Genomic DNA, 72,089 nt, shown 5'->3' on the forward strand with positions numbered 1-72,089 from the left:
TAAAATTCGACATGAAATTGTGATTTAGGAAAATTCTAGTTTCCTAAAAGGACAAATATAACATAGCATTTAATGTCCAATTTAGAAAATATGAGAGGAACGTCATGCCATTTAGGCTAAATAACGCTCCATCCGAATTTCAGAAGATTATGAATGATATTTTCAATCCTTTCAAAAAAATTTGATAGTTTATATCGATGATGTGTTGATATTTTCTAAAACCATTAAGATCAACACTTTAAACATCTACATACATTCATTAATGTAATCAAAAGAAATCAGCTAGTTTTGTCCATACACTTTAAACATCTACATATATCGTTTTCTTGGATTTTAAATTTATTTGAGCCTTATTAAAACCCATCCAATGGTCTTTGTCTCAAACTTTGGTGATGACGTATCCTAGAAAAGCAAACATCAAAAAAAATTTAGGTTCTCTCAATTACGTGTCTTATATCCTTCAAGATATCAGGCACATTTATAAATGTCTTGATGAGTGTCTTCTAAATAATACAAAGTCTTGATTTGTAAGGGATATCTCTACAACCCAAAAAAATCAATTCATTAGTCAAATAAACTCTCTTCTTACGTCTTATTGACCCAAGGGCAGATCTCATAATGAAACCTGACGCATCAAATATCGGATATGGAGGTATCTAAAATTGTCAAAGAGGACAGAGAATCAATTATCATATTTCAATCAAAAGCCTCCAATAATACCATACAAATTACAAAATAGTAAAAAAATATATATATATATATATATATTATTTCCATTGTACTCTGTGTACAAAAATTTTAAAGAAAATTTAATTAACAAAACTATTAAAATCTATTCGAGAGTCAAATTTAGTTTTAGAAAAAGAAGGGAATAATCTTGTTTCAAACAAAAAAAAATAATTTTTTTAGATAGAAGTAAATTTTGTTGTGGTTTGATTTTAAAATTGGACCTATAAAAGAAGTTGAAAACACCTTGGGGGATTACCTATGGGAGAATTTCTAACAAAGTCTCTCTTCTCTCCTCCGTCTTCTTAAACTGATACTAATCTAACCAATCATTTACATGGACTCAAAAGTTCAATTACCTATAAAAGAAGTTGAAAACACCTTGTGAAAGTATCTAAGGATACTACGACCTCTAGCTTTGCAAAATCCAGCGTTGTTGGCGCTTATCAAAATCGCTGCCAAAATAAAGTTTAATAAGTGGTTCTATGGTGTAGTGGTTATCACTTTCGACTTTGAATCTAATGACCGGTGTTTAATTCCCGATAGGTAATCCACCAATTTATACAAAATTGGTCCATAGCCGATTCGGTAGGGTCACTTTTGGACCGATAATCTATAGAAGGGGTCACTAAGGTTGAGATCATCCAAAATGGGACCATAGCTCAATGTTAGAGCATTTGATTGCAGATCAAGAGGTCACCAATTCAAACCTAGTTGGGCCCTGTTAGGTTATGGAGCCTGCTTATTTATAGCTTGGTCAACGGTTATATCCGGTAAAACTATATTTTGTAAAGCTATATATTAAATAGCTATATATAGTAGATGGTTAAATCGGGTAAAGCTATATATAGTAAATGGCTATATATAGTAGATGGTTAAATCTGGTAAACCTATATATAGTAAACTGAACTATATATATATATACCATCAACTTTGAAGAGTACTTTCTATTCTCTGTAATTCTCTCTTAGTACATACGTGAAGTCATCAATAGAAAAATCCTTTTAGCCAGAGTTCTCCTTGCACTTTTCTCTATCCTGTTCTTTGTGTTCATCTAGATCGAGCGTGTGCGTTGTTGTGCGATCCCAACAACTGGTATCAGAGCTAGGCGAAATTCACCACGATCTGTGAAGATGATAAGTTCAAAGATTGGAATTGAGAAGTTCGATGGATCCGATTTCGGTTTCTAGATGATGCAGATTGAAGATGATCTGTACCAGAAAGATCCTCACGAACCTCTGTTGGGAGTGAAGTTGGAATCCATGACCATGGAACAGTTGAAGCTCAAGGATCGACAAGCCTTGGGGCTGATTCGGTTGACGCTATCCAAAAATGTGGCGTTCAACATTATCAAGTAGAAGACAACGTCAGATCTATTGAAGGCGCTGTCAAATATGTATGAAAAAACATCGGCTATGAACAAGGTGTATTTGATGTGGAGATTGTTCAATCTACAGATGTCTGAAGGTGAACCTGTTGCTGATCATGTAAATGAATTCAATATGATCATAAGTCAACTGAGTTCGGTGGAAATTAATTTCGAAGATGAAATGAAAGCGTTGATTTTGATGTCATCCTTACCCGAGTCATGGGATACTGTTGTTGCCGCAATCAGCAGTTCCCGAGGATCTGATAAACTGAAGTTTTATGAAATTCGAGATGTAATTTTCAGCGAAAGTATTCGCAAACGGGAAACTGGAGATTCACCAGGCAATGCTCTCAGTGTTGATCGAAGGGGAAGAAGTAAACCGAAGGGCCCAAACAAAGGGCGATCAAAATCAAAGAACCGAGAAAAATCTCCAAATAGACCAAACGTAACGTGTTGGAATTGTGGAGAAAAAGGTCACTTTCTGACAGGTTGTACAAGACCAAAGAGAAAGCAGAATCACAAATCTGGAGATGTGATGATTCTATAAATTCAGCAGAAGACATTGGGGATGCTCTAATCCTCAGCGTGGACAGTTCGATTGAATTCTGGATTTTGGATTCAGGTGCATCTTTTCATTCGTCTCCAAATAAAGAGTTGTTCTAGAATTTCAAGTCTGGAAATTTCGAGAAGGTGTATCTTGCCGACAACAAAGATTTGGAGATTAAAGGAAAAGGAGATGTCTACATAAAAACTCCAGCAGAAAATCAGTGGACATTACAGGTTGTCAGATATATTTCTGGTCTCTGAAGGAACCTGATCTCTATTGGTCAGTTGGACAGCACAGGTTATGCAACAAAGTTAGGGAAGAGTTCGTGGAAAATTATGAAGGGTGCTACGGTGGTAGCACGTGGCTCAAAATCTGGAACCTTATACACAACTGCAGGGTGAATGAACATAGCTGCTGTTGCTGAGAGTGCTTCAAATTCAAGTCTACAGCACAATAGACTTGAACCTATGAGCGCAAAAGGAATGAAGAGGCTGGCTGCGAAAGGAGTTTTAGAAGGTCTGAAATCTGTTGATGTGGGTCGTTGTGAGAACTACGTTATGAGCAAGCAGAAACGAGTTAGCTTCACAAGGACCGCCAGAGAATTGAAGAAAGTGCGATTGGAAATGGAACCAGATGTGGAGCACGGTTCCAAGACCACGAAGACAGTGGGAGTTGAGCTTGAGTTGCAGGGAAACTCACCTAGTGATGTTGTAGCAGATACTCAAGAAACTCCTGAAACTACTGCTGAGGAACCAGATGTGGAGCAAGGTTCCAAGACAACAAAGCAAGTGGGAGTTGAGGTTGAGTTGCGGAGAAAATCACCAAGTGATCTTGTAAAAGATACTCAACAAACTCCTGAGGTTGTTGCGGAGGAATAAGCAGTGGAGCAACTGACACTTGAACTGGTGTTGAGAAGATCATCCTGTGCTATCAGAGTACCAGATATGTATGTACCTTCATTACACTATCTGTTGCTGATGAAAGGGAACCACAACCCTTTGGTGAGACCCTACAGTTGGAGGATACAACCAAGTAGGAGCAAGTCATGGATGATGGGACGTCTAGGCTTCAAAAATGCGTTGTACTGACATTGAGTACGTGGCAATAGTTGAAGCTAGAAAGAAGACGATATGGATGACTGACTATCTGGAAGAATGGGCAAGAAGCAGCACGAAGATTCTTAACAGAAATAGTCATAGTGTCATACAGTTGGCGAAGGAACCCGGTTTATCATTTAAAGAGAAAACACATAAGACGATACTATTTCACTTGCAGGTTAGTGAAAGATGGTGATGTGTTTGGAGAAGATAAAGGGTGCAAAGAATCCAGCAAACATGTTGACAAAATGTGTTGATGTTGGAATATTGAGGTTGTGCACAGCCTCAATTGATATAGTGCCATGAAGACCATGAAGATGCTCATGGTCGTTTGAGAATGAAATTCTTGGTTGACTAGATCAGTCTCCAAGTGAGAGAATTGTTAGGTTATGGAGCCTGCGGCTTATTTATAGTTTGGTCAACGGTTATATCCGGTAAAACTATATTTGGTAAAGCTATATCCGGTACAGCTATATTTGGTAAAACTATATCCGGTACAACTATATTTGGTAAAACTATATCCGGTAAACCTATATATGGTAAATAGCTATATATAGTAGATGGTTAAATCGGGTAAAGCTATATATAGTAAATGGCTATATATAGTAGATGATTAAATCTGGTAAACCTATATATAGTAAACTGAACTATATATATATCCCGTCCCCTAGAGCTTTGAAAAGTACTTTCTATTCTCTGTAATTCTCTCTTACTGTACATACGTAAAGTCATCAATAGAAAAATCCTTTTAGCCAGAGTTCTCCTTGCACTTTTCTCTATCCTGTTCTTTGTGTTCATCTAGATCGAGCGTGTGCGTTGTTGTGCGATCCTAACAGTCCCTTCTATCTTGGATAGAAATTTGTTACACTTTTTGGACCGACACTATGTCTAAGGGGTCACTAAGGTTAAAATCCTACAAAATGGATCCATGGCTCAGTGGTAGAGAATTTGACCGGTCACCCGTTTGAACTTGATTGGGCCCTTTTATTTTGGAGAGACACTTTTTACACTTTTAGACTGACACTCTGTAGAAGGGGTCATTAAGGTTGAAATCATGCAAAATGGGTCCATAGCTCAGTGGTAAAGCATTTGACGGCAGATCAAGAGGTCACCCATTCGAATTTGGTTGGTTCCTTTTATCATTTTACTTTGTTTTCAACCTCTTTTAACTTGCAATCCGTGCTTGGAGAACCCATCGAAATGTGAGTTTGTAACCCATCCGTTAGGGTTCTTGGAATGATTCTCTAGATTATCCCTTCCATGTTGGGAGTCGGGCCATGGGTCTTGGGTGAAGGAACCGTTGGTTTACCGCCCCTAAGAGTTAAGGAAGCATCTTGAGGCTAGTTTCACATAGTATCATTGTCTTTGAGATAACAATTCTTTTCTATTTTATATAAATTTTTTAAATATGGGTTCATTTCCAAATGCATGCTAACACCCTTATTGTTGAATAAATGACATGAAACTAGTTTAACATAGTAACGTTGCCTTTTTCTCCTATTGGTGGAAGGATAATAGGTTGATTATACCTATAGGGTAGTTTTAAGCGTGACAACGAGACTAAGTTTTTTTTTTTTTAGTTAAAAATTAGAATTATAACAATCTGCCTAAAACCCTCAGACTAATTTTGCTTCATTTCTAAATGCAAGCAGACAAAGTAGAAAAATGAAAACATGTAAATTGTAAACTCAAACATTTCAAAGAAATAAAAAAGTTTTGATGGTACCCATGCTAACCAGAAAACAATCAACCAAATTGATTTCGAACATAGAAAACTTCATGTCTCCATCTTGTAAGGCCAATAAACCAAAGGGCCTAATATAGTAGAGAAATCAAAAAATGTTACCCTCATATATGTTGTGTCATAAGTGATCCATGGATGTTGACTTTGACCAATTCCTACTATTTTTTTTTCTATATTTTGAAACTATTTTAAACACTTTTTTCTTGTACTCCTTATAATTTTACCTTTTAAGGTTGTAAATATTTGTGCACAAGTGACTATTATGATTATTAGTCAACTGAGTTAAGTGGAAATAAATTTTGAAGATGAAATTAAAGTATTAATTTTGATGTCATCTTTATCTGAGTTTTGGGATATTGTTATTAATGAGATTCAATCTAATGCCATTAGTAATTCACAATGATAATATTCAAAATACTTGACAAAAAAGAATAGTCAACGTAAGATATTTGAAACAAATAAATATTTTGTCCTGTATGATATATCAAATCACTCATTTGAAATTCCTTAATAATAAACCTGAAGTCTTACATCTTTTATAGTGAAAAGTTCCTTAAATAGAAGTTTTATTAGATACTTCTAAGCATTTAGAGATCAACTAGACACAAAGCTAAACATTCTAAAAAAAATTAGGGGTTAAGTTTACTTAATTTAAGAAACTTATGATTTTTATATTATCAAGAGTTTAATTGAGCTACGTCAATTCAATCGAGTGGACCCAAGAATTGAACCAAACCAAACCAAACCAAACCAACTAGTTAGTAACATGATTTAGTGGAAGCATTTTCACGCAAAGTAGAAGCAATAATGGATGGTTTGAAATAATATAGTTTTCACCCCTTGTTTCTCGAGTGAATATTGAAATAATATAGTTTTCATGTTAAGTTTTGCACGGAAGAAAGAAAGACGGGGATGTAAAGTATTATTTCAATTTTTTTGTAATATACAACAATATATAAATTAACTATAAGAAATATATAAAATTACATGTTCTCCAAGAGCTTCAATCAACACCGGAGGGTTACTTCTGCAACCACTCTAAAGGTGCTCAAGATCACAACGAGTTAGATAAAACAGCTCTAGAACTTTGAATCCAATAACTTGAGTTTGACTCATGATAGGATCTCCCTTCTTGTGGAATCTGCATAAAATAGGAAACCCATTCCAAAATAAATTTTTACAAGGGGTTCTATGGTGTAGTGGTTAGCACTTTGAATCCAACGACTTGGGTTCTACTCCCGGTAGGACCTTTGACAACACAAGACATTTTAAAACTAAACAGTGTTACCACTTCCCATGAGTGCATAGGTGGCGTTGTCATAATCCTGCTAGCAAACCGTGGTGCAGCTCATGGTACATATACAATAGCATCCAACCTAAAGAGAACCTCTATGCATAATGTCTTGGGGTCAAGCTTTGAACTTATAAGTTCTTAGGAATAGCGACCAAGGGTACATCTGGGGAATCTATTACTTTAGGGATACCACTTTAGTTATCCTAGGAGGTAAAGTCATATGGATCGTGATGAGCATTTTCTCCCATATCTTGGTTTCGCTAACTAAAGTTTTCCAATAACTCCCAAACTTCATTACCTTATATAACCTCTCGGGAAAAGAATTACCTTATATAACCTCTCGGGAAAAGGATTCATACAACATTTCATAAAATAAGATCTACTGAGAAAACCCGAGAAAAGGTCAACTTTTGAGTTGACTTGGACAGTTCAGTTGAACTGGCCGTATCATCGTTTTAACCTCTCGGGAAAAGAATTACCTTATATAACCTCTCGGGAAAAGGATTCATACAACATTTCATAAAATAAGATCTACTGAGAAAACCCGAGAAAAGGTCAACTTTTGAGTTGACTTGGACAGTTCAGTTGAACTGGCCGTATCATCGTTTTCTTCCCCTGAAAAGAAATAAGATGCACATTTTTCGCATCGCCGCCATCTGAAACTCGGCCTGTACAGCCACATTTACAGTGTTTCTCTCCTCGATTTCTTCGTGAAACTTAAAGATGGATGTTACAAGAAAGGGCTTGGGATTTATTTGATAACTTCTCGTGGATCGTAGCCTAAGATATTCGCTACCAAAGTTCATCCAAAATCTGATTTATCGCTGGAGATAAAACAAAGGATTTCTTATTGGGTAGCCGATTCTAGGGGTTTCAAGGCTCTATTTCATTAAACCTCTTCCATATCCTATCTTCAGGCTAAAGGAATTGGTTTGGAGGAACGTCTTTGAGTGTAGGACCTTAATTTTTAGAAATCGTTCTCGGTATGCAACTCACTCGAAACGCCAGATTTTCAATCTCGTGGGTAGCTTATTCTACGACGTTTTAGCTCTGGATTCCTTCAACAAGTTTACTCAACTTCTTCCTCTGAAGCTAGAGGAATCCTTAATTTGAAGGAAAAGAGATCGTATATAGGAATTTTGACTCTTATCCCCAATTTAATTTTGAAACCTATTTCCTTCAATTTGGCACGCTCTCGAGGTTATTTTTCTTCGTGGTCTTCTATGGAAGCATTCCTTGGAGGTACAGAAACTGATTGGAATCATTCTTTCTCGACGAGTCATCATGTATCCTCGGGTTGGATTTTCAAGTTTTTCTTGAAGTTCTTCAATGGCGGATTGAATTGGGGGAATGGTTTCTAGGCACTTTCAGCACTCTATTCCTTCATAGAACTTGTGGGTAATCTTGTTGAGAAACAGTAGGAATAAGTTTGAACAGAAATGGTGGAGGATTGCTCTCGAATTTGGAAGAAATCTGAGAGTAGGAGACCCATAATCTAAACGCCTATTGCCTTCGATTGGGGGATCGACCTTTCTCGATTCTTATTCCATATTGTTGCTCCTACTTTAGACATTATAGGAGGAGCTTAAACCGACATTGAGAGCTCCAGATTCTTCGTTATTTAGAAGTTTGAAGAGAAATGGTGGAGGATTGCTCTCGAATTTGGAAAAAATCTGAGAGTAGGAGAAACACAATCTAAACGTTTATTGCCTTCAATTGGGGGATCGACCTTTCTCGATTTTTATTCCGTATTGTTGCTCCTACTTCCGAGTTTATAGGAGGAGCTTAAATTGACATTGAGAGCTCCAGAATCTTCGTTATTTAGAGATCGATCTTTCTGGATAATTTTTTGGTGATATCAACTCCGATCATGGCCTTTCGACCTTGGCTTTGCATACTAGTCGTTGGATGTGATGATTCGTGCATGTTCGTTCTAGATCATATCAAATTTTGGAGGACATCCGACGGTTAAGATTTGAGTTCGAAAGATTTTGCTCGGATGGTCACGGTAGATGCTCTGATTCTAATTAGAGTGGCATTTCTGTAATTATCCATTCTTCTAGGGGTTTTTTGGTTAATTTACCACTTTTCGAATATTTTATTATTATTTTTCTTGAAAAATCCAAAATTTTTCTACAAATTTCTCATCGCTTTTTTTTTATCAATTTTCCCTTTTTTTTTGAACTTGAGATTCCTTCTAGATAAGGAATTACAAATCGGGAAAGATTTTTGATAATTGATAAAATGACTTTTTTGCCCTTTTGATTTACTTTTTCGTTTCCAATCCTTTTCAAAAGGCCTTTAACTCCGTGAAATCACTTGTTAGGGTACACGAGTGACTTGACTAAGTCCTTTGTTCTTGCTTAATCCTTTAATTTTTTTCCTTTCTATCCATTGGGTCTTTCATGGGTGGCTTATTCTTATGGGAGATAATTTCCTTCATTTTTTGGGTGTTACATATACATACTCGTTACAAACACAAAATAAGAAGCAGACTTAAAAGAAGAACAAAAAATACTAGATTAAAAACAGAGGTTAGTCCATGGCCCACACTCCAAAGTCCGCTCTCATCCACGACCAACTCTTAGTTACTTAAAAAAAATGATAAACATGGAGTGAGTAAAACTTAGTAAGTAGCCTACTAGTAGGTTCTTAATGGCGACCTTAAGCTAGGATATTACTTCTTGTTATGTTTTCAGGATCTTATACTGATCTTGAAAACCATCCCCTAAAATAACCTTCAATTTTCTCCCCATGAACACACTTTTGAAGTTTTTTTTTTTTTTTTGAAAATTCAACGGTATTTTTTAAAAAAACAAATTAATAGTTTCTATAGATTTTTTTTTTAAAGATTAAGTGTATTATTGAAACTTCTAAAAAAATTATGAGTATTTTTTTAGATAAAGTGCAAAGTTCAATGGTATTTTTATTAATTTAGCTTATAATTTAAAAAAAATACAAATTTTTGTTGATTAAGTTAATATTAATTTTATTAAAATACATAACACCACATCAAAATTAATTTATTAGGAATAAAATTAAAATTAAAAAATCAATTTATTTTAAACTAAAAAATTAATTTATTTTAAAACTAAAAAGTATACTTAATTTGACTAAAACATCCCTTATCCCAACTATAAAGAATTTAATTCCAAGCTCTCTTCTAATAGACAAACGATTTATTAACATCTGTTGTAAAATTTCACTTCATCAATTTAAGTAGCGTTCAACTATAAATATCGAATTTTAAAGTATTCCTCGGCAAAGTAAATCTGTTGAAACTATCTATCAAAAGTGTTCCAGAATGAGTTGTGGAGAAGCGTTTCCTTCAATTCTAATTTCAATTAAGGATGTCAATGACAAAAAAGTGCAAGAGGCTAGAAGGTTTGTAGTGGAAGAAAATAACAAGAGTCATGGACATCGTTTTGTTTACAAGCTGTATCATGTGTCTTATTCATGGTTACTTAAATCTCGTTGAATTGGTGCGCCTTTCACATCAGAGACATTTGTGCCTTAAACCGAGCTCTTTGCAATAGCAAACTTATTAAAACCTCTTTGCTTGCTACAACATTTGCTTGACATAATTGGACCAAAGGACGTTATGACGACCATAGCTCACTGTATTGGTCTCCAATCATGAAGTGTGACATCGGATCTTTGTGCATACCATATTCATGAACTATAACATGGCAAGAAATCTTTTATGTTTTGACTGGGCATGCCATATTCTGTTGTTCTTATATATCTTTAGTTACGTATAATTAAAGCAAAGAAGTATAGACATGGTTTCCAACCAACCCTTCCTTTATAGTTAGTTCGACGAATGGGTTTTTGTTATCATTTTATCGTTAACCCTTCCGCTCGATTTTGTGTTATGATATCATACAGGGAATGAGAAGCGACCTTACTTGGACAAAATTATATACCGTTCGATAATTATTGTTGATAACAAAGATATATTGAATTATAAGCATTTTAAGTTCAAAAGTAACAAATTACTTGTACATCTTTTACTTATAATCTTCATATTCTTTATAATCTTCATATTCTTTATATAGCGATAAGGAAGGGAGGGATAGAAAAGACACTCATAATATCATTATGACTATGCCATATTTCATTAATAAAAGAGAGTAATACATCCACAAACACACACATATATATTTCGAGAGAGAGAGAGGGCTTTATTATAAGTAGAGATAGCATTCTAGTAGTTGTATTGCTACTTGGGGACAAGGAACTCGAGAACTTCTTTAAAAGTTCTGCACCTTTGTAATAAAAGACCAAGGAATATCATTGTTATTTATAACTTCTATCACAATAATATAAATTCTGTGAGGACGACGTTCTCTAGTCATACCAACCAGACCGTTCACCATACGCTTGTAGATGAAACGATGTCCACTATTCTCGTTATTCTTTTTAACTACGAACCTTCCTGCATTCTGCACTACTAGGATATTGACATCCTTAATTGGTACTAAAGCATCTAAAGGCAACCCTTCCACACGGCTCATTCTAACACCTTTGGTAAATAGTTTCAAGAGACATTGTTAGGCCGATTTTGTTCATGAATACTTAAGAATTTGATATTTATAGTTGTAGTTGAACGCTACTTAAATTGATGAAGTGAAATCTTACAATAGAGTCTAATAAAGCGTTTGTCCATTAGAATAGGTTGGAATTAAATTCTTTATAGTTCGAGATAATAGTTGTATTCTTTAAGTCATTGAGACTAGTGTTACTAGTACTTGTTAGTATATTTGAGTATAAATATTAAAATGATCAAAATAAGATGCATAAAAAGAACTTGCGGTAATTACTTTATTCATGGACCTTTAATCTTAAAAGTAACTTAAAATATTGCAATATTGTGATTCAATAGCGAAATTAGGCACGAACTAAAAAAATAATATTTTTAAAAGATGGAAAAATTCATGAGCCAACCAAAATATGTATTCAAAGATGAAGAATTCACAACAACAATCACAAACAATATTAATTAGCATCTTGTCTTTTGGTTTGTCACATTTTCAAACATGAACAAACCTCAATTTCGAGTCGGTGAGTATTATGGATCATAATCAACAGTACTTTGCAAGTAGCTTTGAGCATTCACAAAAGGTCGAAAGTTGAATATCTTTAGAATGGTAACCAAATAACCGATGATTATTGTTGAATTTCCAAAAAATACACCACAAATTTAATTTATAGATATAAATGGAACCATTGATATAAAAACCCGATTATATAATTGCATCATCACTAACAAACCCACCTCGGAGTGATCATCTTCACCAAAGGCTACAAATTAAGAAGCCTTCCAGGATTACTCAAAAGTGAACTTTTAAGACACATGAAGCTATATTTGAGCAAGAAAAATCATGTTACATGTGTCTAAGATACCACGGAGACACCAATGCAAGCAATCGCTACCACCCGAAGTTTCTTTGATATTGTAGTTGGATCTTTGAGACTCATCCCTCAAATGTGAAAGAGTAGTTATGTCCAACATGCTTAATTGTGTGCCTCTTACAGTACTCTCAACAAATGGATCGCTTGATCTATTCTACTCTACTTTACTTCCTCTTGATAACGGTGTGGTATTGACACAACTCATATTGCTGATAATCATCATTTACATCCAAAACAAGAGTAAGCGGTCGACTATTGTCAAGGACCCATTCACCATTTCCATTCCTACCGATGGAAAAGTTTTATTACATTCATTTCTTTCTCCTTTCTAACTTCTTCATTCTCACATTAAACTTTTTTTTATTTAAAAAAATAAATAAATAAACGTGAAAAGGGAGAAAGAAGGAAGAAGAAAAGAGAAAACCCTTCATTTTGAAAGCTTATCAAATACTCTTTGACCGATGTAAAGAAAGCTCGAGAATAATTTATTCTCACGTCCCTCTTAGACACTTGTTGGATATATATCCGTCCTTCACATGTCGTATCATAATCATATCATGTCGTAAAAACTTCGTGATTATATCCTTCCCTAATTTATCATAGCCTTAACGTCCTTAGACATATCATAGTTGTGTCGTTACCTGAACGTACCTTAGTCTTAACGTTACAGGAACGTATCCTAACGCTATCGTTCTATCAATCTATCATAATCCTATCCCTTTCTACCCATAACCTAATCGTATTGTTTTATGAATCCATCGTGACCATATCGTTGTTATCAATCTGTCATACCCATAACACTTCGATACGTAACCAAACCATAACGTTTCATGAACATATCTTACTCCTATCGTTACATTACATTTAGTGCATCCTTCTCATATCCTATCTCAAATATACCATTGAACACATGGAACCGTAAGTATTATCATACAATTCACATATTATAACATATCATAAGCATATCGATTCACAAACATTTCACACATATCAATATATATGACACTTGCAGAACCACGAGCACAGTCAACATCAAATATAACCATATGGATGGTATGGCCACCTACCTGATTAGCTTAGGCTGGTGTCCCCAATTTATCCTTAACAAAGTTCGATTTGTCTTTTGTATTAAAGTCAACCTATATGAACATGACATCAATTTCAATCATTTCTCTAAATTTTATGATGCTGTAGTGTTAGATTTCATGGGAAAATTGCAGGAGTAAGGACTTAAAATGTCTATATATCAAAACTGTTTAACACTTTCCAAATCTTGATTTTTTTGGGTGTATGAGTTTTTTTTTTTTTTTTTTTTTTTTTTTTTTTTTAATTATGTTAGTGGCTAATTTAATCTATTCTATTTATTTTATTTTATTTTATTTTATTGCTATTGATGGACTATCTTTCTAAAACATACTACATAAAACTAAATAATTGGTTACGAGAGGATATGAGATATAACTTAAGGTTAAATCTCTTTCCATATGAGAATAACTAATTCTCATGTCCATCTTTGCTACCATGTACTAAATTAAGGATTTTATTTCTCTTGGGTCAAAACCATCCTTAAAGCACAAAATTGAAGTTGTAGTTAGTCAATTATAATATTTGACGTGCTAGTTTTCAAACTACTTTAAACGGGTGTAAAGAGAGCATGAGAATAACTTAGTTTCACTCATTTGACACGTGTTGGGCATGTACTGAACACTTGTTAATACAATGGATACATTACAAATTTATAATCCATCGTATCAGATTGACTTTGAATATATTTTGAGAGTGAAACATACATTAAGCTTTTTTTTAAGTATACAAATATATAAACTTATTTATATGAATTTATTTCTAATATAAAATTGATAATTTTTTTGAAATAATTCTTTTTAATTAATGTATCATTGTCACATCGGTATCCTAGTTTTTTAAGAATGACATGTTACTGTTAGTAACAGAAAAAGAAAACAGTAAGATCAGAAGAATTGGGAGAAATCTCTCATCCAATTGAAGAAGGACTAAATCAAATCTAATTCAAATAAGTAGATCAAATCTAATCCAAATAACTCAATCAAATCTAATCCTAACAATCCCTTCCTTAACACGGATAGTAATCAGTTTATATCTACGACCTCATACCAAACTTCCACTAGGTAACTTCATCAATTCCCATGTGCCATTTCAGTTTATAACTCCAGATCCCTCCCTTGCCTCCATTTCTCACTCTTCAATGCTTCTCTAAAGTTTACAAAATTTGCAGGTTCAGTAGGGGTAAACATGGCTGAGCTTCATCATCTTCTTTACAAAAAAAAAAAAACTTCTTCTATTGCATAGTCTCTCATCCAGACTGGTGGTCTCTTATTCCTTGCCTTATTCGAGCTAGGAGAGCTTGCTTCAGCCAAAGAGCCAGATGAAATATTTTCCTCTGCAGTATTTTCATCTGCCGCTTCTATATCATTATTTTCATCTGCCACTTCTATATCCTTATTTTCATCTGCCGTTTCTATATCATAGAGTCTGTAAGCTTTTGACTCTTCACTAACTCCCAGCAAAACATAACTCAAACTCTTATCATCTAGCTTAGTTCTTTGAGCTTTCTCCTCTTTTTGTCTCTGAATCAACTCGAGCTCACAATATTGTTCTTCTTTCTTCCACTGCAGCTCCAGAACATCGTCGCTGTGCTTTTTCTACCCTTCTTCTATTCTCTTCCAGCATTTTATCTAGCTCTTCTCTCTCTTTTCGTGCTTGTTCTTCTTTTTGTCTTGTAGCAGTAAGAGCGACTTCTTTCTCTTTCTCAAGCTGCACATCAACATCATCAAACAACTTCGTGCGACCTTCCTCTATTCGCCTCTGTATTTCTAATTTAGTCTCTTCAGAGTTTAGCCTTTCTTCAACATTCTTCTGAATTAGTTCTTCCATCCTCCTAGCTGCATCTTCTTCTAACTTCTTCAACTCTGTTTCACGCCTTTTCTTCTCTTCTTCCTCTTTCTTAAGCTTCTCTATGGAATGATTCCGATCAGTGGATGCACGACTAGGACTGGAACTGGACGATTTGGGGAAAGGAGATAACGAGGAAGACCTACTTCTACATTGGCGGCGAGGAAACTTGAACGGCTGCTTCTCCTGGAATTGGTAGTGGAATGATAGGGGGAAGAACTTGGGTCCCTTCTGCTTCTCTGAATATGGCGATAAAAATTGGAGCGGTGAGTGTACGACAGAGACCTTGAACCACTTCTCCCCATAAGTTTCAATTGAGTTTGAACGGCTGCTACAGGTTGAGATATAGCATGCAATACGAACATTCGATTCAAAGACATCTTTGTCTCCATGATTAAGCCTCTCTCAGGATGAAACACCTTGCATGTTCCATTTTGAAACAAAAAGGTAACCCCTTTGCTTGCAATTTACCAATACTCAACAAATTGTTCCTCAGGTCTGGCACATAGAACACTCCTTTGATTATCATTATGATTCCATTCACTTCCAGCAGTACATTACCCTTTCCGGTTACAACCATGCTTGAGTTGTTGCCCAGCTTCACTGAATCTCTGAAACATCCATCAAAATCTGAAAAAATATTCCTTCTTCCCACACATATGATTGCTACATCCCAAGTCAAGGAACCACATATCTTCTTTATTGGCCTTATTCATATTCACGTAAGTCTCTGCGACATCTCTTCTTGACTCTCTGCATAGTTTGTCTCATTCTCCTTGCTTTGACATTCCTATTGAAAATGTCCTAGCTTGTGACAGTTATAACACTCCACTATGGCCTTGTTGAAGGTTTGTCTGCCTCGTCTGGTATTGCTTTGACATTCCCATTGAAAATGTCCTAGCTTGTGACAATTATACCACTTCACTATGGCCTTGTTGAAGGTTTGTCTGCCTCGTTCCCTTCCTATGCCTCTAAAGCTTCCACGACCTTGACTCCTTCCTCCAGCAGACTGCACAAGTGGACTCTCCATCGACATACTTTTATTATGACACACGTAGAAGACTGCTGCTTCTAGTTTTAACATGTTTAGGGCATGACTCTGATACCAAAATGTTAGGAACAGAAAAAGAAAATTGGAAAGATCAGAAGAATCGGGAGAAATCTCTCATCCAATTGAAGAATGACTAAATCAAATCTAATTCAAATAACTAGATAAAATCTAATCCAAATAACTCGATCAAATCTAATCCTTACAGTTATCATATCTATTTGGTATCATATTTATGTCTCGTATCTATATCTCATTTTTATTTTTGTGACTTTGAGATATTTTGCTTTTATAAATAGATATCTTCACGAAAATAAGTTTAATTTATGTTGAGATGGAGAATAAAAATTGACACTTAAGGACGTTGATACTTGGGACTTTGATTCCTCTTGGTGTGAAGCTTGCATCTTGCAATTACTTGGGTAGAGAATGTGTTTCACTTAAAAATCACTCAAGAGAAAATAATCAAATAACGAACCATATTTGAGAGAGGATAACTTTTTTTTTTAATCTTCGAGAAATAAGAAAGAATAAAAATTAAAACATGGCAGGAATGACATCTTCTTGAATCTTTGTTTTGTTCTCCTAAATGTATATAAAAAAAATAAAAAATAAAAATCTTATATATTTTTATATATAATTTAAGTACCTATTTAATAAAACTCCATCCAAACTTCTACTCATAAATCTAATTATTATTTGTATACAATTGTTAATATGTAAGAAAATACACGTACAAAATGTCTATACTATTGGTAATACACTAGTCTCGGTTGTTTGACTAAAACAATGCAACCATGTCCCAAACTAAAGAATTTGATTCGAGGGTATCTCCTAATAGAGTGAGGCTCAATTAGACTTTGTTGTAAGATTCGACCATATCAATTTGAATAGCGTTCTCCAACTATAAATATTGAACTCCAAAGTATTCACGAGCAAAGTAAGTTTGTTGAAACTATCTATAAAAGTGTTCAAAAGTGAGTCGTGGAGAAGATTTGCCTTGAAATCTAGTTCCAATTAAGGATTTCAATGATGAAGAAGTGCAAGCTATTAAAAGGTTTGCCGTGGAAAATTACAGAGGTGATAGATATAATTTAATTTACAAGCGTGTGGTGAATGGTCTTTTCAGGTATTGCAATTGTGAAGAAGTTCCCGCCATCCTATAAGCTCTTATCTTTTGAGGAATTCATCAAATTCCCTCTTGACAAGTAGCAGTATAACTACTAGATTGCTTTCTTTACTTACAATAAGTCCTCTCTCTATATGTGCTTGTGGGACATTACTCTCTTTTATCTATAAAAATGGCATAGCCATAATGATATAATAATCCTTATATAAGTATCTTTTTTTTTCTCTCGTACCCACGGATACATAACGTTAAATTAACTCAATACTTAAAAAAATAATTTCTCTCTTTTGGAGATGCGGGATATCGATCCCCGTACCTCTCGCATGCTAAGCGAGCGCTCTACCATCTGAGCTACATCCCCACAATTTTTGCATCACAAAACCCTGAATTTCCCGTCATCAATAATAGTGAAAATGAAGAAATATTGCTACCAAACATGTCATGAATAAGGAAAAATTGAAAAGAAATAATATATTTAATAATAGATAGTCCTATTTTTGGAGGTGCGGGGTATCAATCCCCGTACCTCTCGCATGCAAAGCGAGCGCTCTACCATCTGAGCTACATCCCCATGATTGTTACATCATAAACCCTAAATGTCCCATCATCAATAAGAGTGAAAATAAAAAAAATATCAAAATATTAATAACAAATAGTTTGGATTGGTGATGCGGGGCATCGATAATTGTGAAAATGAAAAAATATAATAACAAATTAAATACTTTATTTTGGAGATGCGAGTTATCAATCCCCGTACAACTCGCATGCAAAGCGAGCACTCTACTATCTAAGCTACATCTCCACAATTTTTACGTCACAAAACCCTAAACGTCTCGTCATGAATAATAGTGAAAATGAAAAATATCGCTACTCATTATGTCATAAATAAGGAAATATTGAATAGAAATAAAATAGTAATAACGAATAGTTTCTTTTGGAGATGCGAGGTATCGATCCCCGTATCTCTCGCATGCTATAATCCCACGATTTTACATTTTACATCAAAAAACTCTAAACTTCCCGTCATCAATGATATTGAAAATGAAAAACTATCCCCGCTCATTATGTCATTAATAAGGAAAAATTTAAAAGAACTAATATATTTAGTAATCGTTTCCTTTGTTGATGCATGGTATCGATCCCAGTAATTCTCACATGGGATGCAAACGCTCTACCATCTAAGCTATATCCTCAAGATTCTTACGTCACAAAATCCTAAACATCTCGTCATCAATAATAGTGAAAATAAAAAAATAACGCTATTCATTATGTCATAAATAAGGAAAAATTGAAAAGAAATAAAATAGTAATAACGAATAGTTTCTTTTGGAGATATGGGGTATCGATCCGATCCCCGTACCTCGTGCATGCTAAGCAAGCAATCTACCATCTAAGCTACATTCCCACAATACTTATATCAAAAAACCCTAAATGTCCCGTCATCAATTCTAGTGAAAATGAAAAAATATCTCCGCTAATTATGTCATAAATAAGGAAAGGTTGAATAGAAGTAAAATATTAATAACGTATTTCCCATCATAAGCTACATCCCCACAATTGTTGCATCATAAAACCCTCAAATTCCCATCATCAATAATAGTGAAAATGAAGAAAATCTAGAGATGCAGGGTATCAATCCCCATACCTCTCGCATGCAAAGCGAGTGCTCTACCATCTAAGCTATATCCCCCAATTCTTATGTCACAAAGTCCTAAACATCTCGTCATCAGTAATAGTGAAAATGAAAAACTATTCCAGCTCATTATGTCCTAAATAAGAAAAAATTGAAAAGAAATAATATATTTAGTAATCGATTCAACTGGAGATGCAAGGTATTGATCCCCGTACTTTCCACATGGGAAATGAACGCTCTACCATTTGAACTACATCCCTACGATTCTTACATGAGAAAACCCTAAACGTCCCTTCATCAATAATTGTGAAAATGAAAAAGTATCTCTGCATATTATGTCATAAATAAGGAAATATTTAATAGAAATAAAATATTAATAATAAATAGTTTCTTTTGGAGATGCGAGGTATCGATCCTCGTACCTCTCGTATGCTAAGTCGTACCTCTCTTATGCTAAGCGAAGCTACATCCCCACAATTCTTGCATCACAAAACCCTAAATTTTTCATCATCAATAATAGTGAAAATGAAGAAATATCGCTACTCAACCTGTCATGAATAAGGAAAATTTGAAAAGAAATAATTTTCAATAATATATTTAATAATAGATAGTTTTATTTTGGAGATGCGTGGTATCTATCCCCGTACCTCTCGCATGCAAAGCAAGCTGTCTACCATTTGAGCTACATCCCCACGATTCTCTCGTCACAAAATCCTAGACGTCTCGTCATCAATAATAGTGACATGAAAAACTATCCTTGCTCATTATGTCGTAAATAAGAAAAAATTGAAAAGAAATAATATATTAGTGATCGATTCATTTGGAGATGCAAGGTATCGATCTCCGTACTTTCCACATCGAGCGAGCGCTCTACCATCTGAGCTACATCCCCACGATTCTTACATTAAAAAATCCTAAACCTCCCGTCATCAATAATTGTGAAAATGAAAAATATCTCCGCTCATTATTTCATAAATAAAGAAAGATGTAATAGAAATAAAATATTAATAACATAGTTTACATATGTGTCACTTGTGTTATTTTAATTTATTTATTTACTTGGTAAATGTCTTTCATACTACAATCTCTTGAAGGGGCATTTTGAGAATCGAACTTTCATAGCACTAGACCAAATGCCCTTGTTATACCACTTGAAACGTATGTATGAAGCCTTAGGCCTAGGTATTATACCACTTGAAACATATGTATGAAGCCTTAGGCCTAGGTATGAAGGTCGTATTTTGTCGTATTGCAGGAAACATGTGAAGTCCTTGGATGTAGAATTTGTCTTGGAGAATACCTTGGATGTAGAATTTGTCTTGGAGAATACCTTGGATGTAGAATTTGTCTTGGAGAATAAAGCCTTGGGATGAGATGTTAAGAAAGACTATGAGTATTAAGAGCATGATGGTAAGTGTAAAATGTCGAATATGAAGTTAGGTTGATTTCGAATATGAGGTCCTTAGATAAAAAAAGATTTAGACATAGGGGCATTTCAAGAATTGAACTCAAAACCTCTTGCACCCTAAGTGAGAATCATACTACTAAACCAAATACCTTTTCTTGTATACCAATTTTTTTTAGCTTCTACTCAAATATATTTTTCTCTTAGTAGTTGGAGGGCTATAAAACGAAAAGTTGAATCGTTATAATATACAAGGGTTATCAAATAAACCAACAACCCAACAAAAGAAACAAACTAATCAATTTTGGTTTGATTGATTCGGTTCAGTTCATTAGTTTGTTTGATTTAATTTTTCTATTTTGCCTCGTATGACAAGAAAATAAAGTTGTATTGAATGCACCTTAGTTTCATTTATGACAAACTCATATGAACCTTAGTTTCATTTATGACAAACTCATATGAAACATAATTGCATTAATAGTACTCAGAGTTGGAGTCTATAAGCATTTCATGAACTTCAGTGCAATTCATGCTTCATTAAAGAGGAGATAAACTTTAGTTAGTTCACGGGAACTTTAAATTACTTCATGTGGAGCTTCAATTACTATATGCTAGTTACAAGCTTTAGGATTGACTAATTCGACACGAATTCATGGATTTAGGGAAATTTTTGTGTAATTATCAACTACAACTTATATTTTCAAATTTTTAGGACATAATTTAGGTAGTTGTTTTTATGAGTCGTAAACTTGTTTCTTTGCATAATATGGATTTAGTTGAACTATTATTATCGATAAGATAGAGAAATAAATTGTCTTTGAATTGACTAATAGACCTAGGTTCATCGTTGTTGTCTTTTAACTTGTGATTTTGCAAAAAGCTTAACTAATATGAACTATCATGTCACAAGTATTGAACGCACTTTAGTTTCATGTCTGGCGTGTTCAAGATAAAACATAATTGTATTAATGATATTGAGCCTGGAGTCTATAAGAATTTAATGATCTTAAGAGAAATTCCTGTTTTATTAGAGGATACCAACTTTATTTATGGTACTAGGAGTTCAAGAATCTAGATTTGAACCTGGTTAACAAACAGTAAGATTTGAAAGTTTTGAATTCTAGACCAAATTTGTACCTAATTATTTCTTTTTATGACTAATTATAAATTAAGAGAAAAATATTTTTGTAAAGATAGATTTATCTCTAAAGCTTTCGTGACGAAACCATGTTCAGACTAGCAGTTTAAAGTCAAGAGATGCGATCACAGGTGTGATTATTTTGGATGGGTTCGTAATAGAACTTATCGTTGAGATGAGGGAGCCTTCAAAGGTTGTGCACTCACAGATGGTGTTGTTATGTAGCGTTAGTCTGTCTTTGTGTTTGAGTTTTTTTGTATTTTTTTTTTTTTGTAATTGTATCCCAAACACTTTTTTTTTTGTTTGGATAAACTTGATCAACAGCGTCTTATAATTTAATTTAATTTTATATTTAATGTTGTGTTGTTTTCTCAATCTCATTTTAATTTTACAACATTTTCTTATTTTATATTAATTGACTTTTATTTTTATTTGTTTTCACTCTCAATTTTAGTTTCTATTTGAGTTTTGAACCCTTAAAAGTTGGGTTGTGACAGATTGGTATCAGAGCAGCCAAATTTTAAATTATATAGATTTTTTCTTAGGATAAAGAGTCGTATATCTCTATGACTCAGCTCGATGACACGTCTCTCCGCGACCAAGTAAGCAGTATATGATATGTTGTAAAATTTGTATGTTTTGATTTTCGTGGTAGTTATAAAATGTCCTCGGACGTTAAAGAGTGAACGTTAACTATATAAGACAATACTGGATCAACGTTATAGTGTCTAGATATGGTGAGGAGGAAAAGAGTGGTCATGAGATATCTAACTAGCCTTACGAAAACAGAGAGTTGTCGTTGCAAGGGCGAGACCTCTAATCCATGAAATTTTGGTACTAGAAATGAAGAAACTGGAGATGGTCCCCAAACGTCTGTATGGACCATTTCCAATCGCACTTTCTTTGGTTCCCTGGCAGCGTCAACCAGATTAACCTTACGACGTGCCAATCCTTGAGCTTCCACTCCTCCGTGGTCATGGTATCCAGCTTCACCCCCAAAATGGGTTCCTGAATATCTTTCTCGTACAGATAATCTTCAATCTGCATCTTCTAGAAACTGATATTGAATCCATCAAACTTTTCAATTCCAGTATTTGAACTTTCCATCTTCACAGATCGTGGTGAATCTCTCCTCGCTCTGATACCAGTTATTAGAATCACACAACAATGCACACACTTGATCTAAATGAACACAAAGAACGTGATAGAAAAAATATAAGAAGAAATATTGACTAATGGTTTTGTATTAATGACTTCTGGTATGCAAAGAGAGGATATGGAGAATGAGAAATGTACATTTAGCACTGACTAATGGGTATACATATGATTTCAGTTTATTATATATAGCTTCACTACATGTAACCGCCTACTATATATAATTATTTAGTATATATATCTATATCAGATTTTTACTATAAATAGTCAGTCTTCATATCCAACGTTCTAGAGCCCAAATATTCAGGGATTGACATCCTGCTAGAACACAAAGTCATGTACATGCCCCTAGCAAATGCCTAGTAGTAATGGAGTCTAACCCAACGATCATTCAGACAAACATTCATCAACCAAGAGGGGTGAAAATGATGACGATAGTACACTTGAGAAAGAATCTTAGCCATGATGAATCTACACTTGCTGCCATTGTTGTATTTGAAAAGGGAAGCTTAAGTGTGCCAACCTCAACAAAATCTTTATTGCCACTACATGAACACCACGACCCAAAACAAGAAGGTCAGATATTGGGTTTTAACCCCACCAAGAGAGATAAATCACAAGATTAGTTTTATGTCGCCTACCACAAATAGATGTCATGCGGCTCAGCCTGAGCTAGTTGAATTCTATAAATAGCAAAATGTCATGTTCACAGTCGGGTTTATTTGACCTGCAAAGGCTCTTGTCAGTGATCACTCAAATGCTTGGCAAAGCCACCAAGCCAACACCTCTACTGAAGAAGGGAGACAAAAACAAACCACTAAAGCAACACATGTTCACGCAAAAATACCATCCAGACGGATGTAGAGAAGGGTCGACCACGATAATTTCAAAGAAAATAGAGAGTTATGATAAGTTAAGGTCAGATCAACTTTGAGTTCAAAGCAACAAGAACCAAAGACTTGTGCGAAAATTCTATGGACTAGTCGAAGTTATCCACAAGATTAGGAAGACATCATATAGGATCCAATTGCTCCTATCGATACAGACTAACCCTGTTGTCCACGTTAGTAACTTGAAACGTTATTATTCCGACCAAGAAAACATCAAGTAAAAGCAGGTGGTATGACATCATGCAAAGAAGAAATTGTTTCAAGCGAAGAAAGTAGGATAAACACCAACAGAGAAGACTTGATGAGTTAACAAATCGAGAAGTGATTTTCAATAGCTTCTAGTATGTTGGAAAAGACTCCTCAATACTGAGATCAGCTAGAAGTGCATCGGGAGACCTAAAGTCAGCCTCATCCTACAACGTTGAGTTTATGAAGAGCCGGTTGATAGAGATATTGACAAACTGTGTAAGGGCAGATGTTGTGGTCATGATTGGTCGAGGCATGTTGCTTGTGGCTGCATGTTAGATGTCTCAGCTATTCTTGTAAACGATTTGTGGTTCATGGTGGCATGCTCATTCCAAACACCTTTTACTTGCTTTCATCTTAGATAGGCTTTTACTATTATTGTTGTGCCAATACGGGGTGTATGATTAGCCCTCAAAATCATATCTACACCCATTAGGACTAAAATGTTTCAAAATGTACTATAGGAGAACGTGACCAGTTGTTGTTTCTTCACTTTTAGCTTATAACATTGCTTTATTTAAAATTGTTTTTAACGTATTTTCTCGCTCACGTTTTCTAAAATATTTCTTCTAAGTGTGATTCGAGCATACACTGCTATTGTTCGTTCAGTCTAAATTTTGCATGGTTGACTTGTTCATTGGATTAGAACAAATGTCACATAATCATTGTCTCACTACTACAAGAGTACGATTCTGACACTTGTCTTCCGTTCAGTTGTGGGCCGCATCTTCTGACTAGTTACGTGAGTTTGGCCTGGATCATACGTGTAGGTTGAAAAAAAAATGGTTGGATGCTGATTGCAAATAAGGGTTGGGCCACGGAAGATTTTTTTTTTTACCACATATGAACTATGGGCTAGTGAGTCTTGAATTTGGGTTCGTTTGAAAAATATTTGTTCGTTTTTTTAGGTCAATCGAACCCAAATTAAACCTACTAGTTTCTTCTTCCTTGCACGACTCACTCCTATTCTCTGTTCTGCCTCTTCTTGCTCTCTGAAACTTCTTTAAAGTCTATTGTTCACCGATTATTTGGGAGCATCTTCCTTAAAAGGATTGTGACCACATATGACCTATGTAGAAAATTTGTACCCCCTGTCCTAAAACATTTAGCGGATAACATACCCAAAACAGATGCGTTGACGAGACTGCGCTACACCTCGTCTCACCCCCCCCCCCCCCCCCGGAGCAAATGGATCCACCCAATCGATGAACACGCAAACCAAACTCGCCCATCCTTTTTGGCACAGGGACGCGAGAACCAATATGAGTAAGTGGGGAGACCCCTTAAAGCAACAAGCGAGAATGACTAGGTTGATAGCAGGGTTAAAGAAAAGACGAGTATGAAAAGACGTATCGCATAACCGTCCCTGTAAGCAGCTTCATTCTTTCTTGATCTATGAACCGACTTTATGAAAAAAATCAATCTTTCAGCTGAAAGTGTGACTGTTGGGTATAGATAAGCAGGACCTCTTGGTTCGAGGGAAACTGGAGATGTTGGTTAAGAAAGCTAAGCAAGCAAGTACAGGACGGACAAAATGCACATACAAATTGATTGACATGATCCCTCTCCCTCTCTCTTTGGCTAGTTGGCTAGTTGCACGATAAGCAGAAAAGCATACCAGGTAGGGAAAGAAAGGCTGCTCGATCTCCTGTAAGGCATACCCTCAACAGCGAGCTCACCAGGCAATGCTATAAGTCTGATAGAAGTCCAAGATTTCGTCTACTACGGACCAGGAAGCTCTTGGAGGAGCTAACATGAAATGAGAAATACATTCGATTACGGCAACTAATAGATAGCGAACTTTTTGGTAAAAACTGAATGATCCCTTGGCTCGGGCAAGAAAAGGAAAAGGTAGTCGTACTCCTACCTTTTCCGTCGGACGATAGGAAAGTTTGAGCTGAAAGATTGAATCACACCTGGTAAGAAAGGCGCGCTTAGCAGGTTTCTCCAAATGTATAAACAAAAAGAGAAAGCAACCGGTCCTAAAGAGGTCAACGCATACGTGCTTTTTCCTTTCGTTTAGCGAGATAGCTTACCAGCTCTTTCAGCTCATAGCAGCAGTATGAAAAGCGAAATCCTCATCCTGAGTTGAGTCCGCATTGCCATACGAATCAACATCGGCCAAACCAAGAGCTACTAATTTTTCTTTAACGAAAGCGGATCTAACAGTTTCGATAAAACCAACCTCTTTTAAAGAAGGAGTCGCTCTGCCTTGATCACCGTGGATATATGCAGCTCCCACTTTACCTTTGCCTATCGTGAAAAGGAAAGTTCCCTCACGATAGACCCTCCCAGCTCCCAAACGTCTTTCTATCAATCGAGAGAGGTATAGAATAATACAACAAACCAACAAGACAAGAATGAACTCATAAGATGGGCGGTAAGGGAAACGATTTCATTTGTGTTATCCGCCAAGGAAATGATCAAGGAATTCTCTATACACGTCTGAGAGATGACCGTATTGTTGCACATCCTGAAGAAAGTACCGTAGGCAAGCGAAGCTTTTGAAAATGAAAGCTTGTAGAATTCAGATCCACATTCTCTTCGATTCGAAAACTTCGGATCTGATCATCCTTTCGTCTCCAGGTGACTGAGAGAGAATTTAGGCCTGGCGTGCATCCAATACGGTCAACAATAAGGTACAAAGCGGATTGATAAAATGGGCTTGAAGTTCCATTGTCGTTAGGTCAAAGATCTCTACTAGGTTTAGTGCACTTTGGTAGTTGCGAATGTTGCCGTAATCGAATGTCTTTCTCATTCGACATTCTCTCTTACCAAGCACTCATACTCGCCAGGGTTGAGGAGACAGTCCGTGAGCTAATTGGGTTTCGAGGTTGCGTATACGCGAAAAGAGCTTGCTTTCAACTTTCTCCTCGGCGTTTTATGCTCGGTTCTTGTTCAGGAAAGGGTCTCATCTCTTTCATTGGAGAACATTGATGCCGAAGGAGTCTTCGGAACCGGTGGAGAGGCTATGATGACTTCAGGCTATTCAAATAGCATGGCTGATACCACAAAGAAAGGGTATCTAAGTCACACTAGTGGAATAGATTTTTCATAATAATTATCTTGATATATGATACCAAAAACCTGCCTAATGACTGATAAGGTAAGGGGTTTCAAAAGACAAAAGAATGACAATTCTACGTGTGATAGAAAATGAGATCTTTTTTTTTTCTTTTCAGTGTGCGTGGTTCGCCTGCCTTCCTGACCACGGATAGGCTTTGGGGATTTGCACTTCGGCCCCTTAGAATACCACATCAAGGTGACAGGATTCGAACCTATGGCTCTCTGAAACTTCTTCATCGGTTATTTGGGCGCATCTTTCTTAAAAGGATTGTGACGACAGATGACCTATGTGACGACAGCGGACAACATGCCTGCCTTCCTGACCACGGATAGACTACGGGGCTTTGCACTTCGGCCCCTGAGAATACAACATCAAGGTGATAGGATTCGAACCTATGGCTCTCTGAAACTTCTTTATCGGTTATTTGGGCACATCTTCCTTAAAAGGATTGTGACAACAGATGATCTATTTGACGACAGCGGACAACATAATGAAAAGTTCCTAGAAAGAATACAATAGAACAATTTCTGTAATGCTCTTTTGGAAGTCCAGAACAATTTCTGTAATGCTCTTTTGGAAGTCCAGAACAATTTCTGTAATACTCTAATTTCTGTAATGCTCTTTTGGAAGTCCAGAACAATTTCTATAATGCTCTTCTTGAAGTCCAGAACAATTTCTATAATGCTCTTTTTGAAGTCCAGAACAATTTCTGTAACAATTTCTATAATGCTCTAATTTTTGTAATGCTCTTTTTGAAGTCCAGAACAATTTCTATAATGCTCTTTTTGAAGTCCAGAACAATTTCTATAATGCTCTTTTTGAAGTCTAGAACAATTTCTGTAATGCTCTTTTTGAAGTCCAGAACAATTTCTATAATGCTCTTTTTGAAGTCGAGAACAATTTCTATAATGCTCTTTTTGAAGTCCGGCCCTTCCAATTTCTGTAATTCTTTTTCTGTAATGCTCTTTTTGAAGTCCAGAACAATTTCTATAATGCTCTTTTTGAAGTCCAGAACAATTTCTATAATGCTCTTTTTGAAGTCCAGAACAATTTCTATAATGCTCTTTTTGAAGTCTAGAACAATTTCTGTAATGCTTTAATTTCTGTAATGCTCTTTTTGAAGTCCAGAACAATTTCTATAATGCTCTTTTTGAAGTCCAGAACAATTTCTATAATGCTCTTTTTGAAGTCCGGCCCTTCCAATTTCTGTAATTCTTTTTCTGTAATGCTCTTTTTGAAGTCCAGAACAATTTCTATAATGCTCTTTTTGAAGTCCAGAACAATTTCTATAATGCTCTTTTTGAAGTCCGGCCCTCCTTCCAAGAATATATTTCATTCTATATTCTCATCTTCCTTCTTGGTTCAATGTTTTCCAAGAATATATTTCATTCTGTATTCTCATCTTCCTTCTTGGTTCATTCTGTATTCTCATCTTCCTTCTTGGTTCAATGTTTTCCAATGTTTTCCAAGAATATATTTCCTTCTGTATTCTCATCTTCCTTCTTGGTTCAATGTTTTCCAAGAATATATTTCATTCTGTATTCTCATCTTCCTTCAAGAATATATTTCATTCTGTATTCTCATCTTCAATGTTTTCCAAGAATATATTTCATTCTGTATTCTCATCTTTAATGTTTTCCAAGAATATATTTCATTCTATTCTCATCTTCCTTCTTGGTTCAATGTTTTCCAAGAATCTTCAATGTTTTCCAAGAATATATTTCATTCTATTCTCATCTTCCTTCTTGGTTCAATGTTTTCCAAGAATCTTCAATGTTTTCCAAGAATATATTTCATTCTATTCTCATCTTCCTTCTTGGTTCAATGTTTTCCAAGAATATATTTCATTCTATTCTCATCTATTTCATTCTGTATTCTCATTTCCTTCAAGAATATATTTCATTCTGTATTCTCATCTTCAATGTTTTCCAAGAATATATTTCATTCTATTCTCATCTTCCTTCTTGGTTCAATGTTTTCCAAGAATCTTCAATGTTTTCCAAGAATATATTTCATTCTATTCTCATCTTCCTTCTTGGTTCAATGTTTTCCAAGAATATATTTCATTCTATTCTCATCTTCCTTCTTGGTTCAATGTTTTCCAACAATATATTTTATTCTCATCTTCCTTCTTGGTTCAATGTGTATTCTCATCTTCCTTCATGGTTCAATGTTTTTCAAGAATATATTTCATTCTATATTCTCATCTTCCTTCTTGGTTCTGTATTCTCATCTTCCTTCTTAATATATTTCATTCTGTATTCTCATCTTCCTTCTTGGTTCTGTATTCTCATCTTCCTTCTTAATATATTTCATTCTCTATTCTCATCTTCCTTCTTGGTTCTGTATTCTCATCTTCCTTCTTGGTTGAATGTTTTCCAAGAATATATTTCATTCTGTATTCTCATCTTCCTTCTTGGTTCAATGTCTTCCTTCTTGGTTCAATGTTTTCCAAGAATATATCCTTGGTTCAATGTTTTCCAAGAATATATTTCATTCTGTATTCTCATCTTCCTTCTTGGTTCAATGTTTTCCGTTCAATGTATTTCATTCTGTATTCTCATCTTCCTTCTTGGTTCAATGTCTTCCTTCTTGGTTCAATGTTTTCCGTTCAATGTATTTCATTCTGTATTCTCAACTTCCTTCTTGGTTCAATGTCTTCCTTCTTGGTTCAATGTTTTCCAAGAATATATCCTTGGTTCAATGTCTTCCTTCTTGGTTCAATGTCTTCCTTCTTGGTTCAATGTTTTCCAAGAATATATCCTTGGTTCAATGTTTTCCGTTCAATGTATTTCATTTTGTATTCTCATCTTCCTTCTTGGTTCAATGTTTTCCGTTCAATGTATTTCATTCTGTATTCTCATCTTCCTTCTTGGTTCAATGTTTTCATTCTCATCTTCCTTCTTGGTTCAATGTCTTCCTTCTTGGTTCTATTCTCATCTTCCTTCTTGGTTCAATGTTTTCATTCTCATCTTCTTCTTGGTTCAATGTCTTCCTTCTTGGTTCAATGTTTTCCGTTCAATGTATTTCATTCTGTATTCTCATCTTCCTTCTTGGTTCAATGTTTTCCAAGAATATATCCTTGGTTCAATGTTTTCCAAGAATATATTTCATTCTGTATTCTCATCTTCCTTCTTGGTTCAATGTTTTCCGTTCAATGTTTGTTCAATGTATTTCATTCTGTATTCTCATCTTCCTTCTTGGTTCAATGTTTTCCAAGAATATATCCTTGGTTCAATGTTTTCCAAGAATATATTTCATCTCATCTTCCTTCTTGGTTCAATGTTTTCCAAGAATATATCCTTGGTTCAATGTTTTCCAACAATATATTTCATTCTGTATTCTCATCTTCCTTCTTGGTTCAATGTTTTCCAAGAATATATCCTTGGTTCAATGTTTTCCAAGAATATATTTCATCTCATCTTCCTTCTTGGTTCAATGTTTTCCAAGAATATATCCTTGGTTCAATGTTTTCCAAGAATATATTTCATTCTTATTCTCATCTTCCTTCTTGGTTCAATGTTTTCCGTTCAATGTTTGTTTTCCGTTCAATGTTTTCCAAGAATATATTTCATTCTGTATTCTCATCTTCCTTCTTGGTTCAATGTTTTCCGTTCAATGTTTTCCAAGAATATATTTCATTCTGTATTCTCATCTTCCTTCTTGGTTCAATGTTTTCCGTTAAATGTTTGTTTTCCGTTCAATGTTTTCCAAGAATATATTTCATTCTGTATTCTCATCTTCGTCTTGGTTCAATGTTTTCCGTTCAATGTTTTCCAAGAATATATTTCATTCTGTATTCTCATCTTCCTTTTGGTTCAATGTTTTCCTTCTTGGTTCAATGTTTTCCGTTCAATGTTTTCCAAGAATATATTTCATTCTATATTCTCATCTTCCTTCTTGGTTCAATGTTTTCCGTTCAATGTTTGTTTTCCGTTCAATGTTTTCCAAGAATATATTTCATTCTGTATTCTCATCTTCGTCTTGGTTCAATGTTTTCCGTTCAATGTTTTCCAAGAATATATTTCATTCTGTATTCTCATCTTCCTTTTGGTTCAATGTTTTCCAAGAATATATCCTTCTTGGTTGGTTCAATGTTTTCCAAGAATATATCCTTCTTGCTTGGTTCAATGTTTTCCAAGAATATATCCTTCTTGGTTCAATGTTTTCCAAGAATAGGTTGGTTCAATGTTGGAATATATCCTTCTTGGTTGGTTCAATGTTTTCCAAGAATATATTTCATTCTGTATTCTCATCTGCTTGGTTCAATGTTTTCCAAGAATATATCCTTCTTGGTTCAATGTTTTCCAAGAATAGGTTGGTTCAATGTTTTCCAAGAATAGGTTGGTTCAATGTTGGAATATATCCTTCTTGGTTGGTTCAATGTTTTCCAAGAATATATTTCATTCTGTATTCTCATCTTCTTGGTTCAATGTTTAAAAACCACATTTTAAATCATATTATCTTGCATAATTCATTTTGATATAATTTTGTTGGGGGCATTTTGAGAATCGAACTTGAGACCTCTCACACCCAAAACGATAATCATACCACTTAGACCAAATGCCTTTATAGTAGATTTATAATTCTTATGGATAACTATTTTGTTTTTTTGTTTTTTTTTCTTTCAAAATTGTGCTTTCTTTCGATGGGGCATTTTGAGAATCGAACTCAAGACCTCTTGCACCCAAAGCAAGAATCATACCACTAGACCAGATGCCCTTATTAATAACTATATATTAAGTTGTTTATGGAATGTATCATCATTATTTCATTTATTTTCTTTGTTAATGAAATCCATGAGCAATTATTATTATATCTTTTAGATCTTTTAGATCTAGACCGCTGTTAAATTATTTACATAGGGTTTGCGGTAATTACTGTAGAGAGAAGAAAAAAGAATAGAAGTTATTTAAAGAATAGAAGTTATTTAAAGAATAGAAGTTAATTAAAGAATAGAAGTTAATTACTCTATAGAGAAGAAGAAATAATAGAATTACTATAGAGAGAAGAAAAAAAATAATAGAATTACTATAGAGAGAAGAAAAAAGAATAGAAGTTATTTTTATTTTCTAGAAGTTAATTACGGTAGAGATAGAAGAAAAAAGAATAGAATTACTGTAGAGAGAAGAAAAAAGAATAGAATTACTGTAGAGAGAAAAAAAAAGAATAGAATTACTGTAGAGAGAAGAAAAAAGAATAGAATTAGTGTAGAGAGAAGAAAAAAGAATAGAATTAGAGAGAAGAAAATCTAGAAGTTAATTACGGTAGAGATAGAAGAAAAAAGAATAGAATTACTGTATAGAGAAGAAAAAAGAATAGAATTACTGTAGAGAGAAGAAAAAGAGAGAAGAAAAAAGAATAGAATTACTGTAGAGAGAAGAAAAAAGAATAGAATTAGAGAGAAGAAAAAAGAATAAAATTATTAGAGAGAAGAAAAAAGAATAGAATTAGAGAGAAGAAAAAAAGAATAGAATTATTGTAGAGAGAAGAAAAAAGAATAGAATTAGAGAGAAGAAAAAAGAATAAAATTATTAGAGAGAAGAAAAAAGAATAGAATTAGAGAAGAAAAAAGAATAAAATTATTAGAGAGAAGAAAAAAGAATAGAATTAGAGAGAAGAAGAAAGAATAAAATTATTTTGAAATTCTTATTTTTTTCTTATTTTTTATTTTCTCTTATAAGTTTTAGTTAGAAGAAAAAAGAATAAAATTATTAGAGAGAAGAAAAAAAAGAATAGAATTAGAGAGAAGAAAAAAGAATAAAATTATTTTGAAATTCTTATTTTTTTCTTATTTTTTATTTTCTCTTATAAGTTTTAGTTAGAAGAAAAAAGAATAAAATTATTAGAGAGAAGAAAAAAAAGAATAGAATTAGAGAGAAGAAAAAAGAATAAAATTATTTTGAAATTCTTATTTTTTTCTTATTTTTTATAGTTTGATGGAACATTTTTTATTTTCTCTGGTAAGTTTTAGTTTGATGGAACATTTTTTATTTTCTCTTGTAAGTTTTAGTTTGATAGTTCCATTTGGGACATATATTACACATTTTTTATTTTCTCTTGTATGTTTTAGTTTGATAGTTCCATTTGGGACATATATTACACATTTTTTATTTTCTCTGGTAAGTTTTAGTTTGATAGTTCCATTTGGGACATATATTACACAAGTAAATGATATTAAGAGCATTATAAGTTTTAGTTTGATGGAACATTTTTTATTTTCTATGGTAAGTTTTAGTTTGATGGAATATTTTTTATTTTCTCTTGTAAGTTTTAGTTTGATAGTTCCATTTGGGACATATATTACACAAGTAAATGATATTAAGAGCATTATTATTAAATGATATTAAGAGCATTATAAGTTTTAGTTTGATGGAACATTTTTTATTTTCTCTTGTAAGTTTTAGTTTGATAGTTACATTTGGGACATATATTACACATTTTTTATTTTCTCTTGAATGTTTTAGTTTGATAGTTCCATTTGGGACATATATTACACATTTTTTATTTTCTCTTGTAAGTTTTAATTTGATAGTTCCATTTGGGACATATATTACACAAGTAAATGATATTAAGAGCATTATAAGTTTTAGTTTGATGAAACATTTTTTATTTTCTCTTGTAAGTTTTAGTTTGATAGTTCCATTTGGGACATATATTACACAAGTAAATGATATTAAGAGCATTATAAGTTTTAGTTTGATGGAACATTTTTTATTTTCTCTTGTAAGTTTTAGTTTGATGGAATATTTTTTATTTTCTCTTGTAAGTTTTAGTTTGATAGTTCCATTTGGGACATATATTACACAAGTAAATGATATTAAGAGCATTATTATTAAATGATATTAAGAGCATTATAAGTTTTAGTTTGATGGAACATTTTTTATTTTCTCTTGTAAGTTTTAGTTTGATAGTTCCATTTGGGACATATATTACACAAGTAAATGATATTAAGAGCATTATTATTAAATGATAATATACTAGGTTGAGACATATATCCATTTGGGACATATATTACACAAGTAAATGATATTAAGAGCATTATTATTAAATGATAATATACTAGGTTGAGACATATATCCATTTGGGACATATATTACACAAGTAAATGATATTAAGAGCATTATTATTAAATGATAATATACTAGGTTGAGACATATATCGTGGAGTACACAAGTAAATGGTAAATGATATTAAGAGCATTATTATTAAATGATATTAAGAGCATTATAAGTTTTAGTTTGATAGTTCCATTTGGGACATATATTACACAAGTAAATGATATTAAGAGCATTATTATTAAATGATAATATACTAGGTTGAGACATACATCCATTGGGGACATATATTACACAAGTAAATGATATTAAGAGCATTATTATTAAATGATAATATACTAGGTTGAGACATATATCGTGGAGTACACAAGTAAATGATATTAAAAGAGCATTATTATTAAATGATAATATACTAGGTTGAGACATATATCGTGGAGTACACAAGTAAATGATATTAAAAGAGCATTATTATTAAATGATAATATACTAGGTTGAGACATATATCGTGGAGTACACAAGTAAATGATATTAAAAGAGCATTATTATTAAATGATAATATACTAGGTTGAGACATATATCGTGGAGTACACAAGTAAATGATATTAAAAGAGCATTATCATTAAATGATAATACACTAGGTTGGCTCATCTTTTGATGACATGAACATAGGGGCATTCCGAGAATTGAACTCGGGACCTCTCGCACCCTAAGCGAGAATCATACCACTAGACCAAATGCCCTTTCTAAAAAAAAATGCAACATTTTTAACTCCTATTCAATATATTTTTTTCTCTCAAGTTTAAAATCTATTTTCTTGAGCGGTTGTTGGATTATAAAACAAAAAGTTGATGGTCTAGTATTTTACTTGTAAGTAAGGCTTGTAATATTGAATCAAACTAATCAGTTTGGGTTGGGTTGGATTTATTCGGCTCAGTTCATCAGTTTGTTAAATTTAATTCTTCTATTTTGCTTCGTATGACAAGAAAATGAAGTTGTATTGAATGTACCATAGTTTGATTTATGACAAACTCATATGAAATATAATTGCATTAATAGTACTAAGAGTTGGAGTCTATAAACATTTCATGAACTTAAGTGCAACTCATGCTTCACTAAAGACGAGATAAACTTTAGTTAACTAACTGGAACTTTAAATTACTTCATGTGGAGCTTCAATTACTCTATGTTAGCTCCTATCTTTAGGATTTACTAATTGGACAGAGTTCTTGGATTTAGGGGATTGTTTTATGTAATTTTCAACTACAACTTATGTTTTCAAATTTTTAGGTCATAATTTAGGTAGTGGTTGTATATTATGGATGAACACTAGAGTTTCTATCCCGTTCACCACAACTATTCTAGTTTTTGTTTGAAGGCTATAATTGTCATCTATGTTGTATGGCAATAAAATTTGTTTAGATGAAATTTTGGTTAAAGTTGCATATTTTACTTCTTGCGAGTAAAAAATTTGTTTCTTCGCATAATATGAATTTAGTTACAAAGTTTTTAGGAATAAGATGGAGAAAGAAATTTTCTTTCACAAGTTCATCTTTCTGGTTGTCTAATTGTGATTTTGCAAAAAGATTAACTAATATGAAATATCGAGGTAAATCAAGAATATATCCTACACGTCATTCAAGATGCAATAAAATTGAGTTAAATTGAACGCAGTTTTAGTTTCATGTTTAGTAGGTTCAAAATGAAGCATAATTGTATTAATGATATTAAAGAGAAATTCGTGTTTTATTAGAAGAGACCAACTTCATTTAAGGTACTAGGAGTTTAAACTACTTCCATTGTAATTTCAATCACTCCACAATGATTACAAATTTAGGGTTGGCTAATTGGACATCAATTATCAACTTTAGGTTATAATTTAGGTAGTAGCCATTATAATATTGATAACTCTCTAAAAGTAGAGTTATATCAAGTCTTTTTATAGTTAATATTGCACCCTTATTCACAATTTTCTCATTTATTACCCATTTATTCTACTTAGTGAGCATGAAATCGTTTATTGCAGTCTAACATGAAAAAAAAAATATGATTTGGCATAAATCGATCTTAATTGTATATTTAGTTGAGTTATATGGTAAAATTTCAGACATCTATGCTGAACCATGTGGGAGTAGCAAATTTGGAAACAAATGGGGGATGACATGAAAATTTTAAATCCACATCATCAGTCCAAGTGGGTCATTGACTACCCAATGAGGAACATCCTATGTGGATTACTTATTCCTCTTCAGCCCTAAAGGGGAACCCATGCTCAATATGAAAGGAAAAGGAAGACCAAGAGGAGAGGAGCCACATTTTGGGGGAGAAAATCGAATTACACAGCAGCAGCCTCTGCTGTGAAACGAGAGAAGAAGAAGAAAACACTAATCCAGCAGCTGTTGACAGCAGAAAGAAAAGAAGACCAACAAGGATTGATTAGGGCAAAGAGGTGGACGTGAGAGCTCAAGAGAAGGGAACTTCCATTGACGAACGGCAACAAACCGGGATAACTCTCTATTTTCTTATTCCATCAATTTTACATGATGAAGATGCGGATTCCTTTGTTTAATTCAGTTTGTATGGAGAGCTAAACTTAATAGGGGAGGCGAGAGAGTTTTATATAGTTTAAGTATGTTGACGGTATGATTTTAGTTTATTAAAGAGTTGTTGTTAATAGCCCTAAGCAATGCTCCTAACGTTCTATTAACCACCTTAGTTTGCTCGTTAATCTGAAGATGACATGTAGTTGAAAACAATAATTTGTTACCCAATTTATGACTTAATATTCTTATAAATAATAGCCCTAAGTGATGCTCATAATATTTTGTTACCCAATTTAGTATTCCAAATGTGACTTAAAAATTTAACATCCCTATCTTTTTTTGTGCAGCAAACATTGGCAACATTGACTACAAAACTTATAAACATCGTGCTTCATGGCAAAGGTCATATGGATTGTGATGAGCATTTTCTCCCATATATTGGTTTCGCTAACTAAAGTTTTCCAATAACTCCCAAACTTCATTACCTTATATAACCTCTTGGGATAAGGATTCATATAAAATTTCATAAAATAAGATCTACCGATGAATTTCATAGCATTTGAAGGTCATCTAGGTCATGAACCGAAGGTAAATTACCTTAGGGGCACTATGGTCATTTTACACTGTTTCTTGGTTTACCTACTTATCCTTATCCAATGACCACCAAATTTCATATCTAACCTCAACATACTATAATATGCTCAGTATTAAAATTTGATAGGCAGCGGAGCTCATATAGTGGGTTATTTTAACGTTACTTAAATCTCGAGCTATTTGATCGGTTCAGGGTCTTAACTCACGGTTCTTTGGGTTTTTCTTTCATATATCCTTAATTCATACTTGGTTTAGGGTTCATATGAAAATCCAAGCGATTTTTAGAAGTATTTCTTAACAAAAAGTCCAAGGTGGCTACTTGCCTCGTCGTCGATGTTTGGGACGTCCATTCTTGAGCTTCCAGTATCTAAATTACTTCAAAATTTCCTTCCACGTACTCCTTATTGTGTCTAATTTACTTTTGTCAATATTTACTTCAAAATATTTACTTTTGAATCTCCAAATGGTCTTGGGTAGCTTGTTTTACGATGTTTCCTCTCTCAATTCCTTCATCAAGTTTACTCAACTTCTTCCTCTGAAGCTAGAGGATCCTTAATTTGAAGGAAAAGAGATCGTAGATAGGAATTCGACTCTTATCCCTAATTTAATTTCGAAACCTATTTCCTTCAATTCGACATGCTCTCGAGGTTACTTTTCTTTGTGATCTTCTATGGAAGCATTCCTTGGAGGTGTAGAAACTGATTGGAATCATTCTTGCTCGACGAATCATCATGTATCCTCGGATTGGATTTTCAAGTTTTTCTTGAAGTTCTTCAATGGTTGATTGAATTGGGGGAATGGTTTCTAGGCTCTTTCAACACTATATTCCTTCATCGAACTTGTGGGTAATCTTGTTGAGAAACGGTAGGAATACGTTTGAAGAGAAATGGTGGAAGATTGCTCTCAAATTTGGAAGAAATCTGAAAGTAGGAGACCCATAATCTAAACGCTTATTGCCCTCGATTGAGGGATCGACCTTTCTCGATTCTTATTCCGTATTGTTTCTCCTACTTCAGACTTTATAGGAGGAGCTTAAACCGACATTGAGAGATCTAGATTCTTCGTTATTTAGAAGTTTGAAGAGAAATGGTGGAGGATTGCTCTCGAATTTGGAAGAAATCTGAGAGTAGGAGACCCACAATCTAAACGCTTATTGCCTTCGATTGGGGGATCGACCTTTCTCGATTCTTATTCCGTATTGTTGCTCCTACTTCAGACTTTATAGGAGGAGCTCAAACCAACATTGAGAGCTCCAGATTATTCGTTATTTAGATATCGAACTTTCTGGATAATTTTTCGAAGATATCAACTCCGATCATAGCCTTACCGACCTTGGCTTTGAATACTAGTCGTTGGATGTGATGATCCGTGCGTGTTCGTTCTAGATCATATCAAATTTTGGAGGAGATCCGACGGTTGAAATTTGTGTTCGAAGGATTTTGCTCGGATGGCCACGGTAGATGCTCTGATTCTAATTAGAGTGGCATTTCTATAATTATCCATTCTTCTAGGGGTATTTTGGTAATTTGCCACTTTCCGAATATTTTATTATTATTTTTCTGGAAAAATCCATAATTTTTCTACAAATTCCTTGTCGCTTTTTTTTTTTATTTATCATTTTTCGCTTATTTTGAATCAAGAGAAGAACAAAAAAATACTAGATTAAAAATAGAGGTTAGTCCATGGCCCACACTCCAAAGTCAACTCTCATCCACGACCAACTCTTAGTTACTTAATAAAAAATGATAAACATGGAGTGAGTAAAACTTAGTAAGTAGCCTACTCGTAGGTTCTTAATCGCGACCTTAAGCTAGGATATTACTTCTTGTTATGTTTTCAGGATCTTAGAACTTAGAGGCCATCGTGTCATGTATCATATACTGATCCTGAAAACCTTCCTCTAAAATAACCTTCAATTTTCTCCCCATGAACACATGAGTGATGTCGTCATAATCATGTAATCCTACTGGTAAATCGTGGTGCAGGACATCTTGTTTAGCTGATGGGAAAGGTAGGCCTATCATAACATCCAGCTCATGATACATATTGCAGGACATCCTACCTAAAGAGGAATAGGGGCCTTTTAGTACACATCGTAATGCAGATAATGGTTACTTATGGGTATGGATCCTAGCAACTTATTTAGCATGTTATTCACATAGTTCTAGGTCCTTGATACATGGATTATTGATGAACCTAGGTTTATACATAATGTCATGGGTTAGGCTTTAGGAGTTGAGGTTTTAGCTTAGGAAAACATTAGAGGGTAACCTAACGTGGACTAATTCGTGTGAAAACCTACTAGCACTTTGAGGACCTCTTTCCTTCACCAAACTTATGGGTAAACTTATTTAGAAGGTGCAGGAACAAGTTTGGAAATGAATAGTGGACTATAGTTCTCGAATTCTAGGTAAACCCATGAACACGATGCCCCAAAACAAAAAACTTGTATCTCTCGATTGGGTACTCGATTAAGCTTGCTTCTTGCCCCTAATAGTCTTCCCTTATTCATAATTTATAGACGGATTTTCCACTACCATTGAAACGTCTAGAATTTCTATAATTTCATTCTTGATTTTTCTGAATCTTCTACCAGAAAAGTCTTCTCCGATCGGAGCCTTCCTTTTTTAAGCAACTTGTAATTCTTATTCTATAAAAAATTTAATGATTCGGAAAGTTTATACAAATTAGAAAAAGTACCATTTTCTCAATGTTTTTTCAATTTTACTTGTTCTTTACTTCTAGATACAACCTAGTAGGGATTATACACTATCTCTTATTGGAGACCTTGAGTGTTGCAAATTCTCCTCTCTTTTGAAAACTTTCAGTCATCGAAAGTGTTTATTCTAAAATAGATCAAGGTACAAGGTTCTTATTTTCCTTCTGTTTCCCAAGTGGCTTCTTTTACTCTATGATTCTTCCATAGGACCTTAAGAAGAGAGATTTCCTTGTTTCTCAATCATTTGACTTTCTTGTCTATTATTTGAATCGGGTCTTTTTTATACGTTAGGTCATCTCTCAAGAAGAGAGTTTCATGAGCCAGTACGTGTGAACGATCTAGGGTATACTTCAGTAGTATGGATACATGAAAGATATTATGTACTGCAGACAAGTTTGGGCATTGCCCGATTCTATAGGCCACAGATCCAATCCTTTCTAATATCTCAAAGGGACGGATAAACCTAGGGCTTAGCTTCCCCTTTTTACCCTACCTGAGCACCCCTCTCATGGGGTGCTACCTTTAGGAATATATGATCCCCTACCTACAATTCCATGTTCTTGCGCCTTAGGTCTGCATAGCTTTTCTCTCGGCTTTGTGCGGTTTGTATCCTAGCTTTAATCTTCTAGACTGCGGCGTTGGTAATTTGCACCAACTCTGGCCCAATAGTTGTCGTTTGCCCCCCTTCTTCCCAAAAGATAAGGGACCAAAATTTTCGTCCATAGAGAACCCCGTATGTGGCCATTTATATGGTGGCTTGGCAAGTATTATTATAAGTGAATTTCATAAGGGGTAGGTACTTATCCGAGCTTCCTGCAAAATCCATCACATATACCCTCAACATGTCTTCCAATATTTGCTTGAGCATTTCTGTTTGACCATCTGTTTATGGGTGGAATGTCGTACTATAACTGCGTACCCAATGCCTTAGTTGAATTTTCCAGAAGCGAGATTTAAATCTGGCATCTCGGTCTAATACTATTGCCTTTTGTTGAATTTCCAGAAGCGTACCCAATACCTTTACTGATAAATATTCATTTTTAATGTTAGCAAGAGTAGCTCAGTTGGGAGATTGTTATACTGAAGATTTGAAGGTCACACGTGTTTTATCCACGTTCAACGCACCTAATAAAAGTTTATTACCTAACTATACAATCTAAAAACATAACTTGCTTATTCAATCTAAAATTAGTAATTATTTCTTTTTTAAAAATAATGAATTAGCGGAAATACCTTTACTTATGAATTTTCATTTTTAATATTAGCAGGGATAACTCTGTTGGGAGAGCGTCAGACTGAAGATTTGAAGGTCACGTGTTTGATCTCCACGTTCACCGCACCTGATTCTAGTTGCATAACCCGACTATTCAATCTAAAATTAGTCATTATTCCTTTCTGAAATCTCAATGAATTATCGGAAATACCTAACGTGTTCTAGTTCACCGCACCTTAAACAAGTTGGATAACTTGAATATCTTATTAAAAATTACTGATTATTTCTATATTTCAATGAACTAGTGAACCTTTACTGATGAATTTTCATTTTTAATGTTAGTGTGGATAGCTCAGTTGAGATAGTGTTAGATTGAAGATCTAAAGATCTCGTGTTCGATCCATGTTCACCACACATGGTTCACGGTGCATAATTTGACTATTCAATATAAAATTAGTGATTATTTCTTTCTAACATTTCAATTAATTAGTGGAAATACCTTTACTTAAAACTTAAAATCTTTCATTTTTAATGTTAGCGGGGATAGCTCAGTTTGGAGAGCGTCAGATTTAAGATTTGAAGGTCACGTGTTCGATCTCCACGTTCACCGCACCCCTGACTATTCAATAAAAAAATTAGTCATTATTTCTTTTTAAAATCTCAATGAATCAGCGAAATACCTTTACTGATGAATTTTCATTTCCAATGTTTGCGGGGATAGCTTAGTTGGGAGAGCGTTAGACTGAAGATTTGAAGGTCATGTGTTCGATCCACGTTCACCGCACTTTGTTAGGTTGTATAATTTGAATATTCTTTCTAATTAGTGATATAATGAATGAGTGGAAATACCTTTACTTATGAATTTTCAATTTTAATATTAGCGTGGATAGCTCAGGGAGTGCGTCATATTGAAGATTTAAAGGTAACGCTTGATCCACGTTCACTGCATTAGCGATTATTTCTTTTTGAATTTTTAATTTTAATATTAGCGTGGATAGCTCAGGGAGTGCGTCATATTGAAGATTTAAAGGTAACGCTTGATCCACGTTCACTGCATTAGCGATTATTTCTTTTTGAATTTTCAATTTTAATATTAGCGTGGATAGCTCAGGGAGAGCGTCATATTGAAGATTTAAAGGTAATGTTTGATCCACGTTCACTGCATTAGCGATTATTTCTTTTTAAAATCTCAATCTCAATGAATTAGTAGAAGGAAGATTTAAAGGTAACGTTTCATCCACGTTCACTACATTAGCGATTATTTCTTTTTAAATTCTCAATCTCAATGAATTAGCAGAAGATCGATTATTTCTTTTTAAAATCTCAATGAATTAGCAGAAGATCTGTCACGTTTTTTATCGAACTGGCATAACTTGACTAAGTTGCATAACTTTACTATTCAATCTAAAACATGTGATTATTTATTTTTTATGTTATCTAGGATGGCTTAGTTTTATGAATTTTTATTTTTAATGTTAGTGGGGATAACTCAATTGGGAGGGTGTCAAACTAAAGATTTGAAGGTCGCATGTTTAATCTCCACGTTCACCGCACCTGTTTCCATTTGCATAAGCTAACTATTCAATAAAAAATAAACTAGTTATTATTTTTAAAATTTCAAAGAATAATGAATTAGCAGAAATACCTTTACACATGAATTTTGATTTTTAGTGTTAGCGGGGATAGCTTAGTTCGGACTGAATATCTGAAGGTTACATGTTTAATCCACGTTCACCGCACTTGGTTTATGTTGCATAAGTTCATTAAGTTGCATAACTTTATTCAATCTAAAATTAGTGATTATTTCTTTTAAAAATATAATGAATTAGCGGAAATACCTTTACTTATGATTTTTTTTTTCAAATATTAGCGAAGATAACTTAGTTTTGTGAGCGTCAGACTGAAAATGTGAAGGTCACGTGTTCGATCCACGTTCACCGCACCTGATTCAAGTCACATAACTTCACTCGTGACTATTCAATTTAAAATTAGTGATTATTTCCTTTTAAAATATCAATGAATTAGCTAAATACATGAGTTTTCATTTTTAATGTTAGCCCGTTAGATCCACGTTCATTGCACCTGATTCAAGTTGACTAAGTTGCATAATCTTGCTATTCAATCTAAAATTAGTGATTATTTCTTTTTAAAATCTCAATGATGTAGTGAAAATATCTTATTAACCGATGAATTTTTATTTTTAATGTTAGCGGGATAGCTCAGTTTGGAGAGCGTTCAAGTTGACTAAGTTGCATAACCTGGCTATAAAATCTAAAATTAGTGATTATTTCTTTTTAAAATCTCAATCAAGTAGTGAAAATATCTTAACCGATGAATTTTTATTTTTAATGTTAGCGGGGATAGCTCAGTTTGGAGAGCGTCATTGAAGATCTGAAAGTCACGTGAGAGCATCACTGAAGATCTGAACCACACGTGTTTGATCCACGTTCACCGCACCTAATTCAAGTTGACTAACTTGCATAACCTAAATATTCAATCTAAAATTAGTGATTAGGTCACGTGTTTGATCCATGTTCACTGCACCTGATTCAAGTTGACTAAGTTGCATAACCTCGCTATTCAATCTAAAATTAGAGATTATTTCTTTTTAAAATCTCAATGAAGTAGTGAAAATATCTTAACCGATGAATTTTTATTTTTAATGTTAGTGGGGATAGCTTAGTTTGGAGAGCGTCATTGAAGATCTGAAAGTCACGTGAGAGCATCACTGAAGATCTGAAAGTCACGTGTTTGATCCACGTTCACCGCACCTAATTAAAGTTGACTAACTTGCATAACCTAAATATTCAATCTAAAATGAGTGATTATTTCTTTTTAAAATTCTTGATTATTTAATCTAAATTTAGTAATTATTTCTTTTTAAAATTTCAGAATTTTCATTTTCAATGTTTCAGAATTTTCTTTTTAAAATTACTTGAAGGTTAGGTGTTGTTCGACCTTCACCACACGTGATTCAAGTAATATAACTTACTATCTTATCTAAATTTAGAGATGATTTCTTTTTAAAATTTCAATGAGTTAGCGTAAATAATTTTACTGATGAATTTTCATTTTAATGTTACTGTGGATAGCTCAATTGGGAGTGCGTTTGTAGATAGCGTGGATTCCTAATTCTTTATTTTACTATAAATGCTCTATAAGACATTTAGTAAAATGACTCATTTTATTGCATGGAACAATAAAATTGATCTTCCCTTAGAATTGTCAATACATTCTACTTTCAATGTTGCTAAGTTGAGTCCTTCTGATGTAGGTGATGATTTTTCTTATTCGAGGACGAATCCTAAAGAGGGGGATGATGATAAGAATCACAGTGTACATTCTACTTTCAATGTTGCTGAGTTGAATCCTTTTGATGTAGGTGATGATTTTTTTGATTCGAGGACGAATCCTTTTGAAGAGAGGGATGATGATAAGAATCACGGTGTTCCAACTGGACCTATTACACAACCCAAGGCCAAGAAGATTCAACAAGCATTCATACTTCATCTACAAAATTGGATAGGCTAGGTTCAACCATCATTTCATGTGTGACAAGTTAATTCGTTTGAGTCAAGACCATTTGGAGATTCAAAAGTAAATATTTGCATGGTTGAAGTAGCGGATGAAGTTGCAAGCATCATTTCATGAGTCGTTAGAAAACTTTATTTCTTATTTTAATTTCATAAAGTTTGTAATGCTCAAATTGACTTCGTCTTCTGTGGAGATCTAAAGGGATCGAGATTAAATCACGGCCACTAACTTCTTTTGTAGGGAGACTATAAATACCCACACATTATTATGTAAAAGCATATTTGTGATCAATGAAATTGATATCTCAAGTTGAGATGATCCCCCGTGTAGAAATTCGAGCATATCTTTGTCATTTCTAAGTTTTATGCAATTCTTGTGGTACATTGCATCTGAGTCATTCAATCAAGCCTTGATCAAATTCGATTGTGGAGTGACTCAATTTAGAAAAAGGTTTCATAATCTAATTCTAGCTATCTCTTGGTTGATCCAAATTTTGTATAAGAAGGAGCGTCGATTGCATCGATTCCATCAACAGTCTTCCCATGAGTTTATGGTGCATGACCCATTTTTTATACCATCCACCTTCGAGCGCCACCATAGTTTTGCATCGTTCATGAGATGCATTGCGACCAACATAACTCTTAGGTCGTATGAGCAAGTTCAAGTAACCTTCAAGTATTGTTTTACGTCAAAAATAAAGCTTTTTAATTCCATAGCATCCCGGTTTTCATTTAAGGGGTTGTGTTCATGGATTTTAAGTTTGTTAAGCCCACATGAACTTGGCTTGAGGTGTGGTTCTCTACAGCCCAACTTGTCAAACTCACTCGGGCGCTCAACAACCATGATGTCGTTCAACAAGAGAGACCTCGAAAACGACTGGATTATCGCATTAACCATTTGAATCACCTGCTCATTTCAACCATGACGTCGTTCAACAAGAGAGACCTCGAAAATGACTGGATTATCGCGTTAACCATTTGAATTACCTGCTCATCTCAACTATGATGTCGTTCAACAAGAGAGACCTCGAAAACAACTGGATTATCGCATTAACCATTTGAAATTGAACAAAATATCTATAACATAACTCTAACAAAGGTACGAAGTTCATAAAAGTCTTTTTAGTCTAAGATAGAAACTGTAAAATAAAATGAAATAAGAGAATAATATTCCATTGCATGACCCATGAGTTTATGGTGCATGACCCATTTTCTATATCATCCACCTTCGAGCTCCACCGTCCATGAGAGGCATTGTGGCCAACGTAACTCTTAGGTTCTATGAGCAAGTTCCTGTAACCTTCAAGTATTGTTCTACGTAAAAAATAAAGCTTTTTAATTCCTTAGCATCCTGGTTCCCTTTTAAGGGTTTGTGTTTTTGGATTTTCAGTTTGTTAAGCCCAACATGAGCTTGGCTTGGGGTGTGGTTCTCTACGACCCTCCTTGTCAAACTCACTCTAGTGCTCATCTCAGTCATCTCAGCAATGATGACGTTCAACAAAAGAGACCTTGAAAACGACCAGATTATCACATTAACCATTTGAATGACCGCAACCTCACTTGTTGAAATTGAACTAAATATCTATGACATAACACTATTAAAGGTTCAAAGTTCATAAAAGTCCTTTTAATCTAAGATACTATTGAACTTGACCATTATAGTGCCTCTCAAACCAAGTTCATAAAAGTCTTTTGAATTTAAGATACTATTGAACTCATCTATTATAGTGCTTCTCAAACCTAGGTAAAGTTTAAATATAATTGGTGACAAAAGATGAAACTATAAAATAAACGAAATAAGAAAATAAAATTTCATTTTCGAGAATCGAACTCGGGTCTCCTCGATGAAAGCTAGATCTTCTGTGTAATGTCTAACTCTTCGACACGTTTTTTTTTATGTGTGTGATAGAGTTCTCAAAGATACCGCTACGTTTTTTGTTGTTTGATCATGCGGCTCTTTCTTCAAAAGAGTCAACATCAAACATTAGGTATTTGATTGGAAACCCATATAGGGGAGCGTCGATTGCTTCAATTCCATCAATGGTCTTCCCATGATTTTTTTGTGCATGACCATTTTTTTATACAATTCACCTTCAAGCGCCACCATAGTTTTGCATCGTCCATGAGATGCATTGTAGGCCAATGTAACTCTCAGGTCCTCTGAGCAAGTTCCTATAGTCTTGAAGTATAATATCAAAACATATTAACGTATTTGATATGTTAAATATTAAAATAATTGATGTGTATCATAAACATTAAATAAAAATATATATTTGAAATTTGAATGAGATTCATATTAATTAAACATATATTATGATATTCTACGACATTTTAATATTATTGAAATAAGATATTATATCTTAATGTATTAGGCATTTGACAAAAATTATCACAAGTTCACTTTAAATAGAACCCTAGGGTTAAGTCAAAAAGCATCAAACACTAAATACTGTGACATTTTAGGTGATATTTTGCAGAGGAAGCTAATAAGGTCTTCAAAGAGCATGTGGTCATGTCTGGCATTTTAGGTTAACAACATGGTGAAAAGAAACCAGAAATTCTTATACTCGTAATTAACTTCAAACCTTGAATAAGGTTTTAGAATAAATAAGATATCCAATCCAAAACAAAAATGATTTGATAAAAAGAATTTAGAGTCAAATGTTTTTATAAAATTCGACATGAAATTGGGATTTCGAAAAATTCTAGTTTCCTAAAAGGACAAATATAAAATAGCATTTAATGTCCAATTTAGAAAATATGACAGGAACGTCATGCCATTTAGGCTAAATAACGCTCCATCCGAATTTCAGAAGATTATGAATGATATTTTCAATCCTTTCAAAAAAATTCAATAGTTTATATCGATGATGTGTTGATATTTTCTAAAACCATTAAGATCAACACTTTAAACATCTACATACATTCATTAATGTAATCAAAAGAAATCAGCTAGTTGTGTCCATACCCAAAATCAAATAATATCAAACTCAGATAGGTTTTCTTGGATTTTAAATTTATTTGAGCCTTATTAAAACCCATCCAATGGTCTTTGTCTCAAACTTTGGTGATGACGTATCCTAGAAAAGCAAACTTCAAAAAAATTTTAGGTTCTCTCAATTACGTGTCTTATATCCTTCAAGATATCACGCACATTTACAAATGTCTTGATCAGTGTCTTCAAAATAATACTAAGTCTTGATTTATAAGGGATATCTCTACAACCCAAAAAAATCAATTCATTAGTCAAATAAACTCTCTGCTTAAGTCTTATTGACCCAAGGGCAGATCTCATAATGAAACCTGACGCATCAAATATCGGATATGGAGGTATCTAAAATTGTCAAAGAGGACAGAGAATCAATTATCATATTTCATTCAAAAGCCTCCAATAATACCATACAAATTACAAAATAGTAAAAAAAAAAAAAAAAAAAAAAATATTATTTCCATTATACTCTGTGTACAAAAATTTTAAAGAAAATTTAAATAACAAAACTATTAAAATCTATTCGAGAGTCAAATTTAGTTTTAGAAAAAGAAGGGAATAATCTTGTTTCAAACTAAAAAATAATTTTGCTAGATAGAAGTAAATTTTGTTGTGGTTTGATTTTAAAATTCGACCTATAAAAGAAGTTGAAAACACCTTGGGGGATTACCTATGGGAGAATTTCTAACAAAGTCTCTCTTCTCTCCTCTGTCTTCTTAAACTGATACTAATCCAACCAATCATTTATACATGGACTCAAAAGTTCAATTACCTATAAAAGAAGTTGAAAACACGTTGTGAAAGTATCTAAGGATACTATGACCTCTAGCTTTCCAAAATTTAGCATTGTGGCGCTTACCAAAATCGCTACCAAAATAAAGTTTAACAAGTGGTTCTATGGTGTAGTGGTTAGTACTTTCGACTTTGAAGCCAACTACCTGTGTTTAATTCCCGATAGGTAATCCACCAATTTATATAAAATTGGTCCATAGCCGATTCGGTAGGGTCACTTTTGGACCGATAATCTGTAGAAGGGGTCACTAAGGTTGAGATCATATAAAATTGGACCATAGCTCAATGTTAGAGCATTTGATTGCAGATCAAGAGGTCACCAATTCAAACCTAGTTGAGCCCTGTTAGGTTATGGAGCCTGCTGCTATATATTGGTCAACGGTTATATCCGGTAAAACTATATTTGGTAAAGGTATATCCAGTAAAGCTATATTTTGTAAAGCTATATCTGGTAAAGCTACGTAGGATAAATAGCTATATACAGTAGATGGTTAAATCGGGTAAAACTATATATAGTAAATGGCTATATATAGTAAATGGCTATATATAGTAGATGGATAAATCTGGTAAACCTATATATAGTAAACTTAACTATATATATATATACCATCCGCCAGAGCTTTACTACGTAGGATAAATAGCTATATACAGTAGATGGTTAAATCGGGTAAAACTATATATAGTAAATGGCTATATATAGTAAATGGCTATATATAGTAGATGGATAAATCTGGTAAACCTATATATAGTAAACTTAACTATATATATATATACCATCCGCCAGAGCTTTGAAAAGTACTTTCTATTCTCTGTAATTCTCTCTTACTATACATACGTGGAGTCATCAATAGAAAAATCCTTTTAGTCAGAGTTCTCCTTGCACTTTTCTCTATCCTGTTCTTTGTGTTCATCTAGATCGAGCATTTGCGTTGTTGTGCGATCCCAACAACTGGTATCAGAGCTAGGCGAAATTCACCACGATCTGTGAAGATGGAAAGTTCAAAGATTGGAATTGAGAAGTTCGATGGATCCGATTTTGGTTTCTGGATGATGCAGATTGAAGATTATCTGTACCAGAAAGATCTTCACGAACCTCTGTTGGGAGTGAAGCCGGAATCCATGACCATGGAACAGTGGAAGCTCAAGGATCGACAAGCCTTGGGGCTGATTCGGTTGACGCTATCCAGAAACGTGGCGTTCAACATTATCAAGTAGAAGACAACGTCAGATCTATTGAAGGCGCTGTCAAATATGTATGAAAAACCATCGGCTATGAACAAGGTGTATTTGATGTGGAGATTGTTCAATCTACAAATGTCTGAAGGTGAACCTGTTGCTGATCATATAAATGAATTCAATATGATCATGAGTCAACTGAGTTCGGTGGAAATTAATTTCGAAGATGAAATTAAAGCGTTGATTTTGATGTCATCCTTACCCGAGTCATGGGATACTGTTGTTGCCGCAATCAGCAGTTCCCGAGGATCTGATAAACTGAAGTTTTGTGAAATTTGAGATGTAGTTCTCAGCGAAAGTATTCGCAAACGGGAAACTGGAGATTCATCAGACAATGCTCTCAGTGTTGATCGAAGGGGAAGAAGTAAACCGAAGGGCCCAAACAGAGGGCGATCAAAATCAAAGAACCGAGAAAAATCTCCAAATAGACCAAACGTAACGTGTTGGAATTGTGGAGAAAAAGGTCACTTTTGGACAGGTTGTACCAGACCAAAGAGAAAGCAGAATCACATATCTGGAGATGTGATGATTCTATAAATTCAGCAGAAGACATTAGGGATGCTCTAATCCTCAGCGTGGACAGTTCGATTGAATCCTGGATTTTGGATTCAGGTGCATCTTTTCATTCATCTCCAAATTAAGAGTTGTTTTGGAATTTCAAGTCTGGAAATTCGAGAAGGTGTTTCTTGCCGACAACAAAGATTTGGAGATTAAAGGAAAAGAAGATGTCTGCATAAAAACTCGAGCAGGAAATCAGTGGACATTAAAGGATGTCAGATATATTCCTGGTCTCTGAAGGAACCTGATCTTTATTGGTCAGTTGGACAACACAGGTTATGCAACAAAGTTAGGGAAGAGTTCGTGGAAAATTATGAAGGGTGCTACGGTGGTAGCACGTGGCTTAAAATCTGGAACCTTATACACCACTGCAGGGTGTATGAACATAGCTGCTGTTGCTGAGAGTGCTTCAAATTCAAGTCTACACCACAATAGACTTGAACCTATGAGCGCGAAAGGAATGAAGAGGCTGGCTGCAAAAAGAGTTTTAGATGGTCTGAAATCTGTTGATGTGGGTCGTTGTGAGAACTACGTTATGAGCAAGCAGAAATGAATTAGCTTCACAAGGACCGCCAGAAAATTGAAGAAAGTGCGATTGAAAATGGAACCAGATGTGGAGCAAGGTTCCAAGACCACGAAGACAGTGGGAGTTGAGCTTGAGTTGCAGGGAAACTCACCTAGTGTTGTTATAGCAGATACTCAAGAAACTCCTGAGACTACTGCTGAGGAACAAGATGTGGAGCAAGGTTCCAAGACAACAAAGCAAGTGGGAGTTGAGGTTGAGTTGCGGAGAAAATCACCTCCTGAGGTTGTTGCGGAGGAATCAGTAGTGGAGTAACTGACACCTGAACTGGTGTTGAGAAGATCATCATGTACTATCAGAGTACCAGATATGTATGTACCTTCATTACACTATCTGTTGCTGATGAAAGGGAACCACAACCCTTTGATGAGACCCTACAGTTGGAGGATACAACCAAGTAGGAGCAAGCCATGGATGATGGGACGTCTAGGCTTAAAAAATGCGTTGTACTGAGATTGAGTACGTGGCAATAGTTGAAGCGGGAAAGAAGACGATATGGATGACTGACTATCTGGAAGAATGGGCAAGAAGCAGCACGAAGATTCTTAACAGAAATAGTCAGAGTGTCATACAGTTGGCGAAGGAACCCGGTCTATCATTTAAAGAGAAAACACATAAGACGATACCATTTCACTTGTAGGTTAATGAAAGATGGTGATGTGTTTGGAGAAGATAGAGGGTGCAAAGAATCCAGCAAACATGTTGACAAAATGTGTTGATGTTGGAATATTGAGGTTGTGCAAAGCCTCAATTGATATGGTGCCATGAAGACCATGAAGATGCTCATGGTCGTTTGAGAATGAAATTCTTGGTTGACTAGATCAGTCTCCAAGTGGGAGAATTGTTAGGTTATGGAGCCTACAGCTTATTTATAGCTTGGTCAACGGTTATATCGGGTAAAGCTATATTTAGTAAAGCTATATTCGGTACAGCTATATTTGGTAAAACTATATTCGGTAAACCTATATATGGTAAATAGCTATATATAGTAGATGGTTAAATCGGGTAAAGCTATATATAGTAAATGGCTATATATAGTAGATAGTTAAATCTGGTAAACCTATATATAGTAAACTGAACTATATATATATCCCGTCCGCCTAGAGCTTTGAAAAGTACTTTCTATTCTCTGTAATTCTCTCTTACTGTACATACGTGAAGTCATCAATAGAAAAATTCTTTTAGCTAGAGTTCTCCTTGCACTTTTCTCTAAAATGTTCTTTGTGTTCATCTAGATCGAGTGTGTACGTTGTTGTGCGATCCTAACAGGCCCTTCTATCTTGGATAGAAATTTGTTACACTTTTCGGACCGACACTGTCTAAGGGGTCACTAGGGTTAAAATTCTACAAAATGGATCCATGGCTCAGTGGTAGAGAATTTGACCGGTCACCCGTTTGAACTTGGTTGGGCCCTTTTATTTTGGAGAGACACTTTTTACACTTTTAGACTGACACTCTGTAGAAGGGGTCACTCAGGTTGAAATTATGCAAAATGGGTCTATGGCTCAGTGGTAAAGCATTTGATTGCAGATCAAGAGGTCACCCGTTCGAATTTGGTTGGGCCCTTTTATCATTCTACTTTGTTTTCAACCTCTTTTAACTTGCAATCCGTGCTTGCAGAAGCCACCGAAATGTGAGTTTGTAACCCATCCGGTAGGGTTCTTGGAATGATTCTCTAGATTATCCCTTCCATGTTGGGAGTCGGGCCATAGGTCTTGGGTGAAGGAACCGTTTGTTTTCTATTGTCTTTGAGATAACAATTCTTTTCTATTTTATATAAATTTTTTAAATATGGGTTCATTTCCAAATGCATGCTAACACCGTTATTGTTGAATAAATGACATGAAACTAGTTTCACATAGTAACGTTGCCTTTTGCTCCTATTGGTGGAAGGATAATAGGTCGATTATACCTATAGGGTAGTTTTAAGCGTGACAACGAGACTAATTTTTTTTTTTTTTAGTTAAAAATTAGAATTATAACAATCTGCCTAAAACCCTCCGACTAATTTTGCTTCATTTCTAAATGCAAGCAGACAAAGTAGAAAAATGAAAACATGTAAATTGTAAACTCAAACATTTTAATGAAATAAATAAGTTTTGATGGTACCAATGCTAACCAGAAAACAATCAACCAAATTTATTTCGAACATAGAAAACTTCATGTCTCCATCTTGTAAAGCCAATAAACAAAATGGCCTAATATAGTAGAGAAATAAAAAAATGTTACCCTCATCTGTGTTGTGCTGTTTCATTAGTGATCAATTGACGTTGATTTTGACCAATTCCTACTATTTTTTTTTTCTATATTTTGAAACTATTTTAAACACTTTTTTCTTGTACTCCTTATAATTTTACCTTTTAAGGTTGTAAATATTTGTGAACCGGTGACTATTATGATTATTAGTCAACTGAGTTATGTGGAAATAAAATTTGAAGATGAAATTAAAGTATTAATTTTAATGTCATCTTTACTTGAGTTTTGGGATATTGTTATTAATGAGATTCAATCTAATGCCATTAGTAATTCACAATGATAATATTCAAAATACTTGACAAAAAAGGATGGTCAACGTAAGATATTTGAAACAAATAAATATTTTGTCCTCTGTCATATATCAAATCACTCATTTGAAATTCCTTAATAATAAACGTGAAGTCTTACATCTTTTACAGTGAAAAGTTCCTTAAATAGAAGTTTTATTAGATACTTCTAAGCATTTAGAGATCAACTAGACACAAAGCTAAACATTCTAAAAAAGATTAGGGGTTAAACTTTTAAATTAACTTAATTTAAGAAACTTATGATTTTTATATTATCAAGAGTTTAATTGAGCTACGTCAACTCAATCTAATGGACCCAAGAATTGAACCAAACCAAACCAACTAGTTAGTAACATGATTTAGTGAAAGCATTTTCACGCAAAGTAGAAGCAATAATGGAGGGTTTGAAATAATATAGTTTTCACCCCTTGTTTCTAGAGTGAATATTGAAATAATATAGTTTTCATGTTAAGTTTTGCACGAAAGAAAGAAAGACGGGGATGTAAAGTATTATTTCAATTTGTTTGTAATATACAACAATATATAAATTAACTATAAGAAATATATAAAATTACATGTTCTCCAAGAGCTTCAATCAACACCGGAGGGTTACTTCTGCAACCACTCTAAAGGTGCTCAAGATCACAACGAGTTAGATAAAACAGCTCTAGAACTTTGAATCCAATAACTTGAGTTTGACTCATGATAGAATCTCCCTTCTTGTGGAATCGGCATAAAATAGAAAAACCATTCCAAAATAAATTTTTACGTTCTATGGTGTAGTGGTTAGCACTTTGGACTTTGAATCCAACGACCTGGGTTCAACTCCCGGTAGGACCTTTACGAAATGACCTTAATGTGAAAACACAGAATAAGGAACGACAACACAAGACATTTTAAAACAAAACGTTGTTACCACTTCCCATGAGTGCATAGGTGGCCATAGCATCCCACCTAAAAAGAAATAGGGGCCTCTATGCATAAGCTTTGAACTTATAAGTTGTGCACGTAGTATTTATTAGAGACCAAGGGTACATCTAGGTAAGTTGTTGTAATAGGGGCCTCCTTCCCATGAGTGCATAGGTGGCGTGTTGTCATAATCGTGGTATTTTAAAACAAAACGTTGTTACCACTTCCCATGAGTGCATAGGTGGCGTGTTGTCATAATCGTGGTATTTTAAAACAAAACGTTGGCGTGTTGTCATAATCGTGGTATTTTAAAACAAAACGTTGTTACCACTTCCCATGAGTGCATAGGTGGCGTGTTGTCATAATCGTGGTATTTTAAAACAAAACGTTGTTACCACTTCCCATCAGTGCATAGGTGGCGTGTTGTCATAATCGTGGTACGTTGTTACCACTTCCCATGAGTGCATAGGTGGCGTGTTGTCATAATCGTGGTAGGCTGCTCATGGTACATATACCATAGCATCCCACCTAAAGAGAAATAGGGGCCTCTATGCATAAGCTTGGAACTTATAAGTTGTTGTAATAGGGGCCTCTATGCATAAGCTTTGAACTTATAAGTTGTGCACGTAGTATTTATTAGAGACCAAGGGTACATCTAGGTAAGTTGTTGTAATAGGGGCCTCCTTCCCATGAGTGCATAGGTGGCGTGTTGTCATAATCGTGGTATTTTAAAACAAAACGTTGTTACCACTTCCCATGAGTGCATAGGTGGCGTGTTGTCATAATCGTGGTATTTTAAAACAAAACGTTGGCGTGTTGTCATAATCGTGGTATTTTAAAACAAAACGTTGTTACCACTTCCCATGAGTGCATAGGTGGCGTGTTGTCATAATCGTGGTATTTTAAAACAAAACGTTGTTAACACTTCCCATCAGTGCATAGGTGGCGTGTTGTCATAATCGTGGTACGTTGTTACCACTTCCCATGAGTGCATAGGTGGCGTGTTGTCATAATCGTGGTAGGCTGCTCATGGTACATATACCATAGCATCCCACCTAAAGAGAAATAGGGGCCTCTATGCATAAGCTTGGAACTTATAAGTTGTTGTAATAGGGGCCTCTATGCATAAGCTTTGAACTTATAAGTTGTGCACGTAGTATTTATTAGAGACCAAGGGTACATCTAGGTAAGTTGTTGTAATAGGGGCCTCTATGCATAAGCTTTGAACTTATAAGTTGTGCACGTAGTATTTATTAGAGACCAAGGGTACATCTAGGGAATCTATTATTTTAGGGATACCACTTTAGTTATCCTAGGAGGTAAAGTCATATGGATCGTGATGAGCATTTTCTCCCATATCTTGGTTTCACTAACTAAAGTTTTCCAATAACTCCGAAACTTCATTACCTTATATAACCTCTCGGGAAAAGGATTCATACAACATTTCATAAAATAAGATCTACTGAGAAAACCCGAGAAAAGGTAAACTTTTTAGTTGACTTGGACAGTTCAGCTGAACTGGCCGTATCATCGTTTTCTTCCTCTGAACAGGAAGAAGATGCACATTTTTCGCATCGCCGCCATCTGAAACTCGGCATGTACAGCCACATTTACAGTGTTTCTCTCCTCGATTTCTTTGTGAAACTTAAAGAAGGATGTTACAAGAAAGGGCTTGGGATTTATTTGATAATTTCTTGTGGATCGTAGCCTAAGATATTCGCTACAAAAGTTCATCCAAAATCTGATTATCGCTCGAGATAAAACAAAGGATTTCTTACTGGGTAGCCGATTCTAGGGGTTTCAAGGCCTTATTTCTTCATTGAACCTCTTCCATATCCTATCTTCAGGCTCAAGGAATTGGTTTGGAGGAACGTCTTTGAGTGTAGGACCTTAATTTCCAGAAACCGTTCTCGGTATGCAACTCACTCGAAACGCCAGATTTTCGATCTCGTGGATAGCTTATTCTACGACGTTTCAGCACTGGATTCCTTCATCAAGTTTACTCAACTTCTTTCTCTGAAGCTAGAGGAATCCTTAATTTGAAGGAAAAGAGATCGTAGATAGGAATTTTGACTCCTATCCCCAATTTAATTTTGAAACCTATTTCCTTCAATTTGGCACGCTCTCGAGGTTATTTTTCTTCGTGGTCTTCTATGGAAGCATTCCTTGGAGGTACAGAAACTGATTGGAATCATTCTTGCTCGACGAGTCATCATGTATCCTCGGGTTGGATTTTCAAGTTTTTCTTGAAGTTCTTCAATGGCGGATTGAATTGGGGGAATGGTTTCTAGGCACTTTCAGCACTCTATTCCTTCATAGAACTTGTGGGTAATCTTGTTGAGAAACAGTAGGAATAAGTTTGAAGAGAAATGGTGGAGGATTGCTCTCGAATTTCGAAGAAATCTGAGAGTAGGAGACCCATAATCTAAACGCTTATTGCCTTCGATTGGGGGATCGACCTTTCTCGATTCTGATTCCATATTGTTGCTCCTACTTTAGACTTTATAGGAGGAGCTTAAACTGATATTGAGAGCTCCAGATTCTTCGTTATTTAGAAGTTTGAAGAGAAATGGTGGAGGCTCTCGAATTTGGAAGAAATCTGAGAGTAGGAGAAACACAATCTAAACCTTTATTGCCTTCAATTGGGGGATCGACCTTTCTCGATTCTTATTCCGTATTGTTGCTCCTACTTTCGACTTTATAGGAGGAGCTTAAACCAACATCGAGAGCTCCAGAATCTTCGTTATTTAGAGATCGATCTTTCTGGATAATTTTTTTGTGATATCAACTCCGATCATGGCCTTATCGACCTTGGCTTTGCATACTAGTCGTTGGATGTGATGATCCGTGCGTGTTCGTTCTAGATCTTATCAAATTTTTGAGGACATCCGACGATTGAGATTTGAGTTCAAAAGATTTTGTTCGGATGGTCACGATAGATGCTCTGATTCTAATTGGAGTGGCATTTCGGTAATTATCCATTCTTCTAGGGGTATTTTGGTAATTTACCACTTTCCGAATATTTTATTATTATTTTTCTTGAAAAATCCAAAATTTTTCTACAAATTTCTCATCGCTTTTTTATCATTTTTCCCTTTTTTTTGAATCTTGAGATTCCTTTTAGATAAGGAATTACAAATCCGGAAAGATTTTTGATAATTGATAAAATGACTTTGATTTACTTTTTCGTTTCCAATCCTTTTCAAAAGGCCTTTAACTCCTTGAAATCACTTGTTAGGGTACACGAGTGACTTGACTAAGTCCTTTGTTCTTGCTTAATCCTTTAATTTTTTTCCTTTCTATCCATTGGGTCTTTCATGAGTGGCTTATTCTTATGGGAGATAATTTCCTTCATTTTTTGGGTGTTACATATACATACTCGTTACAAACACAAAATAAGAAGCAGACTTAAAAGAAGAACAAAAAATACTAGATTAAAAACAGAGGTTAGTCCATGGCTCACACTCCAAAGTCCGCTCTCACCCACGACCAACTCTTAGTTACTTAGAAAAAAAATGATAAACATGGAGTGAGTAAAACTTAGTAAGTAGCCTACTAGTAGGTTCTTAATGGCTACCTTAAGCTAGGATATTACTTCTTGTTATGTTTTCAGGATCTTATACTGATCTTGAAAATCTTCTCCTAAAATAACCTTCAATTTTATCCCCATGAACACAATTTTCACCCATCTATTTTTTTTAAACACTTTTGAAAGTTAACAGTAGTTTTGAAGCTTTTTTTTTTTTTTTTTGAAAATTCAACTGTATTTTTATAAAAAACAAATTAATAGTTTCTTTAGATTTTTTTTTTTTTTAAAGATTAAGTGTATTATTGAAACTTCTAAAAAAATTATGAGTATTTTTTTAGATAAAGTGCAAAGTTCAATGGTATTTTTATTAATTTAGCTTATAATTTAAAAAAAAATACAAATTTTTGTTGATTAAGTTAATATTAATTTTATTAAAATACATAACACCACATCAAAATTAATTTATTAGGAATAAAATTAAAACTAAAAAATCAATTTATTTTAAACTAAAAAATTAATTTATTTTAAAACTAAAAAGTATACTAAATTTGACTAAAACATCCCTTATCCCAACTATAAAGAATTTAATTCCAAGCTCTCTTCTAATAGACAAACGATTTATTAACATGTGTTGTAAAATTTCACTTCATCAATTTAAGTAGCGTTCAACTATAAATATCGAATTTTAAAGTATTCCTCGACAAAGTAAATCTGTTGAAACTATCTATCAAAGGTGTTCCACAATGAGTTGTGGAGAAGTGTTTCCTTCAATTCTAATTTCAATTAAGGATGTCAATGACAAAAAAGTGCAAGAGGCTAGAAGGTTTGTAGTGGAAGAAAATAACAAGAGTCATGGACATCGTTTTGTTTACAAGCTGTATCATGTGTCTTATTCATGGTTACTTAAATCTCGTTGAATTGGTGCGCCTTTCACATCAGAGACATTTGTGCCTTAAACCGAGCTCTTTGCAATAGCAAACTTATTAAAAACTCTTTGCTTGCTACAATATTTGCTTGACATAATTGGACCAAAGGACGTTATGGACGACCATAGCTCACTGTATTGGTCTCCAATCATGAAGTGTGACATCGGATCTTTGTGCATACCATATTCATTAACTATAATATGGCAAGAAATTTTTTATATTTTGACTAGGCATGCCATATTCTGTTGTTCTTATATATCTTTAGTTACCTGTGATTAAAGCAAAGAAGTATAGACATGGTTTCCAACCAACCCTTCCTTTATAGTTAGTTCGACGAATTGGTTTTTTGTTATCATTTTATCGTTAACCTTTCCGCTCGATTTTGTGTTATGATATCATACAGGGAATGAGAAGCGACCTTACTTGGACAAAATTATGTACCGTTTGATAATTATTGATGATAACAAAGATATATTGAATTATAAGCATTTTAAGTTCAAAAGTAACAAATTACTTGTACATCTTTTACTTATAATCTTCATATTCTTTATAATCTTCATATTCTTTATATAGCGATAAGGAAGGGAGGGATAGAAAAGATACTCATAATATCATTATGACTATGCCATATTTCATTAATAAAAGAGAGTAATACATCCACAAACATACACATATATATTTCGAGAGAGAGAGGGCTTTATTATAAGTAGAGATAGCATTTTAGTAGTTGTATTGCTACTTGGGGACAAGGAACTCGAGAACTTCTTTAAAAGTTCTGCACCTTTGTAATAAAAGACCAAGGAATATCATCGTTATTTATAACTTCTATCACAATAATATAAATTCTGCGAGGACGACGTTCTCTAGTCATACCAACTAGACCGTTCACCACACGATTGTAGATGAAACGATGTCCACTATTCTCGTTATTCTTTTCAACTACGAACCTTCCTGCATTCTGCACTACTAGGATATTGACATCCTTAATTGGTACTAAAGCATCTAAAGGCAACCCTTCCACACGGCTCAGTCTAACACCTTTGGTATATAGTTCCAAGAGACATTGTTAGGCCGATTTTGTTCATGAATACTTAAGAATTTGATATTTATAGTTGTAGTTGAACGCTACTTAAATTGATGAAGTGAAATCTTACAATAGAGTCTAATAAAGTGTTTGTCCATTAGAATAGGTTGGAATTAAATTCTTTATAGTTCGAGATAATAGTTGTATTCTTTAAGTCATTGAGACTAGTGTTACTTGTAACGACCCGAAATTTTCTACTTAATTTAAGGTCGCTACTGTATACATACCATAAACATTGAATGCGGAAGACTTCATTTAAATTCCGTAAAACATAAACTTTACCTTAAAAACACAGCCATGGACTTACGTGTTTCGAAAACATCTTTAAAACGACACAACAAAAGACCCGAAATAAAATAAATAAGCGTTTAAGTTTAAAACATCCTATTCTATCCTAAGTCTAAGAAAATAAATACCACTATCCTATGCATGTGCCATGATCTCGAGTTGCGATGCCGTCGTCAACCGTACAGGAATGCCTTGCCTTAACCTGAAAAATGTAGTAGCACATGGCCTGAGTATTTAAAGAAATACTCAGTAAGTGACCCCACTATTGGGGTTAAATGCAACAATCACATGCAATGAAATGATGGGACCCATCTTTCGTTTCGTTTCATTTCGTTTCGTTTCGTTTCGTTTCTTTTTCGTTTCGTTTCGTTTCTTTTTCCCTACGGTGTAATCCTAACAGGTAATCGTGGACGTATACCATATACTCTACACGCAGCCCATACGTGCGAGTATGAGCTCACCAGCTAGTTCGCACACCGCTGGGCCACTGTCCCTAGCCGGTGGGCATGCTCTGGGGGCCCACCGGGACCCGTTAAAACTAAAACCGTCACGGCAGCGCTATGCAGGGCATAACGATCGTTGTCCTGCCATTTGGATGTACGCGTCCGTACCCTCGTGATGGGATAGGGGTATCCCCCCAAATGCATGATCACACAATATGCATGAGGTCCCACTAGTCCTACAGTCATCATTTAATGAACATAACCCCATGTCACGTTTTCATGCTTACATGTCATTCCCATTCTCATTTCGTTACATATCATACATATTCCTAGCGGGGTTATGTATCATGCAATTTACCGTATTTCATGTCATACAATTCATTCAATTACATTTCAATACTCATACAACAAACCATAATCGTACAAGGGCACACATCGTCACATGCATTCATATCACATCAACTAACCAGCATAAATAACATACACTCACGTTCACATGATTTCGTACTTAAGCACAATAATCTAGCATACAATGTATCATATCATAACCAAGTCATAACGTAAACACTTCATAGTCATATCATTCTCTAACTTACCATAGCCTTAACGTTCTTATACCTATCACAGACATATCATTACATGACGTACCTTAGTCATATCGTCACAAGAACGTACTCTAACGCTATCGTTCTATCAATCTATCACAAACCTATTCCTTTCTACCCATAACCTAACCGTATTCTTTCATCAATCTCTCCTATCCATAGCACTCCGGTATGTAACCTAACTCTAACGTTTCATGAACGCATCTTACTCCTATCGTTACATTTCGTTTTGTGCATCCTTCTCGTACCCTATCTTAAACATATCCTTGAGCACATCGTACCATAATTATTATCATACAAACCACACATTATAACATAACATAACATATAGAAAGCATATCGATCCACAGACAATTCACACATATCAATATATATGACACGTACAGAACCACAGGGCACGTGTCAACATCAAATATAACCATGCCGATAGTAAGGTCACTTACCTGGTTAGCTTAAGTCGTTGTCACGAATATATCCTTAATGAAAGTTCGATTCCGTCGTTATCCTTGATGAAAGTCCATTGAACTCCAAGTCAACCTATGTGAGCCCATGACATCAGTTTCAAGTTTGAACTCTATAAAATTATTTCTCTAATTTATGTTGACCCATGTGTTATACTTCATGCGAACGTTAGAGTCTTGAACGTTAGGGTCTTTGCTTGAGTTAGGTGTTAAAATATTTATATATGTTTGTTATAGTATTATTTTTCATACAAACCATTTAATACTCATCAAAATTTACCAGATAATCTATTTTCTCTGATGGTGTTTAATACCCTTTTAACATTTTCCAGATAATTTTCAATTATATTCACAGTCTTCCCTCTCTGTCTCTTACTGTGTTTTCTTTCTTTTAATTATCTCTCTCTGTTTGAGAATGACTCTTAATATCATTAAATAAAATAAAAGGAAAACTACTGACCTCTCCAAATGCAATATCTCTTTTTAGCAAAATATCTCTTTCTACCCAAACAAAACTGAATCTGAACCCTTTTGTGCTTGTTTTTGCAGGAGAGAAGAAATTCTGATTAGTTAAATCTGTTTAATCCTTTCTTTTTATTTTTTGTTTGTTACTTTTCCAATTAGGTTGGCAATTACTTCTGCCAATTGAATGGATTCTATTTTGTTTCTGCTATTAATCATGACGTATCTTTCTAATTAAATTGCTAAATAAAACTAAATAATTGGATAAAAGAAAAGGAGATGTGAGATATAACTTACCGAAAAATCTCAAATCTCTCTCCCCTCTCCCAGGTAAATCTTGATCATCTCTGTCAACCCATCTCCTATAAATTTGATGCAAGGCATGTCTGTTTTCTCAAATCTGAGATTTTCCATTTTTGTGAGGTGTGTTGAGGAGAGATGATTGGGGAAGTGCCTTAAAAAGAGGGAATAATGGTTTTTTTTTTTTTAATTTAATTTAATTTAATTTATTTTATTTACTTATTTATTAATTTATTATTATTTTTTTTTATACATAATAATAATTTTTATTTGTTTATTTATTCATTTTTGGGCTGTTACATTACTAGTACTTGTTAGTATATTTGAGTATAAATATTAAAATGATTAGTTATTAAATATTGTATAAATTAAAGCCTTTAGAATTCGAATGATCTTCATAACCTAATTCATAAAAAAATAAATAAAATAATTAGGAAGCATTTATGTGCTAGATTAAAATAAGATGCATAAAAAGAACTTGCCGTAATTACTTTATTCATGGACCTTTAATGTGAAAAGTAACTTAAAATATTGCAATATTGTGATTCAATAGCCTATTATGAAATTAGGCCCGAACTAAAAAAATAATATTTTTAAAAGATGGAAAAATTCATGAGCCAACCAAAATATGTATTCAAAGATGAAAATTCACAACAACAATCACAAACAATATTAATTAGCATCTTGTCTTTTGGTTTGTCACATTTTCAAACATGAACAAACCTCAATTTCGAGTCAGTGAGTATTATGGATCATAATCAACAGTACTTTGCAAGTAGCTTTGAGCATTCACAAAAGGTCGAAAGTTGAATTTCTTTAGAATGGTAACCAAATAACCGATGATTATTGTTGAATTTTCAAAAAAATACACCACAAATTTCATTTATAGATATAAATGGAACCATTGATAGAAAACCCTGATTATATAATTGCATCTTCACTAACAAACCCACCTCGGAGTGATCATCTTCACCAGAGGCTGCAAATTAATAAGCCTTTCTGGATTACTCAAAAGTGAACTTTTAAGACAAATGAAGCTATATTTGAGAAAGAAAAATCATGTTACATGTGTCTGGGATACCACGGAGCCACCAATGCAAGCAATCACTACCACCCGAAGTTTCTTTGATATTGTAGTTGGATCTATGAGACTCATCCCTCATATGTGAAAGAGTAGTTATATCCAACATTCTTACTTGTGTGCCTCTTACAGTACTCTCAACAAATGGATCGCTTGATCTATTCTACTCTACTTTACTTCCTCTTGATAACGGTGTGGTATTGACACAACTCATATTGCTGATAATCATCACTTACATCCAAAACAAGAGTATAGCGGTCGACTATCGTCAAGGACCCATTCACCATTTCCATTCCTACCGACGGAAAAGTTTTATTACATTCATTTCTTTCTCATTTCTAACTTCTTCATTCTCACATTAAACTTTTTTTTTATTTAAAAAAATAAATAAATAAACGTGAAAAGGGAGAAATAAGGAAGAAGAAAAGAGAAAACCCTTCATTTTGAAAGCTTATCAAATACTCTTTGACCGATGTAAAGAAAGCTCGAGAATAATTTATTCTCACGTCCCTCTTAGACACTTGTTGGATATATATCCGTCCTTCACATGTCGTATCATAATCATATCATGTCGTAAAAACTTCGTGATTATATCCTTCCCTAATTTATCATAGCCTTAACGTCCTTAGACATATCATAGTTGTGTCGTTACCTGAATGTACCTTAGTCTTAACGTTACAGGAACGTATCCTAATGCTATCGTTCTATCAATCTATCATAATCCTGTCCCTTTCTACCCATAACCTAATCGTATTGTTTTATGAATCCATCGTGACCATATCGTTATTATCGATCTGTCATACCCATAACACTTCGATACGTAACCAAACCATAACGTTTCATGAACATGTCTTACTCTTATCATTACTTTACGTTTAGTGCATCCTTCTCATATCCTATCTTAAATATACCATTGAACACATGGTACCGTAAGTATTATCATACAATTCACATATTATAACATATCATAAGCATATCGATTTACAAACATTTCACATATATCAATATATATGACACTTGCAGAACCACGAGCACAGTCAACATCAAATATAACCATACGGATGGTAAGGCCACCTACATGATTAGCTTAGGCTGGTGTCCCCAATTTATCCTTAAGAAAGTTCGATTTGTCTTTTGTATTAAAGTCAACCTATATGAACATGACATCAATTTCAATCATTTCTCTAAATTTTATGATGCTCTAGTGTTAGATTTCATGGGAAAATTGCACGAGTAAGATCTTGAAATGTCTATATATCAAAACTGTTTAACACTTTCCAAATCTTGATTTTTTGGCTGTTTGTGTTTTTTTTTTTTTTACTTGTTCCTAATCTTACTTTGGTGTGTTTGTTACAATCTTTTTTTTTTAATTATGTTAGCAATTAGCCAATTTAATCAATTCATCGTTTATGTTTATTTTTTTTTAATTACGTTAGTCATTACTTTTGGCTAATTTAATCTATTCTATTTATTTTATTTTATTTTATTTTAATTTTTTGCTATTGACGGGTGTATCTTTCTAAAACATACTAAATAAAACTAAATAATTGGTTAAGAGAGGATATGAGATATAACTTAAGGTTAAATCTCTTTCCCTATGAGAATAACTCATTCTCTTGTTCATCTTTGCTACCATGTACTAAATTAAGGATTTTATTTCTCTTGGGTCAAAACAATCCTTAAAACACAAAATTGAAGTTGTGGTTAGTCAATTATAATATTTGACGTGCTAGTTTTCAAACTACTTTAAATGGGTGTAAAGAGAGCATGAGAATAACTTAGTTTCACTAATCCGACACGTGTTGGGCATGTACTGAACACTTGTTAATACAATGGATACATTACAAATTTATAATCCATCGTATCAGACACTTGACTTTGAATATATTTTGAGAGTGAAACATACATTAAGCTTTTTTTTAAGTATACAAATATATAAACTTATTTATATGAATTTATTTCTAATATAAAATTGATAAATTTTTTGAAATAATTCTTTTTAATTAATGTATCATTGTCACATCGGTATCCTAGTTTTTTAAGAATGACATGTTACTGTTAGTAACAGAAAAAGAAAATGGTAAGATCAGAAGAATTGGGAGAAATCTCTCATCCAATTGAAGAATGACTAAATCAAATCTAATTCAAATAACTAGATCAAATCTAATCCAAATAACTCAATCAAATCTAATCCTAACAATCCCTCCCTTAAACTGAACACGAATAGTAATCAGTTTATATCCACGACCTCATACCAAACTTCCACTAGGTAACTTCATCAATTCCCATGTGCCATTTCTGTTTATTGCTCCAGATCCCTGGCTTGCCTCCATTTCTCACTCTTCAATACTTCTCTAAAGTTTACAAAGTTTGCAGGTTCAGTAGGGGTAAACATGGCTGAGCTTCATCATCTTCTTTACAAAAAAAAACTTCTCCTATTGCATAGTCTCTCATCCGGACTGGTGGTCTCTTATTCCTTGCCTTATTCGAGCTAGGAGAGCTTGCTTCAGCCAAAGAGCCAGATGAAATATTTTCCTCTGCAGTATTTTCATATGCCGCTTCTATATCATTATTTTCATCTGCCGCTTCTATATCTTTATTTTCATCTGCCGTTTCTATATCATAGAGTCTGTATGCTTTTGACTCTTCACTAACTCCCAGCAAAACATAACTCAAACTCTTATCATCTAGCTTAGTTCTCTGAGCTGCCTCCTCTTTTTATCTCTGAATCAACTCGAGCTCACAATATTGTTCTTCTTCCTTCCGCTGCAGCTCCAGAACTAATCGTCGCTGTGCTTTTTCTACCCTTCTTCTATTCTCTTCCAGCATTTTATCTAGCTCTTCTCTCTCTTTTCGTGCTTGTTCTTCTTTTTGTCTTGTAGCAGTAAGAGCGGCTTCTTTCTCTTTCTCAAGCTGCACATCAACATCATCAAACAACTTCGTGCGACCTTCCTCTATTCGCCTCTGTATTTCTAATTTAGTCTCTTTAGAGTTTAGCCTTTCTTCAACATTCTTCTGAATTAATTTTTCCATCCTCCTAGTTGCATCTTCTTCTAACTTCTTCAACTCTGTTTCACGCCTTTTCTTCTCTTCTTCCTCTTCCTTAAGCTTCTCTATGGAATGATTCCGATCAGTGGATGCACGACTAGGACTGGAACTGGACGATTTGGGGAAAGGAGATAACGAGGAAGACCTACTTCTGCGTTGGCGGCTGAGGGAACTTGAACGGCTGCTTCTCCTGGAATTGGTAGTGGAATGATAGGGGGAAGAACTTGGGTCCCTTCTACATCTCTGACTATGGCGATAGGAATTGGAGCGGTGAGTGTACGACAGAGACCTTGAACCACTTTTCCCCATAAGTTTCAATTGAGTTTGAACGGCTGCTACAGGCTGAGATATAGCATGCAATACGAACATTCGATTCAAAGACATCTTTGTCTCCATGATTAAGCCTCTCTCAGGATGAAACACCTTGCATGTTCCATTTTGAAACAAAAAGGTAACGCCTTTGCTTGCAATTTACCAATACTCAACAAATTGTTCCTCAGGTCTGGCACATAGAACACTCCTGTGATTATCATTATGATTCCATTCACTTCCAGCAGTACATTACCCTTTTCGGTTACAACCATGCTTGAGTTGTTGCCCAGCTTCACTGAATCTCTGAAACTTCCATCAAAATCTGAAAAATATTTCTTCTTCCCACACTTATGATTGCTACATCCCGAGTCAAGGAACCACATATCTTCTCTATTGGCCTTATTCATATTCACGTAAGCCTCAGCGACATCTCTTCTAGACTCTCTGCATAGTTTGTCTCCTTCTCCTTGCTTTGACATTCCCATTGAAAATGTCCTAGCTTGTGACAGTTATAGCACTCCACTGTGGCCTTGTTGAAGGTTTGTCTGCCTCGTCTGGTATTGCTTTGACATTCCCATTGAAAATGTCTTAGCTTGTGACAGTTATAGCACTCCACTATGGCCTTGTTGAAGGTTTGTCTGCCTCGTCCCCTTCCTCTGTCTCTAAAGCTTCCACGACCTTGTCTCCTTCCTCCAGCAGACTGCACAAGTGAACTCTCCATCGACATACTTTTATTATGACACACGTAGAAGACTTCTGCTTTTAGTTTTAACTAGTTTAGGGCATGACTCTGATACCAAAATGTTAGGAACAAAAAAAGAAAACTGGAAAGATTAGAAGAATCGGGAGAAATCTCTCATCCAATTGAAGAATGACTAAATCAAATCTAATTCAAATAACTACATAAAATCTAATCCAAATAACTCGATCAAATCTAATCCTTACAGTTATCATATCTATTTGGTATAATATTTATGTATCGTATCTATATCTCATTTTTATTTTTGTTACTCTGAGATATTTTGCTTTTATAAATAGATATCTTCACAAAAATAAGTTTAATTTATGTTGAGATGGAGAATAAAAATTGACACTTAAGGACGTTGATACTTGGGACTTTGATTTCTCTTGGTGTGAAGCTTGCATCTTGCAATTACTTGGGTAGAGAACGTGTTTCACTTAAAATTCACTCAAGAGAAAATAACCAAATAACGAACCATATTTGAGAGAGGATAACTTTTTTTTTTTTTTAATCTTCGAGAAATAAGAAAGAATAAAAATTAAAGCATGATAGGAATGACATCTTCTTGAATCTTTGTTTTGTTCTCCTAAATGTATATAAAAAAAATAAAAAAATAAAAATCTTCTATATTTTTATATATAATTTAAGTACCTATTTAATAAAACTCCATCCAAACTTCTACTCATAAATTTAATTATTATTTGTATACAATTGTTAATATGTAAGAAAATACACGTACAAAATGTCTATACTATTGGTAATACACTAGTTTCGGTTGTTTGACTAAAACAATGCAACCATTGTCCAAACTAAAGAATTTGATTCGAGGCTATCTCCTAATAGAGTGAGGCTCAATTAGACTTTGTTGTAAGATTCGACCATATCAATTTGAATAGCGTTCTCCAACTATAAATATTTAACTCCAAAGTATTCACGAGCAAAGTAAGTTTGTTGAAACTATCTATAAAAGTGTTCCAAAGTGAGTCGTGGAGAAGATTTGCCTTAAAATCTAGTTCCAATTAAGGATTTCATTAAAGAGGAGATAAACTTTAGTTAGGTAAGGGGAACTTTAAATTACTTCATGTGGAGCTTCAATTACTATATGCTAGTTACAAGCTTTAGGATTGACTAATTCGACACGAATTCATGGATTTAGGGAAATTTTTTTGTAATTATCAACTACAACTTATGTTTTCAAATTTTTAGGACATAATTTAGGTAGTTGTTTTTATGAGTCGTAAACTTGTTTCTTTGCATAATATGGATTTAGTTGAATTATTATTATCGATAAGATGGAGAAAGAAATTGTCTTTGAATTGACTAATAGACCTAGGTTCATCGTTGTTGTCTTTTAACTTGTGATTTTGCAAAAAGCTTAACTAATATGAACTGTCATGTCACAAGAATATACCCTACACATCATTCAAGATGGCAATAAAATGGAGTTAAATTGAACGCACTTTAGTTTCATGTCTGGCGTGTTCAAGATAAAACATAATTGTATTAATGATATTGAGTCTGAAGTCTATAAGAATTTAATGATCTTAAGAGAAATTCCTCTTTTATTAGAGGATACCAACTTTATTTATGGTACGAGGAGTTCAAGAATCTAGATTTGAATCTGGTTAAGTAACGGTAAGATTTGAAAGTTTTGAATTCTAGACCAAATTTGTACCTAATTATTTCTTTTTATGACTTATTATAAATTAAGAGAAAAATATTTTTGTAAAGATAGATTTATCTCTAAAGGTTTCATGACCAAACCATGTGTGATTATTTTGGATGGGTTCGTAATAGAACTTACCGTTGAGATGAGGGAGCCTTCAAAGGTTGTGCACTCACAGATGGTGTTGTTATGTAGTGTTAGTCTGTCTTTGTGTTTGAGTTTTTTTGTATTTTATTTTATTTATTATTTTTTTTTTTTTTGTAATTGTATCCCAAACACTTTTTTTTTTTTGTTTGGATAAATTTGATCAACACCGTCTTATAATTTAATTTAATTTTATATTTAATGTTGTGTTGTTTTCTCAATCTCATTTTAATTTTACAACATTTTCTTATTTTATATTAATTTACTTTTATTTTTATTTGTTTTCATTCTCAATTTTAGTTTCTATTTGAGTTTTGAACCCTTAAAAGTTGGGTTGTGACAGATTGGTATCAGAGTAGACAGATTTTAAATTATATAGATTTTTTCTTAGGATAAATAGTCGTATATCTCTATGACTCAGCTCGATGACACGTCTCTCCGCGACCAAGTAAGCAGTATATGATATGTTGTAAAACTTGTATGAATTTATTGTATGTTTTGATTTTCGTGGTAGTTATAAAATGTCCTCGGACGTTAAAGAGTGAACGTTAACGATATAAGACAATACTGGATCAACGTTATAGTGTCTAGATATGATGAGGAGGAAAAGAGTGGTCATGAGATATCTGACTAGCCTTACGAAAACAGAGAGTTGTCGTTGCAAGGGCGAGACCTCTAATCCATGAAATTTTGGTACTAGAAATGAAGAAACTGGAGATGGTCCCCAAACGTCTGTATGGACCATTTCCAATCGCACTTTCTTTGGTTCCCTGGCAGCGTTAACCAGATTAACCCTACAGCGTGACAATCCTTGAACTTCCACTCCTCCGTGGTCATGGTATCCAGCTTCACCCCCAAAATGGGTTCCTGAATATCTTTCTCGTACAGATAATCTTCAATCTGCATCTTCTAGAAACTGATATCGAATCCATCAAACTTTTCAATTCCAGTCTTTGAACTTTCAATCTTCACAGATCGTGGTGAATCTCTCCTCGCTCTGATACCAGTTATTAGAATCACCCAACAACGCACACACTTGATCTAAATGAACACAAAGAACGTGATAGAGAAAATGTAAGAAGAAATATTGACTAATGGTTTTGTGTTAATGACTTCTGGTATGCAAAGAGAGGATATGGAGAATGAGAAATATACATTTAGGAAGCAGTGACTAATGGGTATACATATGATTTCAGTTTATTATATATAGCTTAACTACATGTAACCGCCTACTATATATAATTATTTAGTATATATATCTCTATCAGATTTTTACTATAAATAGTCAGCCTTCATATCCAACCTTCTAGAGCCCAAATAGTCAGGGATTGACATCCTGCTAGAACACAAAGCCATGTACATGCCCCTAGAAAAATGCCTAGTAGTAACGGAGTCTAACCCAACGATCATTCAGACAAACATCCATCAACCAAGAGGGGTGAAAATGATGACGATAATACAGTTGAGAAAGAATCTTAGCCATGATGAATCAACACTTGCTGCCATTGTTGTATTTGAAAAGGGGAGCTCAAGTGTGCCAACCTCAACAAAAACTTTATTACCACTACATGAACACCACGACCCAAAACAAGAAGGTCAGATATTAGGTTTTAACCCTACCAAGAGAGATAAATCACAAGATTAGTTTTATGTCGCCTACCACAAATAGAGGTCATGCAGCTCAGCCTGAGCTAGTTGAATTCTACAAATAGCAAAATGTCATGTTCACAGTCGGGTTTATTTGACCTGCAAAGGCTCTTGTCAATGATTACTCAAATGCTTGGCAAAGCCACCAAGCCAACACCTCTACTGAAGAAGGGAGACAAAAACAAACCACTAACGCAACACATGTTCACGCAAAAATACCATCCAGACGGATGTAGAGAAGGGTCGACCACCATCCAGACGGATGTAGAGAAGGGTCGACCACCATCCAGACGGATGTAGAGAAGGGTCGACCACCATCCAGACGGATGTAGAGATATTGACAAATTGTGTAAGGGCAGATGTCGCGGTCATGATTGGCCGAGGCATGTTGTCTGTGGCTGCATGTTAGATGTCTCAGCTATTCTTGTAAACGATTTGTGGTTCATGGTGGCATGCTCATTCCAAACACCTTTTACTTGCTTTCATCTTAGATAGGCATTTACTATTATTGTTGTGCCAATACGGGGTGTATGATTAGCCCTCAAAATCATATCTACACCCATCAGGACTAAAATGTCCCAAAATGTACTATAGAAGAACGTGACCAGTTGTTGTTTCTTCACTTTTAGCTTATAACATTGCTTTATTTGAAATTATTTTTAACGTATTTTCTCGCTCACGTTTTCTAAAATATTTCTTCTAAATTTGATTCGACCATACACTACTATTGTTCGTTTAGTCTAAATTTTGCATGGTTTACTTGTTCATTGGATTAGAACAAATGTCACATAATCATTGTCTCACTACTGCAAGAGTGCGATTGTGACACTTGTCTTCCGTTCAGTTGTGGGCCACATCATCTGACTAGTTACGTGAGTTTGGCCTGGAGCATACGTGTAGGTTGAAAAAGAAATGGTTGGATGCTGATTGCAAATAAGGGTTGGGCCACGGAAGGTTTTTTTTTTTACCACATATGAACTATGGGCTAGTGAGTCTTGAATTTGGGTTCGATTGAAAAAATTTGGTTCGTTTTTTAGTTCAAACGAACCCAAATTAAACCTACTAGTTCCTTCTTCCTTGCACGACTCACTCCTATTCTCTGTTCTGCCTCTTCTTGCTCTCTGAAACTTCTTTAAAGGCTATTGTTCACCGATTATTTGGGAGCATCTTCCTTAAAAGAATTGTGACCACAGATGACTTATGTAGAAAATTTGTACCCCATTTCCTAAAACATTTAGCGGATAACATAC

The 72,089-nt window shown here is 34.3% G+C and overlaps 1 long non-coding RNA gene, 5 other non-coding genes and 1 pseudogene across 6 annotated transcripts; 2 read left to right on the forward strand and 5 right to left on the reverse strand.

Moving 5' to 3' along the window:
* Positions 1 to 17,588: 17,588 nt before the first annotated feature.
* On the reverse strand, positions 17,589 to 17,661 carry TRNAA-AGC (transfer RNA alanine (anticodon AGC)). Its single transcript has one exon. It is a non-coding gene; the product is annotated as a tRNA-Ala (tRNA).
* Positions 17,662 to 31,484: 13,823 nt separating this feature from the next.
* Positions 31,485 to 31,556, reverse strand: TRNAP-UGG (transfer RNA proline (anticodon UGG)). Its single transcript has one exon. It is a non-coding gene; the product is annotated as a tRNA-Pro (tRNA).
* Positions 31,557 to 34,560: 3,004 nt separating this feature from the next.
* Positions 34,561 to 34,632, reverse strand: TRNAP-AGG (transfer RNA proline (anticodon AGG)). The gene has a single exon. It is a non-coding gene; the product is annotated as a tRNA-Pro (tRNA).
* A 7,037-nt stretch (positions 34,633 to 41,669) lies between these two features.
* On the forward strand, positions 41,670 to 41,742 carry TRNAF-GAA (transfer RNA phenylalanine (anticodon GAA)). Its single transcript has one exon. It is a non-coding gene; the product is annotated as a tRNA-Phe (tRNA).
* Positions 41,743 to 53,960: 12,218 nt separating this feature from the next.
* TRNAQ-UUG (transfer RNA glutamine (anticodon UUG)) lies at positions 53,961 to 54,032 on the forward strand. The gene has a single exon. It is a non-coding gene; the product is annotated as a tRNA-Gln (tRNA).
* Positions 54,033 to 59,974: 5,942 nt separating this feature from the next.
* On the reverse strand, positions 59,975 to 62,311 carry LOC147790592 (uncharacterized). Its single transcript, XR_015422601.1, has 3 exons — positions 62,197 to 62,311; positions 61,420 to 61,513; positions 59,975 to 60,130 (listed from the first exon to the last, which is right to left on the reverse strand). It is a non-coding gene; the product is annotated as an uncharacterized LOC147790592 (long non-coding RNA).
* A 3,305-nt stretch (positions 62,312 to 65,616) lies between these two features.
* On the reverse strand, positions 65,617 to 66,724 carry LOC111807014 (uncharacterized; annotated as a pseudogene).
* Between the last annotated feature and the right edge of the window lie 5,365 nt (positions 66,725 to 72,089).

Source organism: Cucurbita pepo, chromosome 10, assembly GCF_057944985.1.
Source record: "Cucurbita pepo subsp. pepo isolate OVF chromosome 10, ASM5794498v1, whole genome shotgun sequence".
NCBI lineage: Eukaryota > Viridiplantae > Streptophyta > Magnoliopsida > Cucurbitales > Cucurbitaceae > Cucurbita > Cucurbita pepo.